Source organism: Battus philenor, unplaced genomic scaffold (assembly GCF_028537555.1).
Source record: "Battus philenor isolate CCGP_79_NKW_IND1 unplaced genomic scaffold, ilBatPhil1.0.hap1 SCAF_10, whole genome shotgun sequence".
NCBI lineage: Eukaryota > Metazoa > Arthropoda > Insecta > Lepidoptera > Papilionidae > Battus > Battus philenor.
Window position 1 is genome coordinate 7,243,510 of NW_027181662.1, and position 72,089 is coordinate 7,315,598.

Sequence of the window (72,089 nt, forward strand, 5' to 3'; positions counted from 1 at the left end):
GTTTCACTGCAAGCGATAGCCCATCTCGCCGACGGGACGTCGAGACAGTGTCAACTCGGCAATATGTCTGAATGTAACGCGATAAATGCTACCTGATACCGGCGAGTCGCTTTACAATCGATAAGTCTGCAGTATCGGTGCGACGTTGAAAAGTTTATTCGGATTTCGAATTTTAAGTGTTCGACTGGAATGTAATCGATTTTATTTTTGATTTTAGGAAGAGTTTTTTTTTATAACTGGCAGGTTTCATTTCCGGAAAAATGTCATTTAAAAACTATTTTTACAGGAACTAAACAATTTTTTTAATTGAAATAGATGAACGGTTTACAAATAAATTATGATGTTGGTGATAATTGATTTTGTTTTCTACACCTATACAAGGTTTTTATTTAGTATCTATATACAATGTCAATTAGGATCAAAGTTTTTCTGAAAAATGTCATTATATTCAATGAATTTGTAATAACGTCTACAATAATTATCTGGTTGGTTCGATATTCGTTGAAACTTGTAAACTACACCGAAAGTTGGGCAATTAACTGCACTGCGGGGATTTAAATTTATGTGTGTTTTCTAATTTTCACATAAATTACCTAAACGTATCATCAATTCATTCGGTACAGCTTGACTGACAACGGTCTCTAGCGACATATTTTATGTGGACAATGCGTAATTCAGGCTTGTGATTCTTTTTTATCTTTGATAATTGGTGTTTTTACTTTTAAGAGTGAACAAAACTCCCGTATTACAACTTATTACTAAAAAATGTATCATGTTTTAACAAAAATGTAGAACTAATGGGTACTTTGAGATCGCGAGTGTTACAAAAATTATTACATAAATATTTTAATTCACATTACTTTTATATACAGGGTGGTCGGATAAAGGATGTTAAAACTTTAAAGAATAAATGCATAGCTCATTTGTCACCAAAATCTTTTACACCTATTAACCATCATCCTTCTAAAAAGCCAATAACTCCTGGTAGTACAATTTTTGCGAAGTCACATGATAGTTAATTTTAATAGGTAGTAAACTGAATTTTTAAAAAGGCTTTTTTTTTTACCTTTACTTTATTTATTATTTATAAAATCATTGATTTTTGAATAAACTGTATATAAATACATTCATAATGATAAAAGTATACTGTTTGATTTCTTCGACGCATCCTCCATAGATTTCCAAAAAAACCTATTGAAAGTCCAAGGTCATCTTAAGAAGTCACTTAAAACAAACAAGCTAGTTTTAATTATTTATAGGAAAATATATACATTATTATATCAATACTTTTACGATTTTAATGTATACTACTATATTAGATTAATTTGCTATTACTGTAAAAAGACATTAAGAGTTGGTTTTGTCTGAGGCAATTCGCAATAGCGGCTAATCGTAAAATAGGATTCTGAAAATCGATTCGATACCAACTAATCCCCAAACGGGACTGGATCCACAGCCTGTAATAAATACAGAACAGTTAGTGACCACAACGTGCTTTTTCCATTGCATACTAACCAACATAAACACCCTCGTAAACCTGGAAACATATGAGTACATCGTAACATTAACTGTATGCTGTGATATAAAAATAATATTGAGATAGCAATAAAATAAAACATTAACGTCGTTATACGTGCTTAGCTTTTAAAGCGTGATTGAGTGACATTTCTTATTTAATAGCGTAGTAGTTATATTTTCGATATCTAATCCAGTATTTCGATAAAATATACGAAGTGGATTAAAGTTAAAAAATAATATTAATACACGGTGTTAGATGTTTGAAATAAAAAGTAACTTCTGTTGTTGTTGTAAAGCCGATAGAAGACTCTGGATAGGTGCCGCATCCAAAAGGTCCTATAGGAATTATATAAGTAGATTAAATGGGTATAAAAGCCTTATAGTGGAGGCCTTTGTCCAGCAGTAGATATAATGTGGCAAAAATGACAATGATAATCTATTGTTAAAGACCAGAACAATTTCAATTGTAAATTGTGTGAATGTGTAAAATTACTATGTCCCCTCACTAGGAGGATCGGTGGACCTATGCCTTGTATTGGACTGACGGATTATCGGCTGATTTGATAATACTAATGACATAATACTTCACCTTAGACAAGCAAGTTGAAAATTTTAATGACAGCTATAACATTGTGTGTTAAAGTTTAGGGTGATTGGTTTTAGTTCAAAAACCTTTAAAGGGGTGAATATATTGCACAGTTGCTGTCAATTAACTTACGGTACATCCCTTCCAAAAATTGGTATTAAATTACAATGTTATAAAATAACGTAATATAAACATAGTAAGAAAAGCATTTACAAAATCCGGATAAGCACATATTAAAATTTAATATCGTTTTCTAATTTTCCCTTAACAGACGAGCAGTTGTACAGTCGAGAGTTCTATCGTTAGCTTGTTGCATATCAATAGAAAATATTTATGTTATATTTTAAAGTGTCCACTTTACACATGGTGGTGGAAAAGTATAAGATTTTCTTTAAAAAAATTGCTACACATTTACCTTACTAAAGGTTTTACACTTATTACCAATTATCCTGAAAAGATCTTTAGTTTTACTTCATAATCATATTCACATTTATTCTAGGCACCCTCCAAAGGTTGCCATGATGAACGGTCTTGCGCTGCGCGCATCCTGCGACTAAACGAATATTTATTATTATATTTACTGTCATTTATTACTTAAATACAATTATTTATTTTATCGAAGAAATTTTATTTATAATTACATAGAAAATATAAATTTTACTTTTTGATTGAACGTGGACACTAAGTAAATTTCGTAAAAAAATGTTTTTTTTATATTGTTGAACTTTATTGTATACTTTATTTCCAACGTTTTATTCAAATAGTTAAAGTAAGCGATAAGATTTGATAATTAAAATCAACAAGCTGTAAACTCGAACGCATCACTAGACCAATTCAAAACTCACTTAAATAACGCATTTATATTATTACTTGAAAGTAATAAAAGTACTATTAAATTGCACTTTCGACACCTCACGCTACTGGTAGAGGGTGATAGGTAATATTTATGACTCTAGATAAAAGACGAAAACTTGTTCATTGGTTCCCCATTATCCTTAATAAGTATGGATTAGTAAGGGTGAGGCTTCGTAGACCGTACCATAAATTAGGCCAAGTCGGTCTTTTGTAATGGTTCTTTATTATCTCATTTTATGGTCCAGGTTTTCGCTTGTGTGCGCTGATAAGTGTGGTTTACGGCATATATATTTAAAGACGGTAATTGGAGGCGCATACGCTTACCTTATATTATTTAAGAGCGCTTATAAACATATTTCTGATGTCTACTTTTTCTAGTTAAGTTTTAAAGTTAAAGTATAAGAGGTTTTCAAGAGTTTATTTTAATAATAAACATGGATACTTCTATCTAATAGATGTATGATACTTCGAATCTCATTGGCAAGCTCACCATCGCTCAACAAGCCATAGAGAAAGCTAGGCTCGGGATTTCTCTACGATGAAAAGGACCCCGTAAACCAATAAAAATAATAAAACCAATTTAGCCTTGTTGTCGATCGGCAAGTTAAAGTGGCAGTATGCAGACCTTATAGTGTGGAGAACAGATGGCCGCTAAAGCCTTAATATCTGGAGTGGTGACCACGAACGGGTGAGCAGGAGCGTAGAACGTCAGGGCACAACGTTGGCAGACGACATTGTTAGGTCGACAGAAGACGCTGAATGTAAGCTGCCTCTTATCGGCGCTACTGCAAATATGTAGGTAGGCCTATATCCAGCAGTAGATGTGCTATGGTTGAACAAAAAAATATATAAAAATCAATATGTAATAATTATTGCAAATGTGTGTTTTACTCACAATTGTCTGTACCAAATAGAGAGAAAGGATTTTTGAAACAATTTCATGATAGTTAATGAATCCAATAACAATATATATTAATATTGTAATTGACCTACGAACGTTCCATGCACGACTTAACCTAGAGAGATGGAATTATTCAAAGTTTTTTTATAGCTTATTATATGTACTTTCTAGTACGATTAACTATTTTTATAATTAAAACAACGATTTTACTTTATGAAGATCACAATTAAACCTAAATCGAGGTTTCGTTTACGAAATTTTATTATTTTTTAGTTCACAAAATATACATTGTTTAGTACCTTATCTCCAAATACGTGTTTACTTGTAGAAATAAAATGGCCACTTTTATTAGTGAACAATCCTTAGTAATGATTCTGCTTTATCAAATTTCAACAAAGAATGCCAATGATTATGCTAATGACTAAATATTCATAGAACGAAAAGATTTTCATAGTTTAGTATATATCATGGGATTTTTTATCCTACTATGAAACATGACTAGAAGATGCCTGGTTCACTTAGGTACTAAACAGACCTTGAAATTATTAGTACAAGATTCTGGCCATTTCGTTAATTTCCTTGAAATTTATGATAATATGTCTTAATTTGATATTTACGCTCCACTGTACATATGAAAGATGACAGTAGTAAATTTTTCCAACACTGTCGAATAATAATTTACACGATTAATATTTTCGTAGTGTTATGAAATAACATTTAATATCGTGAGGTGCTTGCGCATGTTCTGTCACGTTAAATCCTATTACAGTCACCGATGTCAACAGATATAAGATTTTTGTCGCTCACTGTGTGCAAGACGACGGAAAATATCAAATAAGTTTCTAATTCGATCAGGCTATAATCCAATTTTTCTTCCTTCCTTATTCGTTATGTACTGTCGCTTACTTCGTCGTTCACTTTGTGTAATAGCAGCTTTATTTACTTTTTCATATTAAAGTACAAAAAGTTATTTACATATTTAAACATTAGCCGCATATGTTTTAAAATATGTAAATAACTTTTTACTTAACTACCTAAGATCTAGCGGAATATTTTTTCTCACAAGACATATTTTGAGGCTCGGGAGATATTGCTATATTAAATATTGTAATTTATAATAATAATATAATGTATAGTAGAGGAATCAAGACGGATCTTGGAAGCTCCGAAATAATGCCGAAATTGAGACTTTAGCCAAATATCATTGGCGAATATAAAGCTCAACGAATCCGCTGGCTTGGTTACTTGGAGCGAATGGGATCGGATCGGAGCGTGAAGGTAGCGTACCTGGAAAAACCGAGGGGTCGAAGACCAGTGGGTAGACCCAGGTATCGCTGGATCGATCGCGTTGAGGCAGACTTGCGCGAATTGAATGTCAACCAATAACAGACGATAGCGGAAAGATAGAGGAAAGTGGAAATCTCTCGCTTCGGAGGCCAAGACCCACTTTGGGTCATTGAGCCAGCGGAGTAAGTAAGTAAGGAATAAGTAGAGAAAAAAAAACTTCGGCAATGCTTATATTTAGGTTGATTTAGGGATGTATGGGCCCTTAATCAGCGAGGTTTGTTTGTTTTTTATTGGCTGTAGATTGCTTTATTAGCTAGTGTTATTGTTGTTACATCGTTCAGATACGTATTAGAATGGTAACTAACAATTACCAGCAACATTCGGCACAGTTTTCGAGAATTTTAAATGTTTTAATTTTTTTTAATAAAAAGTTTTTTTGTAAAACATTTGATTTTAAAAAGGTTCGTTATTTTATATCTATTTTGCAAATATTACTCATTGTTTTTTTAGCTTTACCCGAATAATACTTTTGTATTGAATGACTTGTTGCATGCAATAAATTCTGAATAATTTTTGTTTTTTCGAGTAGAAGTAAGTGATTGATACATTTCAGCGATTTGGAAGTTTAAAATAATGTCTGCTGCAAATCGTCGTGAGTTCATTTTGCGTAGATCGGACACGAGGCAATAATTAACGCGTTTGAAGGTACCTCGGAATAACTAGGGCATATGTATGTCTTGGAGGATACTGGCTGCTCTCAAACGGTTTTATTAGAAATATATAGGAGAAGTCTAGCAGTGAACTTTTTACGGTCGAAATGTTGATGATGATGTTCTGCGTTCCATGTCTCAGTCTTCTCCATAATCGTGAGTGTTACGCTGCAAAGCACTCGAAACATCGTTAACATAAGAATTAAAACCACAAGGTTAAAAATTACCTTTATTTTAAAATGCGCTCTTATTATTCCGAGAAAATAAGAGAGATAAATTACATCAGACCACCAATGGATTAAAGTTTTTATTAAAAATAAAAACGCATATCTATGCAACATTAAAAATATTAATAGATTGTTATCGTTCATAAGCTAGAAGGCAAGATACGCCCGCAGTGGTCACGTATAAAGTTATGCGTGCGATTTATCTTGCTTGCATGTTTGTAGCGAAACCGCTATCAAAGCAATATGTCAAACGCATCCGCCAGGGTAACCGCGCGCCCGTCACCTGCACATATTTGTCAAAACTCGAAAACAAACAATTAAAATTCACATAAAAATACATAAATTATTGCAATATGTACCTTATAACTTTAAAAATAAGAACTAAGATGAAAATTTGGCGATGGTAAAAAGAAAGCATTACGTGAGTTCTCCGAATATTGTATCAAAATGTATAATGTCAGCCGTGGTCGCGAACGGACGTCGGAAGCTGTTGATTTATTGTCGAACTTTAATATACAAACACGTCATATATCGGTTTCAAACCAATGGAACTTGCAATATTGAATATAAAATGTATTCTTTTAACCTTTAAGGTTATTAATAATTTTTAGTTGGATTTTATATTATACATTATTCTTAGCACTTATTAAGAGTTAGTTTAAGAGCTTATGTTTTAAGACATTAGGTAGAACAAACGAAACACTTATGGATTGCTAATTTCGATAGACTTACTTAATTGATAAATTTTATAAAAACTGTACCATGCTCTGATTATTCTATTCATTCTTTACTGTTATGTCTGAACGCAACATTTTCGATCAAAGATAAGTAATGTTCATTGTGCTATCTATAAGGTAGTAACTGGTTTAATTTGACCTAATTTATGTGGATCCTGTACGCGACATATTTTTCAAAATTTTTGATTTGCACCTACTAGGGATCGAATCTAGTATTTGAGATAGTTATAGCCCTTAATCAATAAGTTAGCAGTGCTTTATAATATTTTATTTTCTTAAAATGTATCCAAAGTGATGAAAGTAATATTAAGAATGTTTATGACTCTACTAAAAAGTTTTAGTTCTTAGTAAATTAAAGTAATTGCAGAAATACAGATATTATCTATAATAAAAATATTAAAAATAGGCGAAATTCCAGAAGTGTTTGTTAACTGAATACCTGTGAACTAATGTTCCGTGACACCTATAAACTTGAATTATAAATCGAATGCAAGTTAAAAATGCGATTGGATCACGTAGTTCATTTCCCGGAATCTTCATAGCGTTTCGAAGTATCCAAGGCGGGAGGCACCTACCTGCACCCCCGAGGGTGTCTGCGTAATTTATGACCCGAGATAACGAGGGCTCACAGTGGCCTTATCGACTTCCCCTCCTATTTTTTCTCGGGCCTCTAGTGCCTTTTTTCACTAGCAAATCGTCTATTACCAAGGCAAGATATCGAATGTAGACCATCGTATTGATACTTATATCTCGAGGCTCGATCATTTACTGGCGCCTTTATGTTGAACTGTCGCTGGATCCTTAAGTTTTATGGGTCATTTTCGAGTTCGATTCAAGATAGCGAATGACAGTTCAGACTTTTCAATAGCAGAGATTTTTACGAGAACTTTTTTTATTATCATCACACTTCCAGGAGCATCCTCATGCTGTCTATTTTACTTAGAACGATTTGATATGAACGATAAACAAGTTAAATAATATTCTAAAACTTTTTTTAAATTTACAATACTAATGCTAACCAGTTGTTTTGACGCTCTAACATAAAGTATTATAACAATACCTTATCATAGTTAATAATAGCGAACTTGTTACTATCAAAGGTTTGTAGTCTGTCCCAGCCTAAATTAAAAAAAATAATTATAAAGCGCATTTCAAAGCTGACACTTTATTTATTGATTTATGTATTGTTTATGAACATACACAAAAATAGATTCACTTTTTAATATGCCGCAAGAATATAATTTGAGGAATCTAATATAACCACTTTTAGTTTCGTGTCGTTTTTTAGCATATTATATTTTCATTTTAATGTAAGATCTCATTAGAGACCATAATGATTAAATTAAGTCTATGTTAGGACCAATTTATATCACCTATGTTTGAGATCAGTTTTGTGGAGTAAATTTTACATAAGTTCAGCAAAAATAAATTGGACTTGTGTTCCGTCATGCTTCCGTGGTTTTTTGTTTACCTAGCGCATCTTGTAGTTTCTTATTATTTTTTATTGATTTGTTTTTGCATATAATATCGTAAATTTTGTTGGCAATTCATGAAAATAAAACGAAATGAAGTTTCTCTTAAAATATTTTATACTTAAATTGCACAATTACAACAACTTTGTCTTTTTAAATAGGTTTATCTTTGAAATATAAAACTTAAAATTTAATAAATATCTAACGAAGTGGCTTAGAAAAAAGGATTATAACAAAAGAAAATATGTTTAATATTTCCATTGTGTCAGACCCAGACGAAAATTTTAAACTTGTCAACGCTTGTACCTCGAGTATAATGCACAAGAATGTATGTTGAAACTTAAGAGAAACGTAAGTTTACCTTTCCTTTCAAGACAGTTCTCGCGGCGATGAATATCAAAGTATATACGCGTTGTAAAATTTACCAGACACGGAGCACCGCCGAAAATTACATCGACGGTTCTAGGAAACTTAAAATGTTTTTCTTACTTGTGGTTTATTTCTGTGGAGCTTGTTGTTCTTTATTGTTAGGGTTTTGTCCGTACTCGGTTGGCGGTTGGTTGTTTAAAAGGAAACGTAAGAACGAGAACGGGAAAAATCATTGTGTAACGTACTGTGTTCCAGAACAATGACGTATTTCTTTTGTTTTAAGATTTTAATTACACAGCAAATGTTAGTATGTTTTACATTTTATAAACAACACAGTGCATCTTTTCATAAACTTATATTTAAAACCTAAAAAAGAAAATATGTTATTCTGAAGATTTACTAATGATATTATATGTGATGTCATATTTATCATTATGTTGGTAAATAATGAATTGCCATTTTTAATCTTAATGTATAATTAAAAATGGCAATTTGAAATTGTTATAAAATTTAAGTATTTATTTTCATCATAGCAAGATGACACAAAAGAGATCGTATGATACTAAAAATATTTATCCTTTTGAATGTGTCTAAAATTCAATGTCTCATTTTTTTGCAATAAAGATAACTATAAAATATAATTAAAATTTGTTATTTTTTCTGGTGTTAAACACAATTTTTTTTTAATATTTGCAAATTCAGTTTTCCAATAAATTTGAAATTATTATTTACTTTTGTACATATAACTGATAAAAAGTGTACCTAAATAAGATTTGGCTTCTATAAACGAGTTAAAATATATTCGATTTTAAAGAAAAAGAAAAGTAAAAACAGTTAAAATAATGGATGATGATTTCTATTTTTATTATTTGTATATACAATATATATGTCTTTCGGCAGTCTTTTTGTTATTCGGCGTTTGACATGACTCGTAATACTTCGTAGATGTTAACCTTTTTTAACGTACAATACAATCAATATTTTTTTAAGAAATCGCGCAGAATTGCTTAGGTTATATCATTTATAGTATTAATGTAATAAGGATTAATCTATTACCTGTGGAAAAAGGTTTATCATAATAAAATAACTCAAACACATAAAAAAGAAAAATTCCGGGATCTAATATGTCATCCGTTTAAGCTGTGAAAACGTACTAGCATATATATTGCCTTTTTTCCTCGTCTTCTACCGCCAATCAACGCTCGTCGCCTGAAGAATGGACTCCATTTCCTGACCCGTTTTCATGCTTCCGCGCTAATAACTGACGCTATTATTTAACTTTGAAACATTGCCGTATTTATGTCAGTTTATAGGTGTAGGTGTAATATATTTTCTCGTGTGAAATTTGGGATAGATGATTTCCTAGACAGATTCTAAGCACAAAAAATCTAAGAAAAATAATTTAAGCGTTTGTTAACTTTTGAGTAGCAGAAGTTTTAGTCATTCATCAAAGTGTTTGTCCCGATTAAGAGCTCGGAGGTTATATATTCAGTTGAACCTCCAACGTCATCGCCCGTGGTAAGGCTCCAGATGAATCCCTCGAAATTCGTAACAAATTACAAGACGAGACAAACAAAGAAGCTGTCAGACAGTGATAAGTCCTGCTTCAAAAGATGTAAAATAGTTGTGGGTAACACTTTTGTGGGTAACTGTATACTGTAATACAATACACTCATTGAAAGAAATAAAGCTTAGGTTAAAACGGTCGGCTAGTAATAAATATTAGCTATAATAATCAATAAAAATGTAAATGTAAATAAATATTAAAATAAAAAAAAAAACAAAATGCAAATAAAATACTAAATGAAAGAAACTGAAGGTAAAACTGTAGAAATGTATATTTTAAAAATAAGCTAAGTAAAAATGTAATACATTGTAACAATATATGGACCTTGACTGTAGTGACTGAGGATAGGATTTAGGGTGACGAATAAAAGGAATAAAGGTAAAAGAAAAATGTTAAAGAGCGAAAGAAGAGAAAAGAAACTCTAAAATAAAAAGAAAACTGAAAAAATTATTGATCCAACAAAACCCTGTTCCCAACAAAATAGAGGAAGGAACGAGAGGTCCCCAATAGCATGGACTAAATAAAAAAAAATAATACAATAGGTTATGTCTCTAAATTGTTATCTAATAAATTTCTGAATTTCATTAAACTCGTATGAAGATCTTATACTGCGAAGGATTTTAAGCAAATATAGGATGGAGAATGAATTGCTTCATTGCACTGCACTTGTATTAAGGATATTGTAAAGGTGACTATAAGATGAAATCAGCTCGTGTTAGGGACCCTCGCAGCTTTAAGTAGAAGTATGCCATTATAGGTCAGTTCAATCTGATTCTAATTTCTATTAAAACCTGCGCTTCTGGTATACTTCTTTAGACGTACTCAAACGAACACTTTAAACAATCATATGTCGTTAATAATATAAATGCATAAATAGTGAAATTTATTTTTTAATAATCTTTACTGGGTTGATAGCATCTACTATATCGGCAAAGTGCGTTATAAACACATCAGGGCTAAGTCATTCAATTTACGATCGGTCCAGGTAGAGCTATTAAAGGCGTTGCATCCTTATTGAAATTCGAGATATCGGTTAAAAAGCCGAGATGAGATTTGTACCCTTGGGGTATAATTAATGTAGTTTCACATAAAACGGCAGCTGGGAAGCGATAGAACCGCATAATGATTACGAAGAAAAAGATGTTTGATAAACAGCCCACTTATCAATTCGCTAGAGGCGTGATTGCTTGAACGTAATATAAATTTTATTAGTTGACGCCTTGAGTGAAATGTCCGACGTGCTCACTTGGCTGAATACAAAACTATGACACTAAGAGAGGAAGTTTTATTATTAGTATTCATTCATCTAGTATCATACTTCCAGTGTTAAGTGCATTGCCGTTAGCTTTAACAATTCATTACGTGTAGAATTTAATGTCTGTTGCAATAGGAATATTAAGAAGGTAACAATATTAAGAAGAAATTAAAATTTTCTTTTATAAGTAAAATTTATTCAAACAGGTTTTATGGCAAAAAAAAATATTGCAATATCATCCTGTTTATTACAATTCTACAGAATGTCAGCAGCAAATCTTATGTTCAATGCAGATAATGTTGTATTCCGTCTTTAGTATTATTTAACAAAAACGTAAATTTTTCGAAGCGCCAACAAAGTCATGCTATCTACTATCAGCGGTCTCCGTACATACACACATATACACTTATATATATATATGTATATATATACATATATATATATATATATATATATATATAGTATTTTTTTGGTGGAAGAGTATGTAATATTTAAAACAATGTAATATCAAATGAAAGATAACGCTAACCTATAATAAATATATTGCTATGTCGCCAGAACTTTTGTGAGAATCAATTGAATCATTCTCTTTGTTTATTTTAATCTTTATAACTGATATAGTCTATTACATGTAAACTTAATTTCGAAATTACTCTAATTTAAACATTATTTATCTGAACATATTTTACTTACAATAGTATATTTCAACAATACAATCCGATCAAGAGTATTTCATATATCCAACGTACAAGAGTATAACCTTCTAACAAACACAAACGATGGTGTAACTATTGAACACGATCTAATATAGATTTGGGGTATGAAATACAATCCGAATTCATACGGTATGCGAATAACAACATTTTAGCGAACGCATTAATTACTATAGGATCAATTATTAATCGCGTGTTCCCAGATGAATATGCAATAACCGCAGAATATGATTTATGTAAAAGTTAGTTATAACGTTGTAAACGGCAAAAACTTATGAATTTGAAATTGCTTAGTGTTATAAATTCCTTTCGCCAGTATCTTATAGTTTATGGCATAATTTATAGCCTATGAATCTTAAGGTCACAAGTTCAAGTCTATAATTTTGCTATAATAAACCGACTCCAGAGAAATGCTTATATTTAGTTGTATTTACAATTTTTTTACTAGGATTTTGTAGTGTTTTTTTTTTCAATTATTTATTTATTTAAGATATGGAAATCTTATAGCTATGAAAACTTGATTAGCTATTACTGGTTGACGTATCATAATCATCATTTGAGCCGTAAAACGTCCACTGATAGGACTCTCTCATTGACCATTATCCCATTGATCAGATCGGTTGGAAGCGGCCTGCAAAGCCGTCTCCACTTCCGCTTTATGTCTGCTGGTCCATTATCTCCACTTCAGAACCTTATGGCTCCAGTGGACATCCGTTCCATGCGGTATGAGGGCTACCCAGTGCAACTTGAACTTGCCATTCCTCATTCAATCTCGGTGAGAAATCTGTGAGCTTGCCAATGAGGCTTAGATTGAGAGACTGCGTTTCAATGCCACGAATCATCACACGTAAAATGCACATTGGTTGTATACTTTGGTCTTTAAGCACCGAGGATATTCGATGAGAAGATGCTTTTTAATAGTTAACTGATGGCCATTAATAAGTTTTAACTGATGGTAGTGCTAATAAGATAAATACACTTCTAATTCAATGTTATGATCGGTAAGAGAGGCCAGTAAGTTTAAAAGTGGTTAGAACGAGTATGTAACATATCGTGTTTAAAAAAGTTAAAGCACCTTCTTGCCGAGGACACACTCTAAACATTATCGAGGCCGTATTGCTTTAATATTTTATAAAACCGTTTTTGTTATAAAGCTTCTATTTATTTTTCATCATCATACTAAAAAAACATGGCAGTGAATTTGTGAAATTTTCATTATGCGTGGATAAAATTTAATATACAATTGATCAAAAACTAATAACACAAATCGATTTATTTAAAAACCTTTATGTTGAGATTTCAATAGTAAGATCAGTCAACAGTTTTCTTTGACTACAAGGCAGTATAGTGTAATTTCCTACTTTACTATTATAGCAAAAATAAAGCATATAATTTAACTTAGAAAGTTAACTTGAACAAGTTTATGGCCTTTTTTTTTCATGGTCACATTCCACGAAGACCAGTTAACTATGTTGCCTCCATAGGTCTCTATAACCCTCTTTTTTTAGGGCTTTCGATATTGTGACGCTCGTCACTACATGCACAGTGTTCACCCATCTGGTTCTAGATCGTCCTATTGGTCTCTTTCTCTTTCCTTTTCCTATAGCCTCCAGCTAATCGAGACTCCCTGGTTGCCTCTGAGCTAGGTGGTCGAAGTAGCCCAGAATCTGCTTGTAGCAAATGTGGGAGAGCTTAGTATAAATCAGGACGGAGTTGGTCGAGAACAAATCTATTGGTTCTCCTGGTAGTCCATGGTTTGAGTAGCCTCTTTTGCTTGCATCACAATTCAAAAGCGTCGATATTCCTTCGGTCTGCCATTCGGATTGTTCACCAAGTTTTAATATTTGCAGATCGATGCGACGATAAACAACTCACTCGATGTTAAGTGATTTTTCAGAGGTTGTAAAAATATTGTTATTGTTAAAAAGTTTTTAATAAAGATTTTGTGTTATGGAAGATGTATGCAATAGTTATTTAAAAGTACCAAGAACAGAGATTTGTAATACACACCGATTAGAATACAGAACTGTAATTTAAAGTCTCGCGGGCGCTATAAATACCGTTTCGGGGCCCGGGGGTGTTCTGGTTCCGTTCCTTTTGTGGCCCGTGTAAATTAATTTGTCCCCGGGGAATATTAAACAAAACATCGATAACCTGCGAATGTGATATAATACACAGTACGTTTTACTTTCTAAACCGCAGTAAATGGTTTTATAATATATTTGTATCTAATTTATAATTATTTTGTTTTCCAAGTCATATCATTATATGTCAACTACCAAAACATAGTAATATAATATATCAGTTTATGTGATATTACTACACCAAACGATTTTGTTGTTAAAGATAGTTTCTTCAGAGACGATCAAATAAAGTAATATAATTCGTGACGTAGTAACGAAATAAATTCGCCGTTTTTAGCAAAATCCGTGTAATAATTTTATTGATAAAATTGTTTCAATTCATTATTAACAAATACTATTGCTACTTACTATTATATCTTATTTATTTAACATTTAAAACAAATACGGGTATTTGATAGGTTTCTATACTGCAGTTTCAGAATTTTTTTAAGAAATTATAGTTAAAATAACTGTGATATGCTGTTAATACGAAAACTAAAAATTTTAGGAAATTTAAATTATTGTATAATCATTTGCGACACTCCACTATGTTTTTTTATAATAGCATTACTATAATAAGGCGTTGAATTAAAAATTGATCAAGTCAGCTATATTTAAGATATTTTAAATTTTAATATATTAATAAATTTCTATTACTGGTCGGAAAGAAAAAGAATATTCATTTTGTACAATATAAAAATATGAATATATAGACAGTAGAGGGTCCAAACTTGAACAAGAGATATAATTTTAAATAGTAGATACAGATCATGTATGAATATGTTACATTTTTAGAATTATTAAAAATGAATTTTCATTCGTAGCAGCGTGTCAACTATCCACTAATGAGAAGAGGTACTCACGTTCACCTCCTCTTATGAAGGGCATTGAGACATCGATAACATGATAGGTACATATATTTGAAAACGACACCATTAAACGCTGTTATAGATCACTATTTAAAAATAAGCAAAATTGTTTCATGTGAAACATAATACATCATAGACATAAAATTTATAAAGCCGGAGACTGTTGTTACTTGAGTCAAATTTCAAAAATCATTCATCTTTAATAAACTAAAAACAAATATAAGCCTTTTCATTATTATTATCATCATAATATCAGCTGATAGACGCACGCTGTAAGGCATAGACATTCCCCAAACCGTCGTCGGTCTATCTATTGGAGGGTCTATCCACGTTGCGTCCACCGGCTTATTCTTGCTACTGGAGGAATAAATTCAAAGTAATTTTGTATACAGTAAAGGAAGATATAATAACAAAATTTCTGTATGACGTATCTCATTTTTGGATCTGGCTTTCAAAGCATCGTTAGTAGGATTATCTGAAATTTGGCTCGGAAGGGTGAAGAATTTGGTTGCTGAAGGTGAACGCCAATTTAATGTATGAGCGCCTCCTTAAACTTGCTATTTGGTTGGACAGCAACGAGCATCATATTGCACAACGAGATGCACCCTGAACCCGCACAGTTATGGAATGTTGAGAAGTCAATATAACAATGCCAAGTATTATTTAAAGCCATGGTAGAACCAATTCTGATAAAACAGAGGTAATGTGACCCGACTAAATTGTACTTCAATAGCTGATTAATATTAGTGAAATGATTAAAGTTTGATAATTCTTTCTCAAAGGTATGTAAATAAAAAGTCATTTTGATGAAATAACGTAATAAGACTACTATTAAGTTATATGCAATAAAAATTGTTGTCATAAAATTTGTCTGAATTTAGTTATTCAGTTATTAGGTATGAAAGCATATTGCAAATGTTAGTGAAACAATAAAATGTTTCTCCCCTTTTCGAAGCACAGCCGGTCGCAAACAATTTAAATTTCTTTATAATAGGGTTGGAACAAATCCAAAAATAAAATAAGAATTTTCGTTCCATAAATTTATTTTACAAACTGATAGGATGGATATTTTAAAAGGTTATATAAAGGAAAAATGGCGGTAATTAACAATTGTATGCATACAAGATCTTTGACTTATATCCATAAACCGCGTGTTTTTTCAGACGCAATATTATTACTAAAAATGATTTTTTAAGATATAGCTTTATTGAAATATTAAGTATTGATATATACCATTATATATAAATCAATGGTTATAGAAATAATAGATGACGTAGTGACAATATACAAAGCAAAAGCAATTTTGATTTAAAATCGGAATATTTCATATTATAATTAATTATTTTTTACTCTGTTGCCGTAGACGTACTGCCAGAAGTTGTTGGCCTGTAGTGATTTAACAGAAAAAAATTAAGTTTACACATTTCAGAAGTTTCATTTTATAAAGGTAGATTAGAATTGCTTGTAAAGCTTTTTGCTTACAAATGTATACATTCATCTCTTTAATACTTTGACAGTTGTAAAATATCAACCAGTATGTTCATGTTAGTTATACAAAATGACTGTTTCTTTTGTTACCGATAGGAGAAGAATCCTTTTCCAAAAAAAAAACAGAGGTTTTATACTACATTTTATAACATTTAATCTTGATTTTTTAAATTAATTTGCCTAAAGTCCCATCCATGTGCACTATCGACGATGGAAATGTTGATATTAATGAAATTCTACTTGTACACGAACATATTACGTTTCTAGTTACAGCAGAAAGCCAAAAATTTTCCTTCATATTTTATTCTCAACATTTTCTAAAATACCCGTTTAGTTTTTTCTTGATTTGTGCATGACAGTTCTTAGATCATTCGAAATTTATCAAATGTAAATTATGGACTCTTTACTTTTTTTTTTAACTTTAAATATACATATTTATTACTTAGGAAACTTTATTAAAATTGAATTTTAATTTAATGTTGAAATTGCATCATACTTATATCTAATGGAGTCAGGCATTACTTTGCGGAAGTCCATCCTAATTAAGAAAAGGACTAGTATATAGCTACTTCCGCTGATGTACGAGTAAACCACTGGCAGCGTCCTACGTGTAATAATTTTATGTATAAAAACTATTCATACTGAATACTCTATTTTTATTTTTTTGTAAAATAATTCAAAATACGATCATCAACTGTCTTAGATTTAAAAAATAATCATTATTATTTGTTCTCGAGAGCTTTATAGTTTAAAAATTAACGTTATAGTGTTAGCTGGTATCACTACAATATAAACAAATGAATCGTATGGTTAAGTTGAAAAATCCTTGATTTATTCGTGTTAGCTTCGAAAACACGAGCGCTGTATTGTGTATCTTAGACAGAACAAAGCTATCGGCTATATCGAAGGCAACGCTATATTAACGCGCTTCGATTATTTATCCCACAGAGAGCAGAGGTTTTATTGAGAGCCATTAATACAATTCGCATGTCATCCATCACGTCTGACGGAGAATTACGGAAAAATCTACTCCACTCACATATTTCTTCGATTTTTCAACATCCTATTTGTTCGACTTGCGATTACGTGAAGGAAATTTCTATTTCCTGATTTATTGTATTACTCGAAGTGAAGTTATTTTTCAACGATCCTTATGAATACCGCTGAACTTTGGATAGAAATATTTGTACGAAGTATTTACATAATAACGGATCCGAAGATGAATGATTTTGTTAAACATTTTTGCAATTATTTATATGAGAATAATAATTATATAATTCGTACATAGCCCCGCAGCGCGTCCACGGTTTACCTATAATGTACTCTGGGCTATTTTGCAGATATACTAATTAATATCGTTTTAAATTTTTTTAAAAACAGGAACCACAAATTACAAAAGAAATGTGCGAAGAAATACAGAACCACGATCAATCACTTCTTAGTGATTGTGTATTACGACTATGTAACGGTGACTGTAGTTATTTTATTTTATTGTAACGCTCATATATTTTTTATTTTCAAGAGCGATCAATTTATTTATTGATTTAATGTTTTAATAGTAAACAAAAAATTTTGCTAACGCTATAAAATTTTATTAATAATTTGATTATTATTTTTATATGTTTATTGTAAAGCTTTATGGCACACGTATGGTGCAGTGGTAGGACATTGACAGAGGACTAAGATTTGCGAATTTAGGTCGCGGGTTCGATTTTAGAAATACAATCTTATGTAGTTTATACATTGTTTGCATTAGTTTCATAGGATTGCCACTGCTCACAAACAACTTTCCAAAGAATTGGCAGCAGCACCCCTGCGTACCATAATACGAAACTACGATAGCTAACCCTGATGTTTTTTGTTACAACTTAACAAGTCTTTTAATTTTCATAAAAGTATTTAGTAAGGTAGAAGTAGTAGTAGATTGCTTTGAGGCTTATATGGGAAAAGAAAACTGTCGTTCTTACTATTTTTCTTCCAATATTTCCTTTTTTTCCCTTTCGACAAGAACCTTCCATGTACCTTAAAAAAAAGGTAAAGAAATGCTGAATTTGTATGGCATCGTGTTTAGCAATACATATATTTATCGATTGAGAGTAGCCGATAGAAAGAAGTCCGATGTAGACTAGCTTTAAGTGAAATTGGGCAGGTAGAGGCTGGGGCCTTCAGAGTTCAGAGCGGACACCATGGACTGCGAAGCGCAGCGAAGGATGTCCATCTATAAGATGACAAAACGACCTTATGGTCGTCGGAAGTCATTGCAAGCAGACCGTTTTCAAGCAGTGTTATTGGAAACCTACTTCCAGCAAAAGCTCTTCAAGTGAAGTGATGAGACATATTGAGTTCTGTATTCATTAAAATAAATATTTATGCAAAGATCGTAAATATTATACGAGACTTTTAAAAAATAGATATGTTGATAAAAACGGTTTGGTAGTAAATCCGCTACAACCGTTGTTTGACATGAAGCAGAACTTTTTCTGGCGTTTATTTTTATGACGGTTGAACATTATCGTCATAGAAGGTGAGGGACACTCGAGTGTAGGGGCCATCTTGCCCGAATTACGGTTCGTCCCGTGCAATCCCTTTTGTCCCCGATGCCGGAAACCATAAATGTCATCATAATGCGATAAGAGTGTCTAAAGTTATTTGCATATTAAATTTAGAACTGTGACTAAATCTTTTTTATTATTTCTCAATTAACATCCCAGAGTTGAAATGATAAAATTAATGATTCCTTTACATTCATTTTATGATTATGTGATCAGTTTCAAAGAAAGAAATTGACTTATATATTCTATGTGCGTCTTAATACATATGTCTTATATTAATACATAAGAAAACATTGTAATGCATTTATGAAGATCTTAAGTAAGGTAATGCTACGTCATGGGAAAAGTAATGTATGTATGAGGTATTTTTATTATATATTTTAATATTTGTAATTTTATATTAATATTGTTGAATTTTCTTTTTAATCAATTTTATTTAAATTAAGTTATTTTATTGACATGTTTATTTAATTAGCCACTAAATCAAATGTTTGCTGTTGAAATTGGCTCTGTATTAAACAAACAAGATAGGACGTTATAACTTTGACAAACGATAATTTTCCATTTTCAGCTTCATTATGACAAAACTTTGTAGTAACAAATTATCTGACTTCCAACAACTTGGTGTGAATTATTTCTTAAAAGCTTCTGTTTTGTCTTACTAGAAAATTTAACCATTCTAAAAGGGGTTTTGAATGAATATGAATATTAAATGTTCTTCTGGGAATATCATAAAAATTATAAGAGGTAGAATAAAAAAGTTCTTAACAATGTCTATAAAGTTGATTTCGCTTTTGAAATCACTAGTGTCTATAAAATGTTTTTTAATTAAAAAGAAAAGTCGTAGTCTGAGGAGGAAGTTGCAAATCCGACTCGGCTTACAACCGAGAATATTACGGATTGAAAGTTTTCCTTTAAAGACCGTCTTTCATGTTCCCGTTCTTGCATCTTTAATTCTAGCAGATATCAATATGCGATAGGAAAGAGGAACTTGCAAGATTATTACTCCATTACGTGTTAATCATCTAAACTTTAATATTACATGAGATTCAAGTATCTCTCGTAGTAAAGCCAAAAACATTTAGACATGATAATTAATATTTTAGTTGTTAGTAAAAAAACAGATTTTATGCATATACGAGCAATACCTATTTGTTTAATAATTTTTTTTTACTTGAACACATGAGTAGTGCAAAGAAACAAAATTTAACGTATTTATATTTTACTGGATAAATAAAAAATACTTTAAATAAATAAGAACGTGTACAATCTCGTACCATTTTAAAATTTTTATTATTTTTAGAACGATTGGTGAGGGGTTTCAATTATTAATTGTATTAATGTAGCTTGAAAGTTAATTGTGTTTATGGTTTAGAATATACCATATTCTCCACATCGCAATTGGGTTTGGGATGGTAGTATGATATCATGGTACGCAGAGGACGATGCTGCCAAGCCTCTGAAAACTTGTTTGTTACCAGTGACAATCATAAATAATTAGTGCACAAAGTGTGAATTTATATAACACTGTACTTCAGGAATCAGTCCGCGACCTATAATTGCAAGTCTCAGTTCTGTATCACGGGGCTACCGTTATGGCAATTAATTACAAAATATACCTGTTAACTTTTTTTTTAACTATCCTCGTGAGATTTTTTTCTAAACATCCTTGGTTAAGTGGTATGAATATTATTTTGTTATTAATAATATGTGATTTAATTTAAGTAGTAAGAGAGTAATTAAAATGTGTTTTTCACCAGCTCTTCGGAGCAGAATTGCCTTCCAATCTCATAATAGCTTCCTGTAGGATTGATATTACCAGCATAGCTTAGTTAAATAAAGAATGTTTTGATTTTGATTAAACCGTAAAATACCGGCAAGCTAAGAGTTAAAAAAATAAAACAAATATTCGCCGTAGTATATCAACCTAATTTTTGTATTAAACAATATCTTGAAGATCATATTTCATGCAGCGCTAACTTTCTTCAAAACATATGAAATTTATGTTCATCCCGCATGCTGTTTATGTTTATAATAACAAAACAAAAGTTTGTCTAGACTCGCGTATAGAACAACACCCATTCTATACTCGCAGACTCTAATAAAAGACTTAGCGCATACCTTCTGCTTAGTAAGGCTCTATTGTTTCCGCCGAGGCGCCCTCCTATTGTTGGCTAGGTGATATTTTGTAGGAAGCGACCGACGGCTACGATGAGATGAAATTTATGCACGATTTTGGCCGTGATACGTCACATGTCCACGTAATTCACTGTCTAATAAATCTCTCAAACAACTACTTCCCAAGTAACTTTGATAAACATTTAGTAATATGGTGTATACTATGTATGATAAATATAAAAATAATTGATTAAACTGAATTTGAAAATTACATAATGAATAGTAGTAGCTTCCAAATTAGTTTAAATTATAAGTAATTTTTGGATACAAAATGTTATAAAAAAATAGTAAATCTTTTCATGTAGTTTAACAATAATTAATCGATACCCCGGATACAATCTTTAACACACTTTGTGCACTAATTATATAGGAATACCACTGCTCATAAATAAGTTTCCAGGGGATGTGCATCGATCGCCAATCCGCATGCTTATGTCTTTGATGGAGGCCAATGTCTTATAGTGTGTACTACGGTCTGAAACTACGGATGACGACTACAAGTTAAGACATTTTTCATACATATTAGATTTTGCATCACAACGGAAGTATTCAAATATAATTTTGCCATAAGTTAGCATAAGTAAAGATTTATAACTTATCACACTTATCACCACTAAAAACAAAGGCGATTGACAATCTGTATCTCTCTTTATAGCAGAGTTTAAGAAAATAAAATGAGAAAAAAATTTTACTTTATTTTTCTTATATTTTGAATAATTTTGGTATAAGACATCGCTTCTTTAAGAGATTGTAACGTTGAAATTTCTACTTCGTAGTTTAAACCAAACGAATAACGATTTGACTGTTTATTGTTTGTGAAATAATTTTTAAAAATTGCACCCTTGAATCAGGGGCAACGACTCCATTGCGGAAGCAACAGTCGAAGAAATCTTTTCCGCGCGATTATTCAACGCGTAAGCGTACGATAGTAAATTTTAAACTGTATCATTTAACTGGCGCCGTAAAAATCTTTCTTCATTTCCTGTACAGACGGAGCATTAAAAGTTTTTTTTCTGCTGAAAGCTCGAAGCCAAGTGCGCGAAGAAAATTAAAATAAAGCTTAAAACTTGGCGTACAAGTTTTAGTGTGTCTACAAGAACTACTCGAGTCTCGTAAAAAGTGCTCGCTGTATTCCGTATCGCCAGACGGTTTATTCTAATGAAATTCAAAAAGATGGCGGCAAAGTGGAAAACTTGCGTGTCACTGTTTCTTTACAAGGTAAACTATAAACTTATACGCTTACCACTTTTTTAACCTATAATAAGGTTGACACATGCTTTGCAAGTGTATGTAGTCAATAGTATTTAATAAGTAATGTTTATTAAGTAAAATGTAATAGATTTAGTATATGCTTGACTTTGTTATTTCATGTGACAAAATAACTATAAATATGTCTCAGTGTGTTCGGTGACCTTTTAATTACATGACAATGCACTAACTTTATGACATTAAAAAATGAATGCTTTACATTTTTTTTTTCACTTAAATAGATATGCAATAGCTTGGGTTTTCTAAAAGGATATTTAATTTTATTTATTCAGAAAGTGGTAAGAAAACAAATAATGATAGTAAAACCAAAGTTTGGAGTCCTACATATATTTGCTCGAAGGCATAGCTACTTCGTGCAAAGTTTTGATAAATGGACGTTTTATTACTTGGGAATAGTTCACTCACGGAAATAAACTACGGTTCTGAAGTCGAAGTTATGAAGGGCCGCTATTAAACTGCACTTCGGCCTACGCACCTCTGTTATTCAGTGCACAGACAGGCGCAATACTGACGCGAAATTTTATTTTAATTAATTCATGTCTATTACATTCGTACGGCTTATATATTTTGAATGTAAGAAGATAATCTGCATGAATTTAAAAATAGAATTGTAAGAAGGAAATAATTTTAAGTACACTCTTAATTTCTCGTTATTTATTGTAACAATAAAGATACCGTATAAAGTCTATTTATTTATATCTTACAATTACCTTGTTTGTACGAATCCAAAAATTGTTTTATGTACCTAGAAGTCTTAATCTTTATAATTTTGCTTAAAAATATACTTTAGCATTTTTATATATTTTTTTTAAAATGTTCAGTCCATGTTTTCGGAATCAGTATTTTTTCAAAGTTAATTTTTCAGTAACTGCTAATTAATATGTTGATAATATTGCTATTGATTAACATTTAAAATTAATGGAGCTAATTTTAAAACTAGTACTGTGAATTCACGATTAACTCTGCCTTAATATAATATTAAAATTAAACTAAATAAAAGTAGCTTAAAATTATATATATATATATCATACGGTAATGCTATTTTTTGATATTCCATAGTCGTTTTATGTAGAACCCTCAGAAGGTTTAAACACATTTTTATGTCAATTAATACATAAATTAGAACAAGAAGAGCGATCATCTGTTACTGAGGTAATTCACGTACGTCATGAAAAAATTACAGAAGATTTCAATTTAATAGGAATTAAAACAACAATGAGCTCTCCTATTAGGCTTGTCCATATTAACATAAACGCCTCACTTATTTTTTTCAAAGCGTTCCAATATTTCAAGTATTGTTTTCCTTCTATAAGTAAAGCAAAACATTATTAATCTTAAGATAGTAACAGTTGATCGACATATTTAAGAATGGTGGCGAAGTGCCGTAGGTGGATTAGAGTCAGTCAGTTATGACGTAAGTAATTCAGAATCTTTCATGATTATCTTATTTACAATGTCAAATGACTTCTTGAACTCAATTTTATTTTGTAATCTGTGAAGGTTATTTCGGACATTCATTCGTGCAGTTGCATGACATAATGAAATCGAGCAAGATCTAGCAAACCAACTTTTTAAAAGGCGGAGTCAAAATACTCTCTATAAGAAGAATTTAGTATATCAGTTGAAACAAATTTAAGGCAGTGTGCAAAGTCGAAAGTATGATACGTAAGGAGTAACCGCAGCATGTCGTCTGCTATGCCATCAATATTTTTCAAAGTAAATCAATTAAGACTTTATCGGCCAACAAAGAATTTTATCTTAATGGTCGTTATATTTTCAGCTGTAGGACGTTCATTCCCGGAAATAGGCAGTTCCCATAGACTGACAATGAGATCGTTTCCTAGCAGCTTATATACATCGTCCCCTTACGAACTTAACAAAGTTTGTCCACTATGTTGGTGAACGTCGTTCGCCGTGCTTGTCAGTCTGTGGTCTCCAGGCCACAGGTTTTAACTCTACTATAATGTAATTACCACTCTTTTTTATTAATAGTAGCTGTCACTAAATCTTTTTTGGGTTTTAGTAGACTGATTTTCGTTTTGAACATGCATTTATGTTGAGGTTGTTTTTTCGTAATTTACACCACCCACATAGCATGCGATTTCACGATAGCTATTAGCAGGTTGCAAATTATCTGTGTCTGTAGCAAAACTGAGCGTAGGCGGAGGCGCCGGTGCCTACGCGTTTTGCTCTTGCTATGAAACATAAATTATAATTGGAAAGTTATTTTGAAGCAGTGTCCTTTATAATCGTTAATTCATTTATGTTTTCGCACCTGTAGAGTTATTTTGTTCGTATTGGTCAATATGTTTAATTGAGGTTAAGATTACGTAATCTGTTCGATATTGGGACATACTTTATAAAGATTCATTTGAATCATTAAAATTGTAAAAAGGCTTATGAAAAAATTTTCGTATAATCACAGTTTCATTTAATAAGCAAAAGTTAAAAGAAGAACATGCTTAGAGATTAATCCTTCCATAATAGTTTTTAATAGTTAAACCGTCAACGTGAGCAGTACGAAACATAACACTACAGGGGAATTGTAATATAAAATCTTGTGCAGCATAGTAAAAACCGCGTATCGTAGTTTGTTAAAAAAAATAGAGATTACACATTACTTCATCCGTCGAAAGAAATTATTTTTTCAGGAGCACTGACGACTTTTGTGTTATGTATTCCGTAATACTAAACCGTTTTTTTTCCTTTTTTAATCGTAAGATGCTATGATATAATGCTACAAGTTTTTACGTGAAATAATTGTTCTTTTTTGTCCTCTTATATCATCCAATTTAGTGTTCAAAAGCCGTGTATCTACATGAAATACATCTTTATCAAATCTACATACCATACCAAAAACACAAGCGCCTCTTAAGAAACGTTTCAATTTTAACTGCCACATTTTTTAACAAAATCAAAAGAAGTTATGCTTTCTAACTTTTACTTCAAAGTAAAAGCTTAAGAATGAAGCGATGGTCATGAATAACTTATGGGAAGATGAAACGTAATTGGGCTCCAGGCTTCTGCATTAGATTGTTACGTTTCGAGTGCCACGGCTTTAAGGAAATAATTTATTTTTAAATATATTGTTTCGTCACTATTTTTTATATATTGATTCTTAATTACCTATTTACCTAAAAGTAAGTGCTACAGGAAAATCTTGGATTCCGACCTCAAGTTGTTTATTTAAATTAAATTTGAATTATTCTGTTGTAAGCAGTTGTAAAATTTTCTTTATCGTATAAGTTATATATGTAATATTACATATTTTTATTACATTTTATTTTATTATATTACATTAGTCCGAGAAATATCATCAGGGTAAAAAAAACACTGTCAGTTTTGTCCACCAAACTTTCTACATAACAAAATCTTAGAATTTAATTTCCGCGGTTCAATTCACAATTCTCTTTTTCTTCGCCGCACCGCCCGTATGTCACTATTTGTACCCATTAATTAATGAAAAAATTAAGAATAAGGTGATAATATGTATGTACATACTAAGATATGAACTAAATAATTTTAGTTTACACATTGTTTCGGATGTAATAACAGCTTTAAAACTTTCCCCACCAAAGATAGTTCCGAGTATCTTATTGTTAACAACAAAAAACAAAATCTAAGACCTTGTGATTTACAGTCATCTTTTTATTTTCACAACGCAAGCTCAAATTACAATTTAAATAACAATCAAACTTTCTCAGTTAAACTTTTGCTATCTAAAGGGTTAACCTAACCACCCCTGGTCGCAAATAATAGATATAGAAAGGTCGTTACTAGCTATGGCGAAAATTATTATTTTAGACGTTAAACTAAGGATGTTTTTTTGGTTTAAGTATATTTACAAAAGATTGTGTAACTGAATATTATTTTCGTTACATGTGTCACATTATTTCTTCTTATAAACATAATGTTAGTTGCCTAGACTAATATCTTCTCAGAAATTGAAAAAGATACAAAAAAATTCATGTTTCGTTTCTTTGAATGTGTAGATTTATTTAATTTTTCTACGAATCGACGTTGTAAATATACAAGACGTCGCAACAACGTTACTTGACGCAGTATTTTATTCTTATTTTAAGCAAATTCTTTTTTATTATTATTTTTGAATTAGTCACATGCACTACTTTATTGATACAGGATGATTAGCTTTGTATTTAAGTTTTAAAGAGGTGAAGGTATAGCTCATTTGCAAGTAATTTATGATTTATAATTTCAATTAATGTATGAACTATATCCAAAAACCAATCGTTTCAGAAAAAAAACTAATGTGATGATTATTACACATTAAAATTACTTATTGTTTACTACCTGTCCCTGCAGACTTTGTAGGTTATTTATTGGTCTGTTATATTCAAAGGGAAAAATAAATTAATGTTACATATTTCAGAGATCTCTTCATTCAGGGTGATTGGAAATATGAGTGTACTTTCTAGCTTTAAAGATGTTTGCTGACAAATGAGCTATACATTAACCTATTTAAGACTTTTACACCTATCATTTTATATAAACAAATTTTAACATTTCACATATGAAAAATAAGGGTTTTCTTTTTCTTTCTCTAGTATAGCATCCGTGTAAAACACCATTTCCTTAGCAAGCGATGCGTATATCCATCCAGTCCTCAGCTCCTCGTAATAGGTGGCGCTAGGTACCATTAATCAAGCCAGGCAGACGGGTTAAGCGGAGGAAATGCCCGTAAATAGCTGAATGCAAAACACGGCAGTTGTTCGCTCATCAATCAATAAGTGTCGTTTCGAGTTTGCTTGGAAACTAGACGTGTGCAAACGGGCGGTCGAAACGCTGCGGTTTTTAACGCTACATTTTTTAGTTTTAATTAATTTAAAATGACTACTGACAAATGCAAAAACCAATAAAAATTGACTAAACGCATTTAAAGAAACGACCACGACAGAATTAGTACTGTTAAAATGTATTGGCGCATCCTTCGCCGTAAAATGAAAATTTATAAATATCATATAGTGATTACTTTATTTATTGATGACAAATATCTTAATAACAAACGTACTGTGAGGTAACATCTTTAATTATGTAATTTATAGTACATGGTTACTTTTGTTTTGTTTTTTTAATGAGAAATGTGCTTGGTTTTATTGACGTCAAATGATCGAGAGTTGGAAACAGATGTATTAATTTACTTTGTGATATACGTGGGTAAAGATAGGTTGTGTTTTTTATTTTTATTTCTCTAATAACATTCGTGTTGTCTTAGAGAATTAGCGGAATTGATTGAGCCGTACTCGAGTTTTTCGCTTAGCAACTCATTTGTCGAATTGTATTTATTTATAAAGATTCGCAAATTGATTAATTGGCGTAACTGGTGTGTTGATCGCGTTAATTAAGCGCGTAAGTTATTACGGATTCCGATTTAAATGTGACTAAGGCTTATTTTAGGATAACAGGGATTTCGTCTGGCTCCGGGTTGACGGGCGCCTACAAATTCGATGAGTTGTTTATTGTTAGGAATGTGTTTGTGCAGTTATTGGTGTTGACGGCGACTCACCATGCATTCATTATAAAATACGACTTTTCGAACAGTTTATATTTCGTTTCGAGTGGGAGCATTATTTATGTCTGCGGTGACGAAGTAAACTTTAGATTTAAATTGAGTTTGTTTCGGTTTACCATTAGTGCACTGCCGTCTCGGTAACGTTAGTAAAAACCTTCTCTTTTTAAAACTAACCATCTGTTATCTATTAATAATTTTTTGTCATTAAAAAATAAGAACATTGATATACAAAAACAACTTAAATAATATTATATTTATGCACTTAATATTATAAAACGATGATGAAAAGTAAGAAAAACACACTCGATTGTATTAAGTATTTTCACTGGAAGAGTTCGTCGAAGTCGTAATCGAGCCATATATCATCATCGCAGGTCAATGACTTAATCCGTTAAATTAAAGCATGATGTATTTAGGGCACGTCTAAACCGTCTCGTTGTACTGCCGAGTGACGACGGCGTCTTCTCTCCTGCTTTATTTGTTTAATTAATTTTAGCTCCATTTATACATAATTCACTACTAAACAATTTCTCATTGACATTTTCAATTTATGGACATTTTATGTTATGATAAATAGTACGTAGTCGAGATAATTGAATAATTTATGACTTCGTATAAAAGTGACAGAGATTTCCGACCACCAAGGCATTTCTCTTGTACGTTTTATTTTAACACAGATGAAAATTGTCTTTTATGGAAGCTTGCGTTTGCGAAGACAGTTCAATATATCATAGTAAAGAGATTGGTATATTAAAATTTATTCGCTGTTATTGAACATAAACTGTGTTTGTTTTTTAAAACATTTTTGTATTATTGTCAGCAAATTCACTCAATAGTATTATAGAAGTTATGGATAATCATTTCAACCACGTACATTAACTGTTTGTTCGCCAATTTCGGTATATAAGTATCTAGGTAGGTTTCTCCAAAAGAAGAAATTTTTTTTAAATCCTTTTTTTTAGCCGATACATGCTTACTACTATGCAAAAGCCTCTCCTAAACATCGTTATGATGACCAATGATCTTGAGCTGCTCGCATCCATCGAATTACCGTCTCCTTGACTTTGTCGTCAGTCCATCAAGTGACGGTTCTATCAACACTGTGTCTACCGGCTTTTGGTTGCCACGTTATAAATGTAAACCTCATTTATTTATTAAGGGAACAAACTAACACTTAAACATTTTAAGCATAAGACATAAAGACAAAAATTGTGCAAATATTTAACTCACTACGTTGTCCACGGATTATATACAGTAATATATACATGCAAGTTACAATAAGTTATAAGAAAAATTTTAGCTAACGAGTAAAAAAAGCTAGTCGATTATCCACTAAATACGGGAATAGTTTGATAGGTTTCAATTTGTGACACGTTTTCATTTGTTTTTTGTGTAAAATAATTTAGTTTATAAGAAGAATTAAAAAAAAAACTTAAGTAATTTGCCAGATTAAATGAAAACATCTTTTAAAGATAGAAAAAAGTTCTGCGACAGTACTATTTTATCTAAGCTTGTGTCATAGCAAAGCTGTGTCAGTGACGAGTGCAAGTGTTGGAAACAGTAAAACGACTGTCCACGGCGCGGTACATTAACGACTGACGGCAGGCCACCTTCAGACCTTCCTTGAATCACTTTACTGGGAACAGCGTTTGACGACAAAGTATCTAAAAAGTAGAAATAGATTTTCTCAAAATTATGGGTTAAGTGTTAATTTTCTGTTAGAATTATTTCGAGGTATCATTATTTTTTAAGAAGCTGATGTCATCTTCAGATTATTCTACTGATGGTATATAAAAAAAAAAAAAACTGTTCTAAACTATTGAAGACAACGTTCTTCAAAATCGAAGCCAGACGATTATTGTCGTATATTTAAGTTTTTTGCCCGATTTGCCAAATCAAATGCCGGATGTTAGTTGCAAAGTTATGATTATAATCAGTATGTCTTGGTCACGCGGTGATATGTGAGCTAAATATGTTCGCGACGGCGACTTATAAAACGTTTAAGCACTAAGCCACTGCTGTTGAAACAACGAAAGTATGCGAAGGCTCTACCGTAGTTTTTACAAAAGGCACCAAAGAAGACTAGGGGCATAACCCTTTCGTAGTCTTTGAAATGGTAGAGTATTCCATACAGGAGATATCCACGAGATAACTAAATGTATTATGAACATGTACATTGAATTCACTGTATTAAAAATATTCCTTTTTTATTTTAACAATACGCAAAAACTTTTTTCGGAAAGCTACCACACATATGTCTGGCATTTGGTACTGATGTCAATTGAACTTTAAATTCAACAAAAAGTTTTTTTTTAAAATTTAATTCAACTTTAGCCAAGGCCAGTACAAACTTGTTTTATAGCTTCATTTGATTTCGTTGCGGCATGTGTTCTGTTACTTAATACCAACCCATTCCTTACTCCAACTCAATGCCATGATTTAAATGATTAGATCGGTGGTCTAATCTTGTCAAATTCATTGTTCACGTTCTACAACATTATCGAGCACGATAAGAAAACCGGTTACGTTTAATAAAATATAGTTACATTTACATATTGAAACGTTGGTTCATTTTATGGATTAACTTGTAGAATACAATAAAACATTGTTGTCCATTTTAAACAGATCTATCTTTGCTTCTGTGTCTACAAATTTACCTATGATGCAGCGAAGTCTGTGTTAAATGGTCTACTTGTATTGGTAGTACAGACACGTAGCAAGCAAGACATCCGTGAGACTACTGCATTTCCACATTGATTACAAATGTTCTAAATTTATTTCTCAGTTAAGATTAAATAATGGAATCCAAGGTAAGATTTTATATTTACGATGTATTATTTTACATTTTACGTGTTGTTTTTTTTTATTCAAGTTTACTTATGTATCTGCATTTATATTTACAACTATGGTCTTAAAACGAAACCTGTGTACATTATCTTTATTATAGCAAGTAGTTGTTATATCGAAAGAATTTACGAGTGCGTGCACATAGTTGCAATACTAAAATAACCATATTGCGATGTTATTTTTTTAATTTCCATACCGACATCCCATTAAAGTTGCTCTGCAATCTGGATATAATGCGGTTGGCTAGGACTTGGGCACTTAACTGATATTTTTAATTAAAGAGAAAAAGTTAAGACTCGGAACGGTTTCATTAGTCGTGTTAAAGCCTATGTTTCTACTTTTTACATTGCCCGAGTTTTAATTATCAGCTAATGTTCATCCAGGTACATTTGAAATTAAACTTGTAAATTGAATCTTGGATAGTTTTACACTGGTACTTATGTTTGTAGGTTTATCTTTCAATGCATAAATTAAAGTTTAGCTTAATTTACGGTCGAAATAAATTTTTACGTATAATTATAATTCAAAAAACGTCCACTGCTGACATATGACATAACGGCCTCTTTCATAGATTCAAATATGACTTGTTAGAAGCAGCTTGTGTCGAGTGTCTTTCATAAGAAATATAAAAAAAGTTTCACAATGAGTCATATGTCATTTCGGATTAGTCAAACTATGTACTACCAAGGCGTTACTTATTTTTGTAAATTTACTGATTGAATAAACTGTTAGAAACAAAAGTAACAGTGCCCATAGTCAAGGTTTTCGCGAAAACAGTATTTTTAATTATAAAAACAAAGCACCGTTTCGTTAGAATTTTGATTGACTCATTTTAAGAAATTTTGACCCAGTAATTAAGTTATTGTTAGGTATAAAGGCATCCACATATGTGAGAGTTTATACTCTGTTAAAGCTCTGTGTTGTGTTAACGCCCGGCATCAGTTCAAAGAATGTTGATTAGTAACGTATGTAACAGACGGATGGGAATAGCTCGAACCTCCTGCAATAGTTCGCTCTCAACAAAACGAATATTAGTTTTATACTTTTTTAAGCCGTTTTACAGAGATGTTAATGCGTTCTTCACGTTTTTACTTGAGAGTGGAGTCGTTAGTTGTGTTTTATTGTGTCTCTAGAAGGAAATTTACGATTAAAAGGGTTTACAAGCCAGGTTCGCCTATTAGCAATGGGCGATGTATGGGTGCTATTGTGCGAACTGTGAATGACCTCTTCAGCATAATAATGGACGAGGGATGCGCAGGAGCGCGTGCGGCTGAGGGGCGACCGGTTTGAAATTAGAACGTTTTTTATTTGAAAGCGGAGCTTTGTCGGCGCCCGCCCGGTGCGCATGCGCTAACTCGACAAATGCGTCAAATGAAATAAGCCGTATTTTATTTCCTTTTCTTTTTGCCTGTGAATGCCCTTTTGAGATTTTAAACTTGGAGGATTTCTTTACTATTCCCTTTTAGAGTTTTGAAGGGGCTGGCGGTTGAGGGGTGTAAACTGGGTTATGTACTGTACTTCATTAATATTACCATTCAAGAACTACCTTTAAATAATAAGAAACAAAAGTTTATGGTAAAAGGTTATGTATGTAGTTATTTTTATGATGTATGTATTGTAAACATTTCGAATTATAAGTAACCAGCAATATGTATAAATTCTCTCTTTTTATCCAAGTCCATCCAACGCTTATCTGATAGAAATCTTGTTTTGTGATAATACCACCTCTTTTAATGAACATTTGATTAATTTGCATATCTCCTTAATGTACAATAAACACTAAATGAGTAGACAATAGAAGCATAATATAATATAATACTTTAAACATGAAATCTATATTTATTAAATAGGAAAAGTTCTAAAATTTATAAGCTATTAATAATGTAAAAATTGATGTAAAAATGAGCGTAACAAACAAAATACCGAAGGAATGATAAAAATTTAATATTAAAGTATTTATATAAAGCCTTGCTATCAATCGAGTATAAGGAATAACTTATATTTACTTATATCAGAAAAAAGCAAAATTCTGAAATCAAACAGTTCAACAAAAGAAATAAAATCAATGTGTCAAATAACAAATTAAGTATGGCCAGAAAAAACATTTATTTACGATTAATGTAACACAGTTGCTTATCGAGCTATGGAGAACGTTTTGCGCTATATTCATCTATAAGATGGTCGAGGAAATTTTGAGACAAACAAAAGTAACTTATAGCTCAAAGGATTGGTAATTTGAAGTGACAGTGGTCAGGCTACATAGCGCGTAGTACGGATGGATAGTAGGGCTTTAAAGTTCTGGAAGGGAGGCGGATCGGTAAGAGCAGCGTAAGGCGTCCACAAACAATGTGAACAGATCACCTTCATTAGGTTGTCGGATGATAACTATAGGCCAGTTCCAACCGCTGCTATCTATGTCTATGGGTGGAGGCCCATGTGATGATGTGAATGTTCTACGTCTAAAATGATAAAAAGAATATAGTAGTGGTAAGTAGATATACACTGACGCTATAAGTGCTAATAAATATTATACAAACTACAAATTAATAATCTTAATTGATATTTATGTTTGTCCTGTCAATAATTTCCATTGACTCTATGGCATTTATGTATTTTTATATATTACAAAATCCATAAACTATATATCAAAATAAGACTTTTACGCTAGACACTTACACTATAATAACCATTTGAAAAAAATCCTCAAAAATATGTCATTAAAACTTGATGTGAAATGTTAGTCTTATTATTTAATTCGGCCGCTAAGAAAGGAACAATGTTTATCAAAGGAAGCCCAGAGAATCGTTTATCTTTAATACTGTTATTCGTTGAGCTTTTTAACTTCTTTAGAGTTGAAAACAATATTTCTAATTCGGGCCTACGCCCAGTAATCCAAAGAACTGTTGAAACAAATTTGTCACAACGAAGCTAACTCCTGTCACTATACTTAATATTTATTTTTTATTTCATAGACACTGCTTAAATTATTGTGTTAAAGCCAGTAACTATTGTCAAACTATCAATGAGCACAGCTATATTTGAACACATATTATTACTTTACCAAAAGCATCATTAATTGATTAAAAATAGAACTGCAAGACAAGTTTTAAATACGCCTAATGTTAAGTCTATAAATAAATGTTACAAGATACAAAAGGTCACATAGATCATTGACAATAGGTTAAGCAGTCTATTATATCCAAGAAGATCAGAGGCGATACGCTTTCCTATCCCCCCATTTCCAAGAGTAAACATACAGATGAGGGAGGGAGACGCGATAGTACGACTCAAGGCACGGCGTCGCGTGGACGTATTCCGAACAATGTCGCGTATGTTTACCGAACTTCCGATCTCGAAAACGTGAATTCGAAAAATGATAATTTAAATTTCGAACGTAGGCTCATAGGAATGCAAATGGAAAATTCCATTTAGTTGCAACGTGAAATGTTTATCATGTAAAATAAATCGAATGTGAAAAAAAAATTGTGCATTTCGGTGCCAGTATGGTGGATGTCGGTGTTAATGAGTGTGATAACACCATCAATGGGAAGAACCAATTTGTATATCTTGTATTTGTGCATTTGCTTTTAATTGGACTGAATGGCACTAATGGTAATTAAGTTTTTATGAATATATATTTTTTCCAAATTTATTTTTGATGTGTTTTCATTACTCTATGTTTAAATTATGGTTTTTGTTTAAGTATTTCAATTTTCGATCGTATAACGATTAAACCGGTCGCGTTTAATTAATAAAAATATTGGACGCCCGTAGACTACTATGGAGTATTGGTAAAGTAATAAATTTTGAAAAGTACTAAACGAGCTAAACAACGCTGCATTTATCAGATCGTCTGGTAGAGTAATTAAAACCATGAAGCCAATTAACGAAATGTAGTTCCGTGGTGGCGTTTCGTTCACAGAACAATGGAGCCTTTTATTTCTTTTTATTTTGACTTAATTAGTGTTAAGCGACGGTAAAGGATATTTATCATAGTTAATTTGCAAAGTTGTTATGTTAACTTCTAGAGTTATATATAAAAGTATAACTAAAGAATACTTCTAGTTTACACGACTATTTATTACTTGACTTTGTGTCGAACGATGTTTTAAACAAGGGTGTTATAGTTACGAATTGTAATTTTAGTAATTTTAATTAATTAGAATCAATGCATTATTATATTAGTTAAAAGTTTATGGAATAATAATAAATGGCATATACTAGGCTTTTCATATGTATGTAGGTGTAGAGTGTAGAGTCTTAGTTACAGCTAATGTGTTTAGGCATTTTATACATTTTTATTTAAATGCTTTAAATTTCGCTATTTACTTTGTTTTAATTTTGGTGTTTTCTTTCGTTTCTAATATTATTTTAATTATATTCAATTTGAACGGATACAAATAAGACTCTACTTGAAGTCTTTAGAGACATTTTCAAATAATTTTCCTTTTGTCATGGCGTGTTAAAAAAAACTTGAACTAAAATTGCTTGCGGATGTGTCGTACTTCGCTCATAGATATTTATGGTTGATTTTCCTGTATATTTCTTTGAAGCAACCATTCGTAGAGATTCCAATACAGCAGTTTTTTCCAGTAATTGTAACATAGCTGAGTTTCCGAATTGATTGAATTAAGCTATATATCTTTTTTGTTATCATAATGCTAACGAAAAACGTTTAACTGAACGTAGTATATCTTTAAGAACTTTGTTCCTTTGTAATATAATACCGAAGGAAAAAACCATACCAACCACACACGGAGTTCTATGTTATTTTTCAATTTTATCTATTTTTTAGCTCAAGCTAGTCGGTGTAGTCGTTTTTTTTTATAACAAAAAATATGAAACCTAGTACAGTCCAGCTCTACAATGCTGGATTATGTGGCAACGAGCGCTATATTGAAAATCATAATACCAGCCACTAGAATTCAGTACGAAGTATATTTTTGAATAAAGAAAAAAGAGAGGCTATGTTTTTTTTCAGTCAGTTTTTTTTTGGAACACAAATTAAATTTGAAGCTTTTGTTATTGTTTATTTAAATTATAAATAATATAAATTAATAAACAATATTAATGATTTCGTTGTTATTATTACTATGTAAAGTTTGATACAGTTTATATAAAATTACATATTTAATTATTATTTATAACTCAAGATTATATAACCTATTAAAACATAAAAAAATTATGAATATATATTTAATAATAAACAATCTTTAATTTTATTAAACAAAATAAAAGTTAAGAATATAAATAAAAACTAAAGGAACGTCAAGTATTCCCAGCTCGCGACGTGACCGTGCTTCATTGGACACATTAAGCTAGTCCGTTCACGATAATCCGGGCTATTTGTAACAAGATGGAAGTAGCCTAATGAAATAGAAGCTAGCTAAAGCCGTGTCTTTTTTAACCTACTTCTTAATAAAAGGAGCGCTATTTCACGTGTGGCATCTTAAATGAATATTCTATTTATATAAACATCTTGAAGGATATTCTTACATGATATTAAAAAACAAAACCATTTTTTTTATACTAAATTAGTGGTAAGTAATATGTGGGGTCTGATCGCCAACCCGCTTGTTAAGCGTGGCGATTATGGTAGATATCATTAGAGGCGAAGGACTTTGAATTAAAAAATCATAATACAATAAATTTAAAAAGTCATCGAGTAAAAGTGTTTGTAAGTGATATTCGTGAAAAAAGTCACAAGAAAGTACCCGATTAAATTTGTCGTTTTTTCAAATCAGTACGCTTTTGAAACCCTCGTAACTCTATTTAAATGGAGGAATATCATAATAGAGGGCTTAATTTACTATACTTGATTTCAACTGAGATTGTATATGTCATTGATGAGATCAATTGAATACTTCAATCAAATCGGTCTCTATATGTACACCGATGCTTCCTAGAATAGACGTAAAATGGAAAATACAGTGATTAAATTAAAAAATAAATAGGTTTAATATATTAAAAATTAACAATTCTTATAAATACTTTATCCGCGAAGTATTTTCAGTCAGATAATATTAAAGCTCGCATTCTATTTGTTCTGTTTAATGGGAACGTCACAGATATGAGTACTTGAAAACTTATCGTCAGCCACGGGACGTCTCTGTCTCTTATCTTGTAGCTCAAGAGTGCGATGGGAGACATATATGAATCAATCGTACTGGCTTATTATTTTTATTCTTATATTTTAGTACTGGCTGTGAGAAATATTGTTATTCTTCTTTTGTTTTTTGCCTGAGGGACATGGCCAATCATGTCATTCTCCGCTGTCATTTAACTTCAGGTTTTTCTGTTTGTAGCTATGAAAATACCGTGAGTAGGCTACCATCCTCTAAGATTTTTACCTTCTACAATGTCGGCAACTATAAGCTGTCCCAGAATTTCTGAGCTCCTCCGTACAGCGTGGCTTAAGTGCTTGTGGATTTTACGCAAGCAAACTGCGTATAATGTATATATATTTTTTATTAAAAATATGAAGCATATATACGATAAACGTTGCAACAACAAGGCCACCTAAGAATGTAATAATAATAATTATAATAATAATGTTTACTTTAATTAATAAAAATTCTACATAACATATTTTTTGCTTCAACTAAAAAGTGAGTTGACGTATATTCAGAACATATATTCTGTATAAATAATTATTAAAAAAATAACAGGTCACTAGGTAATTCTGGCGATCTTTGTGGAAAGCCTATGCCTTACAGTGGGTGTCGATCGGCTAACATGGTGATGATTAGCCACGCTTAAATTAAACCATACGTGTGATAGATATAATATAATATTTAAAGTTAACATATGTCAGATTGCGTAAAATGTATAAATTATTAAACAGTTGCTGAGCACCACCTGTTTTGCATTATATATATATATATATATATATATATATATATATATATATATATATAAGTTATAATAAAATAATATTAAGTTAAATTAACTTAAAAAAAAAAAACATATTTCATTATTTTAAGCGAGTTTTATTTAGTTAAATTTATATATTTATATATATAAAAATATATATATATGTATATATACATATATATGTACATATATATATATACATATATATATATATATATATAAATTTTTGATGCCCTTGTACTACTGCCTTTTGTGAGTGTAATTTCACGAAATCCATGTCTTTAAAACAACAACTACTTTTATGAATACTATTTCGTTAAATAACTTCTTAGCTGATCTTTACTTAGTCAATCGGATATCCCTACGCAATTTAAGGACTCTTGGTCTAATAAGTTCAGAGATAACTTGAAGCTAAAAACTAGCTAAAAACGGTCTATTTAATCAATATTACAAACGAAGGTCATAAACTTTTCGTGTGTGTTATTAAAACAAAAATGTCACAGTAAATTTAAAATAAACCCAGACGGTAATATTTAAGCATGTTCAAATCAGGTTTTTAAATTAATGAACTTAGTTAATGAAAGAAAAGTTTTGAATACTTTGAGATTTAACGGTTTTATTTAGAAGTGAAAGTAACGATCATAACTAAAGTTATTTATAATACTTTCTATTCTGCGGTCAGAAATTGTGTAAATATTTAATTGACAAATAAAGCCTTGTCGTATTTCCAATTAATATTAAATCATTTTTGAGAACAGAACAGTTGATATAATAGTCGTAAAATTTAAATACAGAGATTAAAGGTTTTCATTCTGTCTGAATTAAATTACATTTGATTCATCTTCACATTAAATACGTAAGATTAGAGTAGAAGTAGTTCTAATAAAAAAATCTATTATTACCAATATTAATACCAATTTAAAAATAAAGAACATAATATTTGAAAATAATATGTGTATTATTTGTCCTGACTGACTTTATATTGCCGAAAGTTTTTGGCTTATATCATTCTGATAGAGAAAAATAAATGAATGTAACATACACAGGAGTGACTATTTTATTAATTGTTTATTTGTGAATTAAATAACATTTTGTGATTAATAAACAATAATGTAAATTTTCAATGCGTCATTAATTGAACGTGCGAAGTTCGTGTCGAACTATCAAGTGGGCGGTTTAATAGTCATTATATTTTCTGGAAGTATAAAAGTTTTTTTTGAAATTTTTGTTAATAAAACTTGCATACTATAAGGGCTTGAGTGAAAAAAATGAATAAAATCATTTTTTTTTCAAAAAGTTTTCCTCAAGTATGGCGTGACCACGAGCATCATACAACATACTACATTTTCATATACCGATATATGAAATTAATTTTTGATTGTCCTAAATTTGAACAACATCTGTTGAAAAATCAAATTGATGAACTGCTAAGTCATGTGATATTTGAGTATAATGAAATGAAGTTGATATAAATAGATTGTAAACGTGATATCAGAACAAATCACATAATCGCTTTTATTTACCGGGTCCGATGAACCCGTTCATGACACAATATGTACAAAAAGACACGTTCGTCAAGATAATGTGTAGTTGCTTTGTACGGCGGGTTATCAGTGACAGTGACAAGTTTTAATAAAGGACAACTACCGCGCTTGACCGAGCCGGGGAAGAAAAAAAATTAAATCAGAAATTATTACAATACGCCTTGTGTAGGTTTATCTCTCTATTGATCTAAATGCAGCACGAACAAAGCGGAGGCTGAATATAAAGACGTTTAAAGATTTGACTTAAGATTTGTCGCGGATTATTAATAGGATTTCGATTGGAAAATTATTGTGTGTTATATAAGGTTCGGTTAGGCGATAATATATCTATTCGTCTTTTTTATAGCAAAAAATTTGCATTTTAATTTATTTTAGATTTTATAACAATCATATATATAGACGTTTTCATTTTTTAAAAGAACAATTTTACCTACAACACCTATATCTAATTTTGATAAACACTGTGATTTTGTTTGTATTAACATTTTTTTTGTGATGGACAAATGCAATTTACCTGTTAGCATTGGATTTATTCAGTGGATTTATATAGAGCGTTGGAGGTAGAGCATACCTTTCTTTGATAGGAACCTCTCAAATTACCAATATTTATTAGCTGTTAAAATTACAGGTACTTTATTTTTTCAAGTGAATTGACCATCAGAAATCATTCCTGGGTATTCCAGTGTCCGTCATGAAACTATGTTTTATACCTATATTATATGACATTTAATTGTATGCACACAGATTATCTTAATACACCTTATTATATATATTCATGGTACACTAACTGTTATTAGATCGCACCTTGTTTCCATTCGATAATGAGAACAATTATAGTGTAATTATTAATTGATATTTTTTTTATAGTAATAGACGAATATATTTCTAATTTCATTTTTTACCTGCATTACACAATCATCAAATTCGTTTAGAAACTTGCTTAACCATGTTTTTGATGTTGTGTATTTAACATAGAAGACATAATTCTCACCTTATGAGTGCCGAATCCATTGCAGTGTGTGAAGAGAGGCTGTATAGGGCGCTCGGGGCTGACAACCCGCCTATGAGGGTACTCTGTAATGCACTGGCGTTCATTTTCACTGATCAGACTCCTCTCTGTACCTAACCAAATTTTAAATTATGTTGTTTTGGAAGCGCATTTCGAAAACGTTTCGTGATGATAGGCTTAATTTGTTCAGTAAGTTGTTAGATATTTAAGAGAGATTTCGCATTAATGCCTTTCGATCCTTTGTGCTCTAATCTACAATAAATTTATTCCTAATTTCGTTAACTAGGTTATAATAATAATCTTCAATAGTTGTGTGGTTTTCAAATATACATATTTTCTATAATATAATAATAAAAGTTCTTGTATAACGTTCTGTGATTTTTTTAAAATTTAAAAGTATTTTGTACTTCATTAAGTAAATATTCACTTAACACATCTCAAGTAGACATACTGTAATATATAACCTACAAGATTATATGTTAAATAATAAACATTAATTCAGCTTTCATCTCTTGGCATCATAAATAGTACGTTTCTTTATCTTAGTACCTTTATGTCACGAAACAGTAATACATAAAACCAAACAAATAATGATTAAAAATTAAAGTGGTGAACAATGGTAATAACTATTATAATTACCATAAATAATCTAATGGTTGGCTGGATGAAATCGCTACTTGCAGGAAGATTACTGTTTGTAGTTCTTCTTTTAATTGTTTAAAAATTATTCTTAGCTAAAAATTAAAAATTAAGCATTCTTTTTTCAAAAAATAAATATTTTATTTTCACATGTTGCTGTGCGATAAAGAGTTAATTTTTTTTTTTTTATGAGAACGCAGTAGTAATACCGTAGTTATAAAAAATGCAAAACTTCACTGCGCCACGGCCTAGATTGTGAGAATTAAAATATTAATAACAGTAAGAATTAGCACGTGTAAACACCGATAGATATAATTGAAGGTGTATAGTACAGAGTAATTCATAGTTTACGTAAAATGTATTGGTCAGCGTTGCTAAGGTACTCTAACACAACATACACTATAGAATTACGTCTTAATATAACAAACTTTACATATCTTTTTAAGAATACTTCTGTTCATCGCAAGATCAGGTTATTAGTACTTTACGTATATTTATTTCACGCCATGTAAATAGAACTGAATTAGCGTAAATTTTTTAGATATTTTATTGTGAATAAAAGGTTCCGTAAATGGAAGTAGCCTCCCATAAATATTCGTATTAATGTTGTTATTATGTATCGAAAATATTGTCATGACGTTATCACAGATAATTCAACATAAGTCAGCGAATGTTACATTTTTTTTTCTCTGACTGTAGTGCTATTCTATCATTCCTTTATATATGAAGCAAGATATTTTATGACGTATATAAAGGGATCTTTGAGAACAGGCAGTAAGTGCATCAAAAGAGATGTGAAAGTGTTACTCGTGGCGTGTATTAAAAGCATACAAATACAATATTTACTTAAAACATTTGCATATAACACTTTCCCATAGGTATACAAATACTTCATTTTAAAAGCATTAATTTGAAATAATGTGCAAATGGTCTAGAAAATTTTGAGCGATAGGTCTTTTTTGGTGTTTGATGGATTTTTATCCATGGTGGCGTTCACAGTATATAGGAATCACCAAGAAAACTATGCGCAAAAATCCGGAACGTTTTCTTCATTTCTACGAGTCAGTAATCTTCGTGCTCACTGACGATCGACGCGACCTGTTCCTAACTTTGCTACCGTGAAGCTCACAAAAAAATTATGAGAAAGTAGAATTTACTAAAAAGGGGATTTTCTTGAGTTACACCTGGCGGATACCCGATTTAGGAATCGAACAAGGCCATGGACAAACTTTTGAAGACTATTTAGATCCTCACTACTATAAAACAAAGCTATGACTAATATCAACCTATTTAGATCAAATATCAAAACGCAATTTTTTTTAATAATTTATTTGCAGTTCTTGTCATCTTGTCAATCTTGCAGAATCTTGTCATTATTTGCGTATCACTGTACTTAAACGAATTATAAATTTACCTATGGTATAAGGTATATTTTATTTGTTGGTTGGATAAATATTATTCGAGAACAACCTTTAGCTAGACAGTAACTATTACTTGCGAAAGCCATCATGATTCCAAGAAGTAGAAGCCCAAAATATTAGTTTCGCCTTCACCTGTGATGTTATGTACTTAGAAACTTCTAGATTTTTCAGAACCGAAAGTCACGGGATCGTATTGTACACACTAAGTCTAGTCATAAAATATCTGGTGGTCATTGGTCCCTGCCCGAAAATGACTCTACTACAAGAATATTGCTTAGCTAACATATAGGTTTTAAAAAGTCGGATTCACATGACACATAATCGCTAAAACTATGATATTATTCAAAACTAAATTTGCTAACTGCATATTTTCGCGAAATTCAACAGATAAATGACCGCCCTGATTATGTGATTAATTCCTAATTAATATTTTGTGGAGAATACGTAAAATTTGAGGCACAGAAACTATTGTATCGATTGCAGACTTTAAACATAAAATAAATAATTAACAAGATAGTCTAGCGATTTAGTTAAAATCTCAAATTTGTAATAACAGAATTTGGGATCTGTGCTGTGTTAGACAAATGTAACATAAATATATTTAAATTTCGTTTTCGCCAAACATTGTATTATACCTTTTTGTACAATTATAAGGCAAAGGATTTTTAATTAAAACGGTTCTTAATTATGATTTTAAAAATAAAGCTAATAAATAACGATAAAAAACCCCACTTACTCCTTACGCAGAATTTTTTATTCTGTTTTAGGTATAAGTTAAACCAGTGTTTCATTTAATTATAGCAATAATAAATTAATTCTTAAAAATATATGTACCTACATGTAGTTAGGTTAGGTTAGGTTAGTTAGTTCTTATTTTACTCTGTTTATTTATTACATTTGTTCATTACACTTAGTATTTAAACGTCTTAGTTAAAATTATTCATAGATTCACATATATTGTATACTGCTATAAAACATTAAGTTGTGGATACGAAAAAAAATTTACTGCAGTTTTAACTATCCTATATAATTACCATACAACATGTTATCGTTGATAGGAAATTTACAGACAAATTAGATAGTAGTACCGAGAAGATATTAGAAATTAGAAAGAATTGCACGAATTGTATTATAATGTTTATTTTTGTGTTTCATTTTGTTTACAATTATTTACAATCTTTTCAAGTTAGTTATTATAAAGTGTTTCTTTTACGAAGTGATTTCTAGATGATAAATATTACTGCAACCATACCTCCTGATTGTAAATCGTTTTAGTTAGTGAAATATTAAAGTGAAAATAAAATTCGCCATTTTGTGTCTCAAAGCTATTGGCGCTATTGCGGTGCTGCGATAAATGCTATGTTTTAAAACTATGTATTGTAATAGGCACTGAGTAACTCTACCAAAACGAAATCTTCGTTATATATCAAATAATTTCACAAAAAAGTTTTGACGTAGAAATGAAGTATAAGTTTTAACGATTTAAATGAGATTAATGTTATCTAGCGCAAAATCGAGCCCCGCGTATCAAGGAGCATCCATCGAACACAGTGTCGGGACGAAGTGAGCCGGCGACTTTAAGATGTGTGGTCGAAGGGCGGCCTAAACCATCTGTGCAGTGGTTCAAAGATGGTATCCCATTACCCCCCGCAGAAGACGGTCACAGGGTACTCTTGGAGGATGGATTGTTGTTTTTAAGGTATACTAAAGCATCCATACCAAAGTGTAACAAATCACCTACATATTTTTTTGCTAAATGTGTACAATGTGGTATTGATAAAAATATTTTCACACAGTAACTCCAGAAATTGTTTTAGTACAACTATTATACTCGTTGATAAATATACTAATTTTAGGGTTAATCGAGGTAAAAAGGATAGTGACGAAGGTCTGTACTGGTGTGTAGCAAGAAACATAGCCGGAGAAGCTTTAAGCAACAATGCATCTCTTAATGTAGCTGGTAAGTATAATTATATACACAACAGTTAATGATCCATATTCCTTGTCTGAGGACGCTGGATGTACACCGCAACTAAGTGATACTATTGGAAATCTATTGGAGAAACCAACCGTGGCAGTCTTATTATTGAAATTACGACAACGACAATGGTTTTTCTTTAGATTTAAATAATTAATCTCATTTGTGGTTGTTTTGTATCACTGTGTTGTGTTGGCTTGTGTAACATGCGTAGGGTCGTCAAAATCCCTTTTTTTCAGTCTTACGCGATGAGTTTAGAGCTGAACCAAGAGATGTGCACGTAGCTGCAGGGGAACCTGCTCTCCTGGAATGTTCCCCACCACGTGGGATTCCGGAACCATCAGTGCATTGGCTTAAAGATGGACAAATGTATGACGTGGAAGTAAATGGAAGGTAAAATCTGCGATAGTAGAATTCATAGAGAATTACAAGTAAAGCCTGAGGTTAAATAAGTAATAAAATTATTAATCATTTTAGGGTGACAATTACTGATACAGGGAGTTTGAAAATCCTTGAAACGTTACCAACTGACAGTGGACTCTTCAGATGTGTGGCTTCAAATGTCGCCGGAGAAAGACAATCCAGAGCTGCAGCTCTTATTGTTTTAAGAAGACCGCATTTTGTAGTCAAGCCTAATAATGTAACTGCTTTAGTTGGTCAGGATGTAGAATTTAATTGCCAGGTATACAGGTTTTCACTAACTTTGTGTTACGTTTGAGACCCGATAAAATTACTCTATATTAAGAATATTTGTGATAGCGATAACAAAAAAATAACTCGAATGAGTGTTTTGTGGGTTCTTCTCAGATAAGAGCGCGTTTGGAATATTATCAAAGGGGATATGAATTTGTTGCTAGCTTCTATTAAATAAGGCTCTTCTGGCTTTCTCTTGGTGTACACACTTAATCACCATTATTGGTATTAGTTGAAACTTATCATTATAATTATGATAATTTATAAAGTCAAAAGTTATAGAATAGGTACGTTTTAATAATTTTTGACTCTTTTTTTAAATAATAATTGAATTTTAGAGCTATGACACTTCGGTATCGATAACATGGGTCAAGGAAGACAGCGTTCTACCTAACCACGCTACAATAATTCGTGGACTGTTGCGGTTAGAACACGTGTCCGCTACAGATGCGGGCGTCTATTCCTGCCGTGCCGACAGTGTTGCCGGATCGAGTATAGCAAGCGCCTCTCTAACTGTATACTGTAAGCACGGTCATTCCGACCATTTTTATAGCGTGGATATTTTGATATCGTGGACTATTTTAATGTGGCCATCTGTTTCAGCGTTACCACACTTCACACAGATACCGTCCAATTTAACCGCATGGGAGGGCGATGTTGTGTCCATACCTTGCGAAGCTAAAGGTCTCCCAATGCCAACCACATTTTGGATTCTTGAAGGTGCAGCTGATGTTCTACTGTTTCCTGAATGCACTAAAAGCAACTCGAGCTTATTATATTTAGATGGTGCGAAAACCGAGCACGGTGGTAGGGTTATTTGTGTGGCCGTGAACGCGGCCGGCAGTGTCATGCAAGAAGCCTATTTGAATGTCTTAAAGAAAGACATTAACGGTTTTAATCAACATACAAGCGAAGATGACAGCGATAACTTTGAATATGAGAGACAAATGACTGACTACGAACTTGTACAAGCGAGAAAGTATTTAAGGCAAAATGTTTTAAAGCTGAGAAAAGTAGAAACGTTGTCGCCTAATTCAATAAAAGTTGTTTGGGATGTGAGTACTTTTAACAATATTTATTTAGCTTATATTTATCCCTCTGTCATTTCTTCATGTTTTAGGATAGGTATTTCTGTAGTCGGGAAGTTTTATAAATTTCCTAACAGTGTATTGCACATTTTAGTAACTTGTACAGTCCAGTAAATAGGCTACCGTATTCTATCTTTTTAAACTTATACATTGCCGACAGCTATAAGCTCCAGATTTTCGTGAATACAATAATAAAATTATTTATAATAAAATATATTTTTGTGAATACTAAAGATATTAATAATACCCGGTCTTTGTAATGGGCTTTTTAAAAATGGACGAATAAGCGAAGCGCGCTGTCCACGAGATTGTTAGCATTTGCAAAAAAAACGTCACAATAACGTCTATCCTTTGGGCATATGAGACTTAAACGTCCAGGTTTTGCAGGAATACAGAAACATGGAAGACGCGAAGTATCGCTTTAGTTTCACTTCGTTGCTCCTGTGAATTCTCTTGTTTCTCCATGTTTTATTCTTTTGTTAGTGATTTATTACGATTATTCAATATCTTCCTTTCTTACAGGTATTAACAGATTACAATGAATATTTGGAAGGTATAAAAATATGGTATAATGGAACATCTCTTAACTGGCGTAATTCCAGCTCTGAAGATGTTACTCTGATTTCTTCGGAAACAGATATCGCATGTACGAACGGGTCGCTCACGAATGTGGGTAATAGCGGATCATCTAGTTATATATTGTCTGGTTTGGCGGCGTATACTCAATATGATATTTTCATAATGCCCTTCTATAAAACACTTCTCGGAAAACCGTCTAATTCAATGACTGGATACACCGAAGAGGATGGTAAGTAAAACACTTTCTATGATATTTATTTTTGGGTACAATGTCCATTAGTTTACTTATACCTTACCATCCAATTTACAATCTCATAGTTCAATGTTGCCAATTGTTTATCCTCGCCAATTTATGTAATTATATCCTTTAATAAGTTATTTATTTTATTGCGGTTTGTTACCCTTGTAGTATCTTGTTTGTATTAATTTTAAAATAAGATTTAAAAAGAAATTTTATTCTTTTTTAACTAAATAAATTTTATTTTAGTACCATCGATGCCACCCCAAAGTGTGACTGCGACAGTAATTAACGCGACCTCGGCAAGGATTCGATGGGAACCACCGCTTGCAAACACTTGGAACGGGGAGCTTACCGGATATTTGGTGAGTTTTCATTTCGGTACCGCAACAATGCATTAAAGACAGCTGTTCGTGAAAAATGATCAAAAGCTTGTTAATGTTGTTTTTACCTCGCTTTTATAACGTAATTGCTTTATGTAAATGATACTTAATGATACACTAAATCTATATAATTGCAAGATATGTAATAGACAATAACAATTATAAGTTGTATCAATTACATATAAGTATATCTATTTTTAAATTAAAATTGTAACTGTTTTGGATAACGTAATACTTATATTATAGTTTAAAACACTAGAACAATAAAAGTGTACTTATAATATGTAAAATATTTTAAATTTACTTTTCCAAGACGCTAATATTTACTTTGCATTGTTTATTTATGAAAACATGTTACAAAAATATTCTAAATAAAAATTAGAGTATTTTTATAACCAACAATGTTTAATTTTGAATAACCAGTTTAAGTTAAATTTAAAATAAAACTGGTTATGTTTTCCAAGGCTTTAAAATACTAGTCTACAAAAGTCAAGCCCGTCAATTACGATGATTACGATTTAGAAATTAAATATTATTTTTAGATGAGCGCTGATAAGGCTATCTAGACTAAAGTAGGTCTTAAATACTGTGCTACGGCTCAGGTGGCAATAAAGGTGTCTGGATACTACTATCGTTTTAAATGATGTTAATTTTTTTGTAACAGATTGAAATTCGAGTGGGAGGTAACTCTGGCGGTAGAGTGGTCGGGCAAATGTCTCTGGGTGCTCGAACTCGGGCGGCGACGGCTAGCTCTTTGCGAGCCGGCGGTCGTTACAGCGCGAGAGCCGCTGCGGTCACGCGTAAGGGAAACGGACCCTTCAGTGCAGCGGCGCTCATACATATGGTTCCCACGCAGTCCCAGCGGCATTACGTACAGTACGTATGATTCAATTTTCAATGTGGACCGGCCGCTTTTGATTCATATGTACCGCTAAAATCAAAAAGCATATCGCTATATTACTTACTCATCCTTTACTTTTCATATACCGTCGTTGTCAAACTAATATGTTTGAAACTTATCATTTTTTATATTATGATATAGAAAAAAACTAATTGTTACATATTATAACGCGATTGGTATACATTACATAGTCATCCCGTGGCATATTGTTACTGAAACAAATACGTTAGGTCGGTAAGGATGCCGTCTAATTTCTTGCTAACTTCGTTAATTTGAGGATGCAAGTAAATAGTGTTGAATATAAATAAAGCGAGCATCAAACAGCATCTTAGAAAAGCGCGGTGAGTTGAAGATGCAAGAAAAAAGAGCATGGGCACCACCGGTGCGAGCGTTGAAATACCTCCCCGACTTTTTCGGGGAGGTATTTCAATTTTTTTTCGTTTCGGTAGCACCCCTCAAACTTGTTAACTATTAATGTTAGTATCTTGAGGTTTTATTGTGCTGTGTATATTATTTTATATCAAATAAAAACGTTGTCTTTTCAAATCTGACGCACATTGTATATTTTTAGGGACAACAACATTTCTGTTCAAACTATTCATAATATTCAAGTGGTCGAATTTCTTTGACAACGACTATGTTATGCTAAAAAAAAATCAGTTTTCTTTGTACAGTATAATTGTTATATTTTATTTTTATAGGACGGAACCACCAAAAGATACGAAAATTCCTCACATACTTCAAGAGACGTGGCTGCTGGCGCTTTGTTTGACATTGTTCACAATCATTGTTATAGGCCTATTCAGTATCTATTACATTAAACGTCGAAACACCGTCCAAAGGAAAAAATCTACGGGTAAGAGTAATGCATCGTTAACGTCGCAATTCGGAACAATTCTGCGGACAAACGGGGTTACAGGATTACACGAGGCGTGATACGATCACGTAACAATACTTGTATTGTGTTTCACTTGAAGAATAAGTTCACTGTAGGCATTCAAGATACATCGAATAGTTCTGTATATCCGTTTAATATTTCTTTAGTAAATAATATGATCATAGTAATAAAATATTATTAATAAAAAGTACAGTCGCTTAACGAGCGATAGAGAACGCTACGATTTCTCTATGAGATTGAATCAGGAGTTACTCACTCCTGAGTAGATACGTTTAATAACGAAAGTAGCCGGCATTGCTCGACGAATTGACAAGTTGAAGTGGCATTAGGCTGGTCACATAGCGCCCAGAACATATGGCCCCTGGGTTTGTAGGTTTTGAAGTGAACACCACGAACCGGCAAACGCAGCGCAGGGCGTCGACGTCTTTCTACAAGATGGACAGACGAGTTTGCCAAGGTCCTCGTAGCGGTCCAATAGGATCATACCAATATTACGAGGTCTATGTCTATGGCTAGAGTGGAAGCTCTACAAATGAAATGATGATGTTTATGATTTTTATTATAACTTGTTTATTAACTTTATTTGCCAAAATAATTTAATTACAGTAATTGATTTTAATAAGACAAATCTGATATAGTAAATGAAGCCCGCTGTAGAGTTACCCTTCAATTTAAATAAAGTTACGAGGGTTTTAAACGTTTCCTAATGTAATGATAACAAACCCAGTCGAGTTAATCATTTTCACAAACGTATTCTATACTATACACCCTGTGTATAGTATAGAGCAATTGTTTCTCAGACACTTTAGTACTCAAAAAAGGTTTATTTAAGCTAACTTTGTTTAGATATTTAAACTTACTTTGTGACGATTTCAATATTCAAAATCACTGTACTTTATTACTGCGGCTGAGATATATAATATTACTCATCATGAGTATGTTGTTTTGTTATTTATTTTAAAATAATAAAATTGTCCAATATGAACGTCCATATGAATAGAGTAAACATAAAATTCGACATGAAAGAACTATTGTTCTAATATTACTTGGCATTAAATTAATAAAAATAAAATGTTACACTTAAAATATTCTCGTGTTCTCATTGTGGATAAGGTGGTCAAAGTGAGCTAGCAATTGAGACATTGAACCTAATTGTAGGTCAGCCTATCGTGACGGCTCAGCAGTGTCTATTGAATAAAGACACGATCTGGCTCCGTGAAAGGCCAGTGTTCGCGCCGCCCAATGAATCCTCGTTAGACGTTGGAAGCTGTCATCAGACCCTATTACAAGGTGAATTGTTGTTAACATTATTTACTCGTATTTGCAAATATCATAACCTCATTATATTTAAACTTAAGAAATATGTTTATTTTAATTAGCAAACTAACTACCATACTACTGAATAATAATTAACTGTAATATAAATGTAACAAGACATATCGTCGTCTTCAAGGATAACATTTACAAGTTACTCTTTAATTATGTTAACATTTCATATCATATTACGAATAAGAAGACGTATGCGACAATATGTAATGGTTATCGACATCTTTTTGAGTCATGCTTCTTACGCATACCATATTTTTTAGTTTCTTCCTCTTTTTTAAAATCAATTATAACATTTTATAAAATTCTTTGTAACGCTAAATTGTAAGTCGCTTACTCAAAAATGGATATTTTATTAACAATTAATGTTAATTTTTTTTCAATAAGGTGGCCAATCTTCGAATATTTTAAACGTAGAACCCGAGTATTGCCTTCCTCAAAACTCAATTCAAGGTCTGGATGCATCCAGTGTGGACAGAATAAAGCGCGGCCCACCGGAACCGTATGCGTCGAGCGCTATTTACACAGAACTCAATTTCAAGGTACCACGCGATAAGCTTTATGAGAATTTCATTGTTGACATTCGATAAGATTACGATCCGTCTCGATTTGTGCAACTTTACACTTAGGTTAGCCGCAAACGAGTTCATTTATTCGTATATTTTCTTTGTGACGATAGTTCATTATTTGCCTTAGTGGCGTTCACAATTTTCAACCTAAATCTCGTCTTTAGCCACCAAACTTGAGGGTTCCCTCGGATGTCTCGCTTTTGATCGTAACATATATTTTTTGCCAAATAAAGAGGGTTAACCGATGTAGTAAGGAACTTAGGTTGGCGCTTCATCGATTGAACAGGCTCTAAGATCCAAGAGAGATAATTTTGGGCTCAAATAGCATTTCGAGTGTTCGAGAGAGTCGAAGTTAAAACCTGGTTGTGTCTATTTTCGGGCTATCATTACTATAAATTTGACTTTTTGTTTGTATGATTTTTCCATCAAGTCTGCAATTCTCAGTTTAATCCGATCAATGCCATTAAACAGGTCAATATTTTACTACTACGAATTTTTGATTTGTTTAAAGGAAACTCATTCTATTTATTTCTTCTCTGTCAACAAATATGCAGATAAACCGGGTTATATTGATGGCAAAATTGTACTTACAGAAATGAGTTTCATAAATTGTTTAAATTACGTACTTAATTGAAAACTTTATAAAAGCAAGATTAATTATAACATTTGTCACCACCATTGTATTAATTGTACAATAAATATTCTTGAATTTTCACAAAGGACAACAACGAAATTGGAGACCTGAGAAATTGCCCGGAAAGGAGATCCCACAACAATAGCATTGTTAGATCTTGTAATGGAAGCATTCAATACTCTAATGGGGAATGTTCTACGTGTTGTCATAGCACGTCGAGTAGATCCACGAAAGACTACAGAGAGTTGCGACATGAGAACGTCCACAACGAGATTAATGTTGTCGAGGATGATTGCACTTCGTGCCACACGAATAGATCAGGCTCGAGAAGTAGACAGGACAAAAGTAAAGTATGTCCGGCCACTGATTTAGAATACGATTACCCGCAGTGGCACTGGCTCGGGAGGGAGAACAGTTTCAAAATTCCCATTCAGACGAGCAGACATTCGAACGTAGGAAAGAGCGAGCAAGGCTGTCAAATAAATCTGAGTGATATATTGCCGCCTCCGCCTTATGAGGTATACTTACGTTTACTTTTTATTGGCCATGTTTCAAGAGAGCATTACTTTATTTTAATCGTTGTTATTCTTTACAGAGTCCCGAGGGTAAAAAGTAAAAATGTAAGAAATACATGTAAGTTTGGTGTCACTAGAAGTATAGGTGAAACTTGAAGCAATAATCAATATCATTGTTTAAAAGTTATGTAATAATTTAGATTCGATAATAGAAACAATCTTTAGGTGGAATAATATTTTATTCGCTATCTACTTAATTAACTTAAACGATTTACACGTATTCTACCTAAATCCATATTTCAAATATGAACTTAAAATATAAATGAATAATTTGGGTATTATACAAATAAATTTTGATTGAGCATTAATATAAAATAAATAGTTAATACACTAAAAGACAGGTTAAAACAAATCCGCACTAAATTGGGAACGTTTAAAAAAATCATTTTTTGTAAAATGAATATAAAAAAATACCTAAAGATTGTACGTAAAACGTGTAGTTGAAGTCCTTTGTAGTGTTTTAAAATGTAATCATAGAAGCCGTTGTTTTGATATTTGTAAATTATTCCTTATTCTAGTCACAATATAGACTAGCTTCACCTTTTGATAAACTTTATATGAAGACTCTTTACGCATACTTATACACCGCTGTATATTCGGAATTGTACTTGAGACTACTATTGCCCTGCATTTCACTGCCCTATACATATAGTATTAGTGTATTAGTCGTATAATCTTTGACTGTGATATTTATATTAAATTTGTGTATTAGATGTTAATATAACTGTAGAATAATTAATAAATCATTCGAAAACTTCACATTTCCAGAATTTTTATTGTTTACGATGCGATTACATCTCTCAATCATAGTCGTTAATAAGGAATTATTTTGATTATGTAACAAAATGTTTTCATTCAGTTGTGTTCTCTAAAGCGAAATATAGAAACTTTTACGACTATCTTGTTTTATTGCTTCACCCTTATGTATGTTTAAATATTATTAAATCCAATTTCGTGTGTGATACAGAGCAGTCGAATTGCTTGGAGTCGAGTAATAAAAGCACCGTCCCATACTTTTATTTCACTTTACTTTCATTGTTTTCGTTTGCATGTCGAGTGCAGCGTACTGTGTCACGGGTATAAAAACTGTGCTAAGTGTGACGTAAATAATAAACTACTTTGTTAAGACGCATGACGTTGCTTAGATATACTTATCTATAATCATTACGAATACACATAAAATTAATTAAAATGGCTGACTTTTAAAGGTAATATAGAGAATCAGCTTAACTTATATCATTTACTTAAATTTCATTTCAAAATCAAATGAAATAAGGATGACGTTAACACAGTGATAAATAATAATGTTTATTAAAAAAACACCCGTTTTCCCTGTTCCCGCAATAACTTGAGAACGTCTTAATTGATTTCATTCTTATTTTTTGGCAAGTTTGGTAATCCTTCCTAGAGGGACATTTAAAAAAATTAGAATTTGGCAGAATTTTGAAAAACTAAATTAATAATTTATGCACAAGTTACTTTAGACCTATACAAGAGTACGTAACGTATCCAATGTGTGTCATTATAAATAGAATAGTCTTTATATACAATATTTTAAAAAAGGGAGTAGTTAAAGTAACAAACTATGAAAATGCTAATGGGTTTCTTAAAATTTAATATTTTAATTTTAAGGTAACAAAATTTTAGGATATACTAGCATGGTGATCCAGTATCCTTTATTTTCATCTTAAATGTAAATTTTTTGTACATTCTGTATTTGGAAGTTAAGGGCAAGTTACACATCCTATTATCTTTAAATGACAGTATTTTTATCCTTGTAAAAATGAGAAAAATAAGAAGTATTAAAACACATAATGACAGTATAAATATTTTCTATTTTACTACAATTGTTTATTCTAATACTCTAAGTTCTTATTTCTACACTTATGTAATATCTGACAATGTTTTGTATATTTTTATCTACAACTATATGGCTTATTTTGATTATACATACTTTTCTTTGTTACTGTATGAATCTGGGTTTACATGCATTTTATACAATTAATCGAATCCCGTTATTACTTAATGACCGTTAATTAATAACTATATTAGAAAGGGAATTAAATATATTTCACCGTATCACACGAACAGGCTACGACTTAAGAGCATTTGGTAATAAATCCTCACAACGGAGTAGCTCTCAATTTATTCCCGTCTTTGCTTACTATCAACGTTTATGGAAACCTTTTCGTTAGGTAACGAGATTTTCTTTATCAGGACATTTTAGAAATGGAACAAAGGGCCATTCGAGTCAAATTACATCCGTACCGCTCTTGGAGCTCTCTCGAAAATATAACTCTGAGCACACTTCTAATTATTTCTACGTAGTTAAAGCTTTAGGATTGTGCAATTTAGGAAACTACACAGTCGCCGAGTAAGGTAAGTACAGTTTAAATATGCAACGTAATCCGGCTTAAGTGAGCGAGGACTGTCTTTGTCTTCCACTACTGTTATTTGCCGGAGCGCATCTTAGAATGCAGTACGAACAATGCTAGAAACAACTTTAAATTGCTTTACGATGTTTCATATTAAAAATATAAGTGAAATATAAAAAATAAACCTTTCATAAAGTCGTTTCTTTTAATTGACTTCCTTAAATATATAGTTATTGATTTAACTCAGTGCCAACTAATCTATTCAAGATGGGGAAAACTCATCGAGCTTAAATTTTTTATGAGGAAAATTTAACTCTTTATTATTGCAAACAGTCCGTGGATATTGCGAGAATATTATCTCCATCTACTCTACTAAAACCTAAGTGTTTTGGTGCCATTCGACTCGCAACTACTGTTTTATTGTATAGTTCCCGTACAAACTACACACTTGCATACATATGTAGATCCTGCTCAGCAAAACTATGAATAATATTGTAACATCACACCATTTTTATTTATTTTATATAACTTACACAAATAATAGCAATATATTTGAGAAGATATAATTATTATCTGTCGAAAATTTCGTATCGTATTCAAGTAGTAAATTTATTCAGTGAATTAAGTACAATATTCATAAGAAAAATATTTCAAAAGGTATTTTATACAGGCTACATGTTTTATGGTTATCATGATCTGATCATAACTCACAATGATATACATTGTATAAATCTTTTTGTTTTCAGTCGATAGACGTCCACTGCCAGTCATAGACCTCATCAAAGTTGCCAGAATGACCGAATTTGCGCTGCCCGCTTCCTTAACTATCTCGTCGGTTCACCTAGTGGAGGCTGTACCGGCTCATGGTCGCAACCTTTACGGCTACACGGGCAATGTTCCTCGCCCACTGCCACATCAGACGAGTAGTTCTTTGAGCTACATTCGTGACTTTAGTGCTTCAGAAAGATCCGCAGCTCTTTATTTCTGATTCGATCTTGCAGCGAACCTCCGAACATAGCCCTCTCCGTTACTCTCTGGGTGACCTGGAGACCTCCTATGACGCCCATCATAAGCGACCACATCTCAAATACGTCATCACTGGCAACACACATTGGTCAAAGAACTTTGTCATTTAATTATTTTTCTACATACCCTGATAGTATTATAAAAATTCGTAATACAACTCTTATGAGATTACATCTGCTTGAGAAATGACATAATATTTACACAGTAATCCTTTTCAATGGTATACAGTACTAGATCATATATAAGAAAACTGTATGTTTAAGGCTTTTATAAAAAGTCTAATTAGAAGACTTGACATTTATGCAACTAGAAAATTCTTAATAGGCTCTCTTTCTTTTAGAAAAAGCTTAAGTAAAGTTAGTGATCTGATAGTAATCAAACGCTTACTTGATTGATAGTTTAATTGATTTTAACATTACGAATTGTTCCTATTGTGCAGAACAGACGTGTAAATATATAAATTACTACTTATTTATATTTTGTTGTTATCAGGATGTGAGTTAGCTATTTCTAATGAATAAAATATACATATAAAATATTTGATGATGATCGTCTTCATTTCCACCGTAGGGTATCCATTGTTGGACATAGGCATTTTCTAATAAATTTACAAGAATAGCGCTTGGAAAGGGCCGTATCCCACGTTGTCTGACTACGACCACACATCGTCTGTTCTACGCCTGTCTGTGATCATGTCCATCCTGCATTGTGCTTGCCCCTTCGTTGTCTTCACTTCAGAATCTTAAAACCCTAGCGGACTATAATTTAGAGCATTATGTGGATTGGTCACTGTCTGGTACACCTTTCTAATCCGCTGAGCTATGTCGTTGATGCCTGATTTGATCTCGTTGATAAGCCCCTGGCAGGGCCCTCCAGGTATATATAAGTATAAAAAATATATATTTTATTACAACAACGGACAATACATTGTTGATCGTCAATCGTTTTAAAATTTCAGATAATTCAAAGAGCACAGTGTAGCCGTGTTGGACTCCAAAATATGAAACTTATCATAAGAATCGAGATTCTTAGAATATGTAACGTGTGTGTCTTCAGCGGTACATTTCGGAATGCCATCAAATAAACATTTCAATGGCATTGAATTTGACGCCGTGCCATGGCTCGAATTGCTGGTAGCATTGTGGAGAGCACGACATAATTCGTTTATGGTGACTACGTGCCCTGAGATGCCAGTGTTGGCGCTTAAATGTAATAACGTGGCGTTGATATTCAATTTTACTGATATCAGGGGAATATAAATTACTGCGGTTATATATGAATGGGTTACATTTGGCTTTGAGTTCCTAATTTTTAAATTTAGTATATCAAAATATTTAATCTAATTCCACTGACTTTAAATTATGAGTTTGAAATTAATTTCTAATTTTTTCATTATAACTTAACAATGTGATATGTTGATCCGTCAACGATTGTTATATTATTTAATTCATTCATTATATAATGGTTTTAACTTTATTACTTAGTTCTTATTTTTATTACTTATTCCTAGTTAATACTACTACATGAATGTATACATAATATTTAAAATATAATAATTTAACTATATAATATGTAATAATATTTATCAATTAAAAATTATTTTAACTATAAGTAATTTCAGACTTAACTAGTTCCGAAGTACAATGAACTTGTAGGCTATGATTTCATTGAAAAACGACATAAGTTGTAGTTTGAGGCATTGGAAACAGTTTCTTTTTTAATTATGCATGTTCATCGAGCTTAAACGAATTAAGGATGAAAAAAACACTTTCAATTAAAGGTTTCTACTTATTAAGGTTAATATAATAATTCATATCCATGCAACAAGCAAACAAACGCGATTGGACTTGTTTTGAAGGTATTCATTAAGTATCAATATATCAGCATACTGCACAGAGAAGTCGGGAAGTTGAAATTAATTTGTAAGTATAATTTTCTGTTAACAAATATCGGCTCCTGGCCTATTTCCATAGAGAATACATTTATCATTTGCCGGTGATCGAAAATAAGCCGAGTTTGCAAATTATACGGCGTTCCGAAGCGATCTGGTTTAGCCAACCCACTTACCTTCATCTCATTTGAATATATTTCATCGAAATGCATTGCTTTCTGTTGAATAATTTTAGCGTAAGTCTCTCGTTATTTACATAGGACCGCGTTTCATTTGCGATTCGATAATATAAAACAAAGCTATGACTGGCCAAATAAATAATGATATATTAAATAACATATATAAATTTAGATAATTGTAAATTATTTCAATTTATTATACCGTTGGTGTTGTAGTTGGTAATAAGTACGTTATTCATAGGACTTATCGTCCACTGGGGAACAAATACACCCAAAGACTAAGATGAACAAGTAATACGGCTAAGTCAGCAAAGTAACTTGGAACAATGTCATAGTGTATTTAGATGCAATTGAAGTAGGAGCGTTATACGATCTCTCTCTTTATGTCTCTATAGACTGCTTAAGGATTATGTCCATCAAGAGCGAACATCCGCAAATTTCTGGAACAAGCTTCTAAAGTAGCGTCATTTAAAATTTGGTTACGTAGGGAGAGGAGGTTGTTTGGTGAAGATGAACATTAATGTATTGCAAGCCTACCTCAATCTGCTACGCGGGTCATCAGCCCCGAGTACCATATTCGGCCTCTTATTATACAACGTGAAGGACCCAACACGAGCACGGTTATACCATAGAATTCTAAGAAGATAATTCTCTTTTAGATATTAATTCTTGTTCCATATTGATACAAAGAAACCAAATTATGGCATTATAGTATTTAACGAGTTATTAGTTTTTACAACAATATTAGTGCATTAGTGTATTGATACTTTTCAACTTTTTCCAATATCACGAGATAAATATTTTAATTAAAAGTGATTTTTTAGCAGTTTTTATTATTGGTGTATTCTGAGTGTGTGTACTTGTGTATTTTGCATCGCGTCACCTTTGTTTCGCGTGTTTTTGCATAATGTGGGTGATTTGGCTTTCTTCAGTTCCTGATGTATTCAGGAATAATGGAAAAAAATTATTGAGCTGTAAATCTAACATTTTATATTTTAAACTTATATCGTTTTATAGGTAAACTTACTTGGAAGATGTGTAATTATTAAGTTTAAAACTAAATTATTAAAATAATAGTTTCTAGTAGTTAGCCAATATTTATAATTGTTATAGAAAAAAATGTCATCGTTCTCCTTGTTTACCACAGAAGAGTTTGACAACGTATTCCAATTAAATAAGGGTTTTTTTTAAAGTTTAAGATCATATAATTTTAATTTATTTAAGCTAAATGTAGTAAACATTTTTTTAATATTTTTATATTCAGTAAACTTTAACTTAAACTTAAACACTTAAATCTATGGTGTAGTAACGCAAGATTCAGGATTTGTTTTCATTTCCATTGTCTCCTATTATACAGATAAAGAGAAGTTTTTAAGAGCTATAGAAGCAACGATTATGCAATTAACGTTATTTTAAGTAAACTCAATAGCTTTATAAACAAAGCGAGCTCAATTTCCCCAAAGACCCAGACTAAGCTAATCCATTAGTGTAACATGGAAAGCAAATACAAAGGCATCTATAAAAACGAGGAGGCAGTATTATTGAGCCACCCCTAGGGTGCAATCCTGCACTTCGGCGCTCTGATCTTATCAAAGAGCTTTTTATAACTTTGACGGATATATTTATAGGTCATATAATTTACTTGAATTAATCAAATTAACTTGTTATTACCGGATTTTACCGATCGGTCTTCAAAAAATTTCATTAAGTATAACCATTAATGATTTGTAATCGTAATATTAAACCGTCACGCTAGCTTTAGAGGTTTATTTATTTATAAATATTATATATAATATTCCGAATATATATTATTCGAAAAACAAGGAAAACAAACATCATCATCATTATGGTATCAGCCGTAATTCGTTTACTAAAGGATATAAGCCTCTTCCATAGAATTCAGCTGCAGTTTAGAACCTCGAGGTTTCAGCGGCCATCGGTTCTGCGCGCTATGTGGCCTGCGAATTGTGAGTTCAAATTGCCAATCTGCTGGTCTATCTCGGTTAGTTTCATTCGCTAACGGATTTTGTCCTTTTCCCTCACTTACTAAATATTGTAATAAAAAACTATAGATTGTATCGGTTATACTGCTTGAAATTTATTAGAATAATGAATATTACCTTCGTTAAATATTATGAAGAGGTCTTATTTTGTATTTGAAAATAAAATAAATAATCATTGTTAATTGTTTATTTAACGGCATCACATCAGAAAAAATACAGATGGTACAAAAAGAGAAGGAAGCAGAATTGACTCTTGACATAGGTCACCAACGTAGGTCCGAAAGGTTCTGGAGCTGCGACCACAAGCCAGTAGACGCGGCGACGGTAAACCTCCTACTAAATAGACATTCGTCATTATTAAGGAAGAAGATTTGTTCCTCTAGCGTCGATCTATGTTATAAAAAATAAGAACATACAATTATAATGTTAACAATAATATTAACCACATAAGGCCAACGTATGTTTTTAAGAACATGTAAGTACGTGCGTGTAAAATGAACGTAAAAAAAAGTTTTAGGCGAAGATAAATAGTTTATTCTGATACAATTTTAACGATTGTTGACATTAGGATATAAATCTGGGCAAAATCCGAGCGGAAGCAATTTACATTAAAGCTGCCATCGTACACTTTATACCTTCCTGTCAATGGATTGTATTTATGTCCGTGATGTTGTAATAGTCTAAACATATTCACGATTACGACGCAATGTGATATCTTCCTCCTTTGTTAACGAAGTCAGTGATTTGTCGGTTTGGGATTGGTGTCGCAAGATATATTATTACTTATATTTTTACTAGTATTTATACTTGTGAAATAAATTTTTGCACAAGCATTCGTTTTGAATGCGTAGATATTAAATTATTTATAGAAGTGACACTTTAAGGAATGACATGATAGTTTATATGTCTTGCATGTTACAATGGAAAATAAATAATAATATGGCTAAATGCTGCTCACAATTTTTTTTTAAAAACAAAATTGTGAGCAGCATTTTTTACATTCATTTACTTCTGCGTTGCTGAGAATTTTCTTAATGATTTAACTAAAGTCAAAGCGGTAGCAAGTACTACTCATTGTACTCTCTTATTTGAAGGTACAGACACTCAAAAGTTCAAGGAAATAATTCAAGAATACTACATTAATGTTAATGGGTAGAATTAAATGTTGTGGATTCTCACTAAGCAGGCTAATTATTGTCAAGCACTTTTTATAAAACTATATTTGTAAAAAGCAACTGTTGAGTTTCTCGCCGGCTCTTCACAGCAGAAGTATCTTCCGAGCCGATGATTGCTTCTTGTTGGGACAACAAAACAGACATTATATGTTGATTGACGACTCGATAGTGCTTGTATAGCCTAATCGAATAAAGAATATTTTAATTTTAAATTTACTAAGAAATCGATAGGTAAGTCGTACGGGACCTACTTGTATGTGATTTGTTTTCTTCTTTTCTGTGATGCATAGAGTACATAAAAATAACAATAATTATATAAATATAATAATACAGAGTGGGTGATTCTGGGTGTTAATTTGGTAGTGGCTCATTTTGCAGTAAAAAGCTATATACAAAACATCATCAAAACTACCATCTGTTTCTAATCAAATAAATCTAATCGACCTGTATAATAAATTGATCACTCTAAAACATTCATTAATTTTTTTATTACGATGCGATAGGCCAATAAGTTCTATTACTATATAGTTGTTTAATATTTTTATAAATATTGATATTTGGATAAGGTGCAGCATAATTAATTGACAATAGCAAATCACACCTTTAAAGTTTTTTCACAGATAAGTAATAATCTTGTGTAACTAAAACAATATCTTGAATTTAAATGTAGGAATTAGTTTTTGTTAGATTTTCTCGAAACTATATATTAAATCGTGTATAAAAAAAGCAAATTGTGATCAATTAATTTTAAACCTTATTGAGTTATTTGCATGTATTATTCTATACACATATAAGTATTATATACACTTATACATAATGGTTGTATTTATATTGGATCATTCCAAACATACGCCACAGACCCTTCAACTACATTAAAACTTCACTTTTAAAGGAATGATGGCATCATAAAATTATTTTTCTGGATTTTTATATATGAAATAATCACATTGTAATTTTTTATGTACTCGTAATATAGAAAAGTTATGTATTTAAGTTATACGTTTTTAACATTCTTAACACGACTTTGTGCGCATTAATTACTATTATTGATGTTTCAGTATTAAAACTATGTCACTTTTCCAATGTACATATATTTACAGCATGAACGATACGTTTAAGTATGGTCTATACTCAGCCTTTATATCCTTTTGAGCGGTTAAAATATTCTCCACCATTTTTACTTCCCGGATGAGTTTTTCCAAAGGAAGCAAGTAATAATAAAGACAAAGAGTCTTTTGCGAAAAGAAAGTCTCGTTACAACATGCACGACCTGTAACAAAAGATGGTTGTAGATCGGACGGAGGGTCTGTTACTTTTTACGACGGCCACTATCACCGCGTAGACACCGGGATCAAAGTGAAACGAAGTGTAATGGAAGTCTTTGTCGAAGGTCGCAATTAGACGAGGCGTTTAATTACAAAATTCACGGTAGCAACGAGGCTTCACTTCCCCTAGTCTTTCATGGGATTCCGCTACGATAGTCGTCACATAGTAGTTTCAAAACAGCGGGGAGTTTATTAAGCGATAGCGGTTTCTAGCCCTCCAACTATTATTTATCTAAGTCAAATTATATTTCGATTCTTAAATAACTATTAATTTTTCACGATTATTATTTAAGCTATGAAAATTAAAATCTTTAATCAGAACTCGAAACATGGTAGTATTTTAGACAAAGAAGATAATAAATGGTACCGTCTAATCATAAATTAACATTAAACAGTTAGTACAGTTGCATCATGATTTGAATATTCAAATCGCTTTCGCTTAAATAATGTCTACATACAAAGTAACTTCTTTCTAGGGTTGCCTGTAACCCGATATTTGTTTGATCTTTAAGTAAATTGTAATATATCTACTGTTAAAGCTTAAGTGCTATCAAACAAGGGGTTTCGATCGGGTGTATTACGGTAATTCCATATGTCTGATCCGTACTTGAAATGCTTTTCATAAGTAATATACGAAGACGGTAATAAATATTCTATTGAATATTTTTATTGTTAACTTGTGAATTGAAATTCATTAATCTTTCTTTAATATTCTTGTTGTATTTATGTTTTACCTGTAACTTAAGGCACGGAAATTCTCTTCCTTCCTCAGCGTCTTATTCGCATTGTGATCAATGCGCCTTGGTGATGTCTCTGCTCCGGGTTTCTTTACGCCAGATAGCTTGGCAAGTTAGTGGCAATAGGCAGGTCACACAGCTCGCAAAACATCTGTGCGGCGATCTAGCTCCTGGAGCTTTAAGTTTCTGAAACGAAGATCTTGGGCTGATAAACGCACTGATGACCCTGTTGAGTCCCAACCACCTTGCAAAGCAGACGTTGGAAACTTTATCAATAGGATTAGGATAGGACGGGAAGCTGCAGCAGTACATTCTGTGTCTGAAATAATGATTATGATTATTTAATCTTTAATTTTTAAAGAATAACCTCTAGTATATTTTAGCTATATCCTACACCTAATTTCTAAAAGTATTACATTGTATATAGATAAAGAACGCTACAAGAAGTGATTTAAAAGTTACTTGCAGGTGGTATAATTGTAGTCTATCAAATACTTTAATAAATCTCTGCAATGGCGTTACTTTGGACAGCTCCAATTCAATCACTTCAATTTATGTTTTTAACGGTAATATAGTGGCAGCGGGCAGTAGGGCGTTAACTATATAACTGCATACTTTTTATTCAACTTTCGGTGAGGTTCGGGAAGACATTTTTAAACAAGTTTCTTATTCCTTGAAGCTATTTTACTTCAGAAACCGTAACAGCACGTGATGATTTATTAAATGGAAGCGTTCCATAAAATTACAATGTTTTATTGGAGTCACAGCGAGCTATAAAAGAAGTGCACCTCGTGGATGCGGTGTGCAATAAATCATCGGCTTTTAATTTGGCCGAAGACATCGCTGTACGTTTAACGTCGTGACAGAACTCCTTTTCCCTTTTATTTCTATTCGCCCTTTCAGTGTCGTAAAACATGGCCGTGACGCCTCTCGCATATCCAGTGGCAGTTTTCACGGATCGGATGTTACGACTCTACCGTTTATTCTTTTTTAATTTTAATTTTACGTTCTAACGTTCATATTTTTATCGCAATACTGCCTTAGTCTAATTTTATATCTATTCAACAACTTTGTGGTTTTTTAAAATAACCTTTTTATGTACAACTCAAATGGTAATTTCGAAAAGTGCCTCTACTAAAATTGAAACGTGCATTTAATTCTTTATTTCTTTTTTTTTTCAGGTTTTTACCTGTCTGTCTCTTTTTTTCCTTAATTATACTTGTAACTAGCAGATATTTTAAATATTTTTCAAATTAATAACACGAGTAGTTATAACATATTATATACACATGAAAATATGACAGTGAAATATTAAAAAAAAATTAGTATAATAATAATAACATCGTGTATATGACATAAATTTTCAATATAGTTAATCCGGTAAAACGTAGAGTCTCTTTAAAATGATCACGACGACAAACTTTCCATTTTTATTATGTTCTTATCAAAAGCGAGACGGAGGATGAAAGAAACAAATTACCTCTTTTAAAGATTTCGCCGACGCCGACGGGTTATATATGCGACGCCCACGCACCAAGCTTAACGGCACTCTATTATCACTTCTCGTTTTGGACTGAAAATAAGCTGCTTTGACAACCCTATGTGCGGCCTAGATAACGGAAGCTTTCGACTGAATTTATTTAGACTGATAATATAAAATATTTTAGGTTATAAACCCGGTTCGTAATATAAATTTAGTTTATATCGCAGAATGCAAGCGCAGAGAACGTTTTCATTTATTTAAACTCTATTTATATCAAGATTTCATTAGTTAAATAATAGGAAAAATAATTTCAATTGACATCGCTCAATTCATTTAGTCTAACTGAAATAGTTAATTTTATAGCACATCCTAAAGATCACATCTTTCGGTGAACCTACTATTCATATAAATTATGTGTTTTTATTAATATTTGATATATTTTGTGTATTTTGATTTTATATATATTGCACAAAACATTGTAAAATAAATTACGCGAGATTTGTCACATTAACAAAGGATCAAAATTATGAAATAAATGATCGTTTTTATCAGAAAAAGGTTGCATTATCTATAATTTTGTTATATCTAGTTTAATCGAGCCAAAACGATAGACAATATTTAAGCCAAAACATTTTTATTATAGTATTTTAATTGCAATAACTTAATATTGTTTTTAAAATATTGACTTTATTTTATTAGTAATAGTTATAACTAAATACTTACTTCATTGCAATCGGGTTTATATTATATGAATGAAGATGGTTTTTTAATTTTTATTTCAAAATAGTTTGAAATTAAAAACAGTTGTACATAAGTTCATAGCAAATTGAAAAATGAATTTAAAATTTATTTGTGATACACGGTTTTTTTAATTTTGTCAGTCAATTTCCATAGTAAGCTTATATAATGCAATTTGTATTCGTAACTCTTATACGTATGCAAGAAAATTGAGCATTTTGTGGATAGTCAATAAAAGTTTATGATGCAATTATGTTGGAAGAATTCTTTTTCTCTAATGAAATGCTTAATGAATTTTGAACATATTTGTTTTGTAAAAAGAGTAACATCGCAGTCGCCAGTTACGTTAGATCGTTCCCGAAAACATTCCGCTTGCTGTCCCGTTGCCGTCTGAATTCGCAAAAAGAATATGTGACTTCAAAGCATTCAGTCGACCCGTCGGAGACGTGACGCGGGTTAGAAATAGCCACAATATAGAGCCGTCGAAGTGAGGACAAGTCCATATTCGCCCACGGGGCTGTGGCTCGGTGTCTCGTGTCGAATCGTACCAGGGTATTCCGGTCTGTGAATAATTTGTGCTTGCGCACACCCGTTCCGTTCCGTTTCAGTAAGCGTCGGCTCGGTTTAAACTCCCGCTAATAATTCACACGTCCGCGTCTTCGTGTCTGCGTGAATTCCTTCATTATTCTTGCGCTGATGATGTATGAGTTTTATTTTCTTCGAGAACCATATGTTCATTTTCTGTCCATGATTTACTTCTTTGCTTAATGTAAATGTCGCGTTTGGATCGATATAAACGACGTGGTTGCATATATTTAATCATAAAATGCTCCTTAACACCATATTTTTATAATCAAACAGGTAATACATATATTATAATTTCTTAATAAAAAACTTCATGAAGTCTTTCTATGCAGTCAGATTGGTTACAGGTGTAAAAGCTTTAAAGCGCTGAATGTATAGTTCATTTGCGTTCAATTAATATGTCATCACTTTATCTAAATATAAGTAGAAATAACAAATAATGTAATGTTAATAAATTATTGCGAATAAACGTTTTGAAAATTCGGACAGCTACGTATTAAAATTAATAAAAGTTTACTGTATGCAAGTACTAACTTTTAAATTTCAAAAGTTATTGACCTGTCACATTCCAATATAAAAAAAATAATTAATGTAATAAATTTGAGAGCGACGTCTTTATACATAGATGATTGCAAATAAGTGCAAAAGCTTCAAAGATTTTCGCTGACAAAGAGCTATATTCTCACCCTCTTCAAAGGTTTTACACCAATAACCACTCAACCTGTATACGTTTACTACTAAATGTCACAATCAATATATAATATTTTAATATTTCGTTAGATTATCTTGCCTTAATAAAAAACGTATTTAATAATTCAGCCGCCGTCCATTTTAGAGTTGTGGTTATTTCATTGACGCCTTTTATTAAATAATTACATGTTATGCGAGTTCCGAAAATTATAGCAATCACGTCGGAACGGCGTGAGGCGAAGAGTGGCGCGGTAATGGCTCGTTAAAGTTGATGAGAGCTCGACTCGTTGCTAGTGCCTCGCGAGGCGCCCGGTTGGAATACCGTCTTTCCCTACACCATAACAGGCTTCGCCTTCCTTTGTTTGCAATATTCTCATCGTTAAACCATAAAGTAAAGTAAGAATACTATAATGGGAATAAAAACTATAAATGTTATTCAAGATAATCTATTATTGAAACTTCAATTCGTTGATCTACTCCGATTTAGGTACGCAGTACTATGTTACAGTTTTCATAGCAAAGAAAGAGCCTATCAATAGTCAAAGTAATAGTTTAAAAGCGTGTATTTAAGACAAAATTAAGATATATTAACTCCCACAATTTCTTCCACAGGGAAGTCGTAGCATAACATACTAAGGCGTCGTTGTCGGGAATGTATGTAGATTTATATGACCCGCAATAAACAGTTAACTCTATATCGTTTGTGATTCATAGATCCATAAAAACAGATGTGTTTAAACGCAATTTTATGGGAAAGATGGTTGTTATATATTTATATTAAACTTATTATTTGTCTTGTTTTATCGATGAGATGGGAAATGCAGGTTTATGATTTTAAATTAAAACTAATCAGTTACAGAAAATACCAAGTAACTCGTTATAAGGCATCGAAGCCGGTGACATAATAAATGTCAGCGAGATCAAAATACTGCGGGCGACGAGAGCGCAATGCAAAGGGGCTTACCGATGCCTCTAATTATATCTAACGGTCTCAGTGCCGTTTACACAGAGACATTAAAATTAACTACCCCGCGTTTGATCTTTCCATTAGAGCATCCCTATAAATATGGACGTAATAAAAAGACAACGCAGTGAGTCAATCTCGCGTCGTCATAAAGGAATTTATTTGAAACAATGTAACGTATGCATTTTAAATACATGTACGGTTTGAGTCTAAATTAATAAATTAGCTTTTCTTAAACATAACATCATTACATCGGTTTTTGTTGGACGATTGAAATATTTGTAAATACGAGTATCATTTACGAATAGTCTTAATAAATCGAAAATGAAATTGCGAGTGCCGTGAAAGCAAGAACAGGGTAAAACAAAAAGCTGACACGGGTCTTCGTTTGTTTGCTTCGAGATAAAAGTCGCGAGCGCGGCATTGTTCTGCAAATGGTGTGCAAAAACAAAGGATGGAAGGGCGCGTCGCCCGCTCGGAGCGACTTCGGCCATAATTAATTACGCAGGTTCGCAGAAATCGGTCGACAGGCAAATACACGAGCCAGTGAAATGCCGTTTTATCACTTGCAGACGTATTCATAAATAAATTTTAATATCAATAACTACTCAATTCACGCAGTCGCTTGACGGAAATGTCTTATTCTCAACAACGAACATGAACGATCACTTCAATTTTCAATATCACTGAAATGCTCGCTGTCAAAGTACTTTGCGCTTGAATGGTTATACTGACATATGCATTTTATTGAGTCATGTTACTAAATTATTTGTTATAGCTTTTCTCATAATTTCTTTAAGCATTCATTGTTTTCATATTTTTTTAATTTTCGTTGTTTATGTTGCTTCTTGATATTGATTGTTGGCTTAATTGTAAACGTTACGTATTAATTAGTATTACATTACTCACTTAAACTGAATCAAGACCTATTTCATACTACTGCGACGTATTGTTTAATCAGGAGTATTATGAGACCAGAGATAAATAAATCCTTTATTTGACTGCTGGCATTAAGTGATATGTTTAATCTATTTGATAGTGTTGAGAATAATAGATGCGAAGTTATTGGATAATAACATTAGTGTAGTGTCTCGTATGCGGCCACATGACTATAATAATTTTGTTATGGATATATATAGTTTCCTCGTAGGTACTTTTAAGCTTCACCGGGTTTGAGAGAACAAAGCATTAAAGGCGAAGATTAGATCACTCTATGCAAACTAATCTCAGAGGTCAGGGTTCTCTCAGGATCTTTAGCTTGAGCCGTTATAACGCTCCTCAAAATCTTTACATAGAATTATGTTTTAATATTCATATTTATTTACTTTATTTTAACTGTTCACATATTTTGTATTACCGTTATTAAATTCTTTTTCATCATCAGTATCATAAATATTTTCATTACTAGGTTCGTGGTTCTCTGACCTGATACTCAGTTAGTTGTTTTTAGTTACCTTCTTACCAGACAAATTTGGCCCCATATTCTCCATTCACTCCGGGCCTCAATAGCAAGGTCACAGTGGCTTAACGAGAAATATGGGGAGAGGGTATCTGTCAAATCAGTTACACAGAGCTCCTTAGAGAAATTAAAGTAACTGACCTAGTCCAGCGGATTGACAAGATAAAGTGACAGCAGGCAGGCTTTTTAGCGCAGATGAGATGGTTAATGAGACGTTAAGGTAGTTGTTTGAATTGGAGAAAGTGCAGACGAATCGGCAAGCGCAGCGTACGATGTCCACCTACAAGGTAAGCAGACAACCGTGTTAAGATCGTCGTATGACGCTTTATGAAGACTGCTTCAAACTGGTCTTATTGGAAACTTTTGAAGAACGTATACGTTCAGCAGTATAAGTGTTACAGCAGAAACATTAATGATTATAATTCTCTATTTAGAATAAATTAAAAATGCACGTAGTGTTAAGATTTTTTCAGGAATAAGGTAAAATATTTTTTCTGCTTCACGTTATTCGATTTTGAGAGTAAGATATACATAGATGTACTACAAGCCGTGAACAGAATAGAATCACTTAGTCCGTTTTTGTAAATTACTCTATTGTCTGTATATATATCCTTATAAGGATGCTATGATTTTTCTTTGCCATCCCCTGTATTCCACTATCCACTCTTTTTGTGTTAAAGTTTTGACGCCTAAAAAATATTATCACGTTATATTAGGATCAAAAGACACATTTTAAATTGAATTAAAAATTCAAATAACGGCATACTAAAGTCGAAAACAGCGTCTAAAATGTTATACCAATATAAAAGAATTTTACACTGACTTTACTTGCACGGTACAAGCCCGCTGCATGATAGTGGCTGAAACATTTTCTCGCAAACCTAACTATTCAGACTAAAGCCGCAAGCTCATAGTCTCGAAATAATTGAGCCAATAAAACACCAGCGATACTAGCAGCCCGATCGGCTCCGGCGACGGTGGGCCAATGGAAATCCTGCTTCTTAACAACGCAGTTTGTTCTATCGGCGAGAGCTCAGTATGAAAGCCGACGTACTTTCACGTTTTTCCACTATGCTTGAGGATAGAAATATAAAACGCGTCTGTTCATAGCATTAGGTGCATTATCTTATATCGTTGGTTATGAACTCGTAAGCTATCGAAAGTTTTAATGCTTTTTTTTAAGTTCTTTAAACTTTTAAGGAACATTTTTATATTTTACAATGCATTTTAGAAGGTTTAACGAGTATTTCTCCAACGGCTGATTCTATTCTTATGTTTTCGTAAACGCACGAGGTAGTTCTTTTTCGAAAAAAACGAGACAATTTCGAGAAAAAAATTAAAACTATCCTTGCAAACTATGAAGTAAAATATTAATTATAGAAAAGTATTAAAAATATTTTTTTTCACATTATATTGAGGTCTTGAGGTATATGGAATTTTTTTTTGTAAATTATCGGTGTTTATTATTAGGGCGTGAAATCAATAATTAAATTGATCAACCTGTAGCATCTCTTATTTTTTTCCATTACGACAGACCAAAAGCTTTTGACTATGCGTAGTCTGTTGAGGCAGCTAACTTCTCGTAAAACAGGGTCATCTATCCTCTGTAGAATGTGTTAACAGTGTGTCTATAAAAAGTTTACTAATAAGATAAACTAATAATTAGTTTTGTTTATTAATTAAATTAACATTAAGCCTCCGAACATGAAAATTGGGAAGGCTGTATCTTTTTGAGGGTAAAGTAAATCAATAATTAACACAATATTATCCGAAAAAGCAAGGACGAATTTTCCAATTCTTCCTTAAACAATTGTTTATACATTAATTTAATGAAACCATCATATACAGTTTCATCATTTTTCATCATATGAATATTTTCATCATGTTTCATCATACGAACTTTTCAGGCAATATTTACTTTATAAATTCATTAATTCGTATAAACATTCCGCAATGAGAAGAATGTCAGAAGATTCCAGTTTGATTTAAGCTAAGAACATTATAATAGAAACTAGGATCTGAATGAGCTTACAATAATAGCATCTCTCTCAGCTCAAAGCTATGAGGATTTTTCTGACTAGAGAGAGCAGCTAGAAGTGGTTTCAGATTTGAATGTTATTTCCGTTATTCAAAACGCTCTTTCTAGTGATGTCGCATTTTTTACTGATGATTTTAATTATGATTTTAGACATCAGAGCTTGGATAAGAATTGCCTTACGAGAATTTCGTTTTTATAATTTCCCTAGAGAAACAATTCCAATCGTAAAGTAGTCAAGGCATAAAAACAAACAACATATTATGGCGCGCTTATAGAAGGCAAATTAAATAGCTCTAAATGACTAGTAAACGATCTAAACCGGGCGTGTACTAGTTACATTCAAGTCCGTTTTTGGCACACGCTGTTAAATAGATACTGTGAAAAACTTGTTTCGAACCGCATGCGTATTTAAAAAGAGAAAAAATATTTGCCCTCTAGAAACGGCGTCCTGCCTGATTATAAGATGGACAGTTTTTCTGATACGCATTGATATTCTCGACTATGGCGTCATTTAAAAATAGCCCGTATTCGTCATCACTGTTTTTAGATATATGTGTATATGTTATACAGATTACTACAGAACAAATAAATTCTTCATATTTTTTATTTGCCATGGTTCATTTTAAATTACAATCGTGTTTTACGTGGAATTATATAGAAATCGCAGCAATTCTCTTCCTTTTTGATCATTGCTGCGTTACTTTTACTTTTTAATTTCTCGACAGTCCGAGTTCCGCAAAGCTTTTTCTTGTTTTGTATATTAAAAAAAATCATAAGGACGTTATTGTACCTTTCTGTAATGACTTTTTTAGTTTAATCTTGATCATAAAGCTTCGAATTATATATGTAGAATCGATTTTAGTTTATTTATTTAGACGTTCGAAATAATTTTTATGTCTATTATTGTAGAATAACAATAAAACATACCGCTTACAGTCGAGTTTTACTCAAACTTGGTTTCACTAATAGTGAATAGTAGTTCAGAAGCTTCAAAACTTTTTGTACTAATTTTATTAAAAA

At 31.9% G+C, this 72,089-nt stretch overlaps 1 protein-coding gene across 1 annotated transcript; it reads left to right on the forward strand.

The window, feature by feature from the left end:
- Positions 1 to 34,353: 34,353 nt before the first annotated feature.
- On the forward strand, positions 34,354 to 53,180 carry LOC137923165 (protein sax-3-like). Its single transcript, XM_068766335.1, has 15 exons — positions 34,354 to 34,665; positions 44,046 to 44,238; positions 44,396 to 44,499; positions 44,757 to 44,910; positions 44,995 to 45,199; positions 45,549 to 45,732; positions 45,814 to 46,265; positions 46,821 to 47,106; positions 47,365 to 47,480; positions 48,163 to 48,374; positions 49,101 to 49,255; positions 50,456 to 50,587; positions 51,011 to 51,165; positions 51,913 to 52,344; positions 52,422 to 53,180. The coding sequence occupies exons 1-15, from the start codon at positions 34,557 to 34,559 to the stop codon at positions 52,440 to 52,442; spliced, it is 2,910 nt and encodes a 969-aa protein (XP_068622436.1). The 5' UTR covers positions 34,354 to 34,556; the 3' UTR covers positions 52,443 to 53,180.
- The last annotated feature ends 18,909 nt before the right edge of the window (positions 53,181 to 72,089 follow it).

Bases quoted from the DNA above. Each gene is read 5' to 3' on its own strand.
- LOC137923165 (XM_068766335.1), top strand. From the start codon at position 34,557: ATGGTGGATGTCGGTGTTAATGAGTGTGATAACACCATCAATGGGAAG. The intron at 34,666-44,045 runs GTAATTAAGTTT...AATGTTATCTAG, and splicing joins TGGACTGAATGGCACTAATG to CGCAAAATCGAGCCCCGCGT. The intron at 44,500-44,756 runs GTAAGTATAATT...CCTTTTTTTCAG, and splicing joins TGCATCTCTTAATGTAGCTG to TCTTACGCGATGAGTTTAGA.